Source organism: Sminthopsis crassicaudata, chromosome 6 (assembly GCF_048593235.1).
Source record: "Sminthopsis crassicaudata isolate SCR6 chromosome 6, ASM4859323v1, whole genome shotgun sequence".
Classification (NCBI taxonomy): Eukaryota; Metazoa; Chordata; class Mammalia; order Dasyuromorphia; family Dasyuridae; genus Sminthopsis; species Sminthopsis crassicaudata.
The window spans coordinates 234,377,293-234,449,381 of record NC_133622.1 but is presented as its reverse complement, the minus strand read 5'-3'; the positions used below and the strand labels follow the sequence as shown (position 1 = coordinate 234,449,381).

The following is a 72,089-nucleotide window of genomic DNA, read 5'->3' as shown; positions in this document are numbered from 1 at the left end:
GTTTAGGAATAATAGAAGCTGCTCTCTTCATCTTGTATTTAAATAATTGAGCCTTCCTCCTCAGACAGAGACATGTTCCATTTAGAAGCAAGACTATCAGGCTGTGGAAGAAGCTGGAATATTAAGAAAAACTGACAAGATGAACAAAAGTGCTTGAAACCAAGCTCCAGCATGGTGCAGGAGGAAGAGTGCTGGATTAGGAGGGTAATGGTTTGGATTCGAATTCCACCTCAGTGATTTTCTACCTTTGTGATTATGGATAAACTGGACCAATAGAATGTAAGCTTCTTGAAAGCAGCAACTTTACTTGATTTTGTGTGTGTGTGTGTGTGTGTGTGTGTGTGTATCCAGCACCAGTGCCTTGAATGTAATTGCTTAGCAAATATTGAATTTTAAAATTTAGGACCCTTTTCCTGCAATCTTACATATTTTTAAAAAATGTATCCCCTAAATATGCAAAAAGGGAGCTTACTCTGTTTTTTTTCATGATCTAAAAAACCCAAGCAACCATATCATAAAACCCTAATAGATTTTTATGTGTTCTGGACTCCAGACATTATCTATTTGCCAAGAATGGAAGGACAGGCCCAGACTGAAAAGTATTCTGGAAAGTGGGTGGAGATATGATCTGGGATGGATGCTTTAGAGAAAAAAAAAGAGTTATAAAAATCTGGTTATTGCTAGTGTGCAAAAAATGAATGTATGGGAAATTTTCACAGGAGCAGAACTAATAACAAAAACTATAAAGAAGCAGATTCAGGCCGGATGTGTGGAAAAACTTTATAACAATTAATTATAAGTTATCCAAAGGTAAAATGGTCTGCTTTGGAAGGTAGTGGCTTCCACCTTGATTAGAAGTTGTCAAAGCAAGATTGGATGACCATTTAAAAGAGATATTGGAGTAAGGAGCTTTGTTTATGTATGGTCTGGACTAGATACCTCAGAGATCTCTTATGATGGTGGGATTATCTGTTTCTACTGAGGCTTCCTTGCACCCACATGAAGACCTGTAGAATCAACCTGAATCCTTGCCTCTTCCCTAACTCCTATATTCAACCAGTTTCTAAATCTTCTCAACTCTGCTGGCACATCTCCAGCAACTTTCTCTTTCTCTCTAGAGACACTCTAGGAACCACCTCCTTCTCTCCTCATCAGCTCCTACCTGTCCTATTGCACTAGATCATCCAACCAGGTTTTCCTGCTCCCAAGCTCTCTCCTTCCTAATCCATCTAATAGTTTCCTCAAGAAACAAGTCTTCTGACCAAAAGCCTTTAGTAGCTCCCTACTGCCTCTAGGATGGGATACAAATTCCTCAGCCCCCTATAAATTGGTTCCTAGTTACATTTCCAAACTTATTTCCTAATTGCTTTATGAATCATGTTGGGAGAGAAAAATCAGAGCAAAAGGGAAAAACCTTGGAAGAGAAAAAGAAACAGAAAAAAGAAGTGAACAGAGCATGTGCTGATTCATATCCAGTCTCCTCAGTTCTTTGTCTGGATGCAGATGATGTTTTATGTCCAAAATCCCAACTGGGATTGCCTTGGATCACTGAACCACTGAGAAGAACCAAGTCTTTCATAGTTGATCATTGTACACTCTTATTGTTATTGTGTACGATGTATTCCCGGTGCTGCTTGTTTTGCTCAGAATCAGTTCAGGTAAATCTTTCCAGGCCTTTCTAAAATCAGTCCAAATTTATTTCCTAATATTCCCCATTAAGGACTCAGGGACCCAGACTAACCGACCTACTAATTCTTCTCTGAAGTTGGAACATCAACCTATCTCTGGTCCTTAAGATGTTTGCTGCCTGCATACTTCCCTTCTTCACTTCTGCTTTAGAATCCTTTTGTTCCTTCCAGGCTCATTTCAGGCATTAAGCCTGTAGGAGCCACTTTTTCTCCAGCGGTTCATGTTTATACCTTCACATGCACCATCTCTAATACCCTAAAGGAATATGGCTCCTTGCTACATAGGTAAGCCATTGCTTAGTGTCTGACTTCAGGTACCCAGAGTTGAGCACAGAGAATGGCACATTTTAGGAGGAAGTTGTGGATCCTGGACCACTCCTGGGGAGGAAGTCCCATCTGCCAATTAGCTCTGTGTCAAACTCAAGACTCTGCCTCTAAGACCATTCCCCCTTTCTCAAGCTCTTATTGATGAGGGATTGCCAAATTAAAGTGGATTATAAGAAAGATAACTCTGCTCTCAGAGACAAAGCACCAAATTAGGTGCTGGAAGCCTCTCTTCTCAGCTTTGCCATTAATCTGTCATGGTACATTTGGCTAAACATTGCCTCAGTTTCCTCTTCTGTAAAATGGGCTGCTCTAGTTTCCCGGCCAAGAAACCTCCAAATGGGATCACAAAGAGTCAGATAAAACCGAACAATAATAACCAAGTTTCCTTGTAGCTCTGATGTTCTCAGGTTGGTCCTCTCTGTTTTATGTTCTAGGTGTCCTAGCTCTGACCTCTACATTTTCTTTTTAAGATCCCTTCTCACCGTGCCATCCTGAACTTCTATGCATTTGTGGAAAAGTCCAGAGTTACTAGCATAGCTACTAAGGCAGGATTTAAGACCCAGGATGGAAATAGAATATGGAAGGGGAAAGATGAGGGTGATTGGTGGCAAATAATTCCCTTTTGCCAATTGCAATAAAAACAACATTTGCTAGAGAGGAGGCACTTATTCCTCTCCATCCTCGTGGCGTGATTTTGAAATATCTCCAGAGCAGGAGAGATGACTGAGAAAATACAAATCTATTAAACACAGGGCCAAAGAAAAAGTGGCTTCAATAAAAGAATGTCTAGCCTATATCAAAGGATTCGGAGGTCAGAGATGGATGTCGGGACTCTGCCAATTAGACCTAAATGGGCAAGAGCCTTAAATCTCAAAATTAAAGATGAGGGCTGGCAATTAACCTGTCATCTAACTAAAAACAGGACCATTAACGCTCGGTATAATTTAATATTTAAAAATGATTGCAGCTACTATCTCTGAGTCCTGTTAGACAACATACAACAAAGGCTCAAATCAGGTCCTAGACGTGGCTAAAGAGATTCCACAGCCATCCATCTGTTTGGGGGATCTCACTCATTACAAAACATCAGGACAGTGCGCAGAGGACTAGAAATCACCCAAGGAGCTGCAGGCCGAACCCTGGCTCTCCTAGATCTGAGCCATTTCCAGGCTGTGGGGTGGGCAGTTATGGGCTTGCTTTGGTTTTAAGGACTTCTATTAAGATCTGTTAGGATGGATGGTCCTAGAGCAAGGGAGAATGCCAGAAAAGACCACCCACAGCCTGTGCCCATGGAGGGCACCACACATGCTGAGGATGAACATAAGGAGAATACAAAAACACACAAGGCAGTGCTCTTAAGGGCACAGGTCCCATGCCCTCAGCCCAGCCAGGTGAGGGAAGTGGCGTAGAGCTGGGATGAGGGAGCAGCTTTCTCACTACTGCTACAGGCCAGACTTCTTGGGCCCTGTTTGCCTGAAGGGCTCTTCACCATACACCCAGGGCCGTCCCCCCAGATCTGATTAGCTCCTACAGCACTTTGCCTCCCAGGTGGTTCTGAAGATGCTCCAGACAATGGGACTTTGCTGGCATCTCTTGATGCTCTTCCCGTTCTGAAGCTGAGCCTGTAATTATCATTCCCTGCTTGGCCCCCCAGCACCTGGTGTGCAGAAAGGGAACATCTGCACTGAGTTTGCCTGGAATAATGTCACAGGGAAGGAGGTTTGAAGGCAAAATCGTAATAAATCACAATTAGACAGATAGCTAGATTTAGATACAGATATATAATTTTATGGTTACAAAGCACTTTCATCTACATTAAAGAATACTGACAATCTGGCCTCCCAGAGGAGTGGACCCAGAGTCCATTAAGAAAATGGACAGAAGGACTGAGAAAATGTCACAAGGATCACCTGATCTTGGGTGGATTCTGGGGATATTTTATGTGGAGAAGGAAAACCTTTGGGGAGAGGGGGGGATATTAAATGTTAATGTAATATTAAATATTAACTAAAGCATCTGAAGAACTTGGATATAAAATATCACAGTTTCGTTGCCAGGAAGATCAGAGTTCAAATCTCTTTTCAGACATACATGGACACATTATTTCTGAATCTCACTTTCCTCATCCATCATATCATGGGGATGATAACATACCTCAGAGGTTGTTGAGAAGTATAAATGAATGCAAACTTTAGAAAGTAATATTTAAATGAGATGAATCACCGCCATCACTATTATTATTTTTATTGCTGTTGTTGCTGTTGCTAAATAAGGAGATTGGAGCAAAAGATCCTGGTCCTGCTGTTTGCTACCTGAGTGATCTTATGCAAATCCCTGCATCCCTCTGGGTCCTCATCTGCACAACCAAGATGGATGATGCCTTCAAATTGGATGATTCTAAGCAATGGCAAGGCAGACTTGACCTTGGTTTAAGCTAAGGAAACTGTAACCATTAGAACCATTCAGAAAGTAGGATGGCCTCTCAGGTCATCTCAGGATATGTGGTCCTAGAGATAATTAAGTGGGGTTAGATGATTATTTGTCAGTATTGTGTTGGGGATTCCTGTCCAGGCAGGTTCTTAGCTTTTTACAGGATTTCTGAGTTCCTTTCTACCCCCAAGATTCTACAATTTCTTGTTTTTCCTACTAGTCTGGAAAGGCCATAAGAGAAAGGGCGATGGCTATCGGTGCCTGAAACATTCATGGGGCTATAAATGCTGAAGGGTTCTGGGGGAAGCAAGTTCAGATCAAAACTCTAATGGCTCAAACCCTGATGGCTGGAATGGCTGCCCCAGCACTTATAGTCTCAGCACATCTCACCGAATGGGGTGAGGGGAAACAAAAGGGGATGGTTTGGTAGCACGGCAATGCTTTTCTCTTGTGAAGAAAGAAAAGCCTTTTTGTTCAGAAGTTACCTTAAGCCATACAATCCTTCCTTATTAATACAAAGGGATTATCCATAGAAAAAGACCAATGTAGATCCAAGACAATTCCGAAGGACTCATAATGGAAAATGATGGAGTTTGGATGCAGATAGAAGCTACTATTTTCACTTTCTTTTTTCCTGTGTTTTTTTTCCTTTGGGTCTGTCTTCTTTCACAAAATGATTAATGTGCTAACATATTTTGCATGATTGAACATGTATAACCTTTATCAAATTGCTTACTGTTTCAGGGAGGAGAGAAGTGAGAGAGAGAAAATTTGGAACACAATTTTTTTTTTCAAAATGCTCAAAATTGTAACTGGGAAAAATAAAATATTATTGAAATAAATAAATGAAATAGATAAAACAAGCTACAAAATAAATAAATTAATGAATGAATAAAATAATTAAAAATAAACTAGAAATTCCCTGAAATCAGGGACTTGGCAATCTAGCGCATGTGAAATGCCTTTCACAGGATCAACGTGAGAGGAGGCAAGAATTATATAAGAGTGAAAAACTCTGTTGTATTGTCAGGCCACATAAAAACCACATATCTTATCCGTCCCATGAGTGCACATAGGTCTTTGGTCATAAAAAAGATGAAGTGGAAGCATTTGGAAAGTTCTACAGAATTCATCATTATCTTGGAAAACAACTAAATTACTTCTATTCAAAAGTGTTCGGCATAAGTGTCTTTTTTTAAAAAGCATGTTATTGTGAAAAGCTCTAATAAGCTGAACATTGTTTTTCAAAACTCACATAGCATCTTATATCACGTATTTAAAAGCTGTTATTGTATGAAGTCTGTAACACTTTTGTTCTTTTCATGTTAAATAGCAAATAGAAATGTCAATCATTTTGCCAAGACAGATATCAGGGGAAATTTTCAGGAAGAGTCACAAGATACTGGAGTTCTACTTGCTCTCTAAAAAGTCTGAAAAACAAAGGACTGTTCTAAATGATTTCAGGGTTTTTTCTTTTATGTTTTTTTCCTTCCAGAGGCAATTTACAGGATAAAAGGAATAAAGGAAAGGCCAGACAGTTTTAAAAATTAAAAAAGAACATCATTGTAATCCTTAACAAATAGATTTTGAATGAATAAATCCCCTAAGGTAGGCAGGATAAGTATTATTTTCCCCATTTTACAGAGGAGTAAGTTGAACATTAGCAAGGTGAGTACCATATTGTTAATAGTTTTATTGTTCAATCATTTTTCACTTTGTGTTGGACTCTTCATGACCCATTTGAGATTTTCTTGGTAAAGATACTGGAGTGATTTGCCATTTCCTTCTCCTTCCCATTTTACAGATGAGGAAACTGAGGCAAACAGGGTGATCTGACTTGTCCAGAGTCACAGTTAGTATCTGAAGTCAGACTTGAACTCATGAAAATGAGTCTTCTGGACCTGAGTGCCACGCTCTTTGCACTATGGCACCACCTACCGGCCCAATGCTGGTAATAATAGCCAGCTCTTGTATAGTACCTCAAGTCTCCAAGATCCCTTTCAAATACTCTCCTATTTGGTTCTCAAAACAATCCTGGGAGGAAGTGCCATTATAATTCGCATTTTACGGGTGAAAAAACAGATCGCACAGCTAGTGAGCATTTGAGGTGGGACTGGTCTAGCCCCTTAACCACTGGGCCCCCTACAGAGTGCTTTGCCCTGGACACAGGTAAGTGACAGATTTAAGGTTTCTACCACATATAGGAAGGAAAGAAGGAAGAGAGGGAGGAAGGAAGGAAGGAAGGAAGGAAGGAAGGAAGGAAGGAAGGAAGGAAGGAAGGAAGGAAGGAAGGAAGGAAGGAAGGAAGGAAGGAAGGAAGGAAGGAAGGAAGGAAGGAAGGAAGGAAGGAAGGAACGGAGGGAGGGAGGGAGGGAGAAAGAAGGAAGGAAGGGAGGAGGGAAGGTAGAGAGGGAGGGAGGGAGGGAGGAGGAAGGCCACAGGGTGAAGATAAATTCCAAACAAACAGGTACTGGTCCTAAGCTCGGGGCCATTTCCAAAAAGGCAGACTTGAATAAGGAGCATCCCTGAGACAGGAGAGGTCAGCCTGCCTTTATGAGCATCCTGGCTTGTAGAAGTGGGGAGCTCCCTTCCTCTCAGAGCCCGCAGCCCTTCTTGCTTAGGTTGTTGTGATGGTTAGCAAGAGTTTCCTCATATTGAGCCAAACCCTGACTCTCTGCCCCTGCTGCCCATTGATCCGACTTCTGTTTTCCCCGGGCTGAGAGGAGCAGTCTAATCTCCCCTTTGCAGGCTAGGTCTTCAAATGCCGAAAGACAGCTACGGGGCGTCCCCCAAGTCTTTTCTGCTCCATGCTACACACCACTAGCTTCTTCAATTGACACTCGCGTGCTGTGATCTCTGGACCCTTCTCTCTCCTGGCTGCTCCTTCTAGAAACTCTCTAGCCGATTTCGTCTTGTTTTGTTTTTGAATTTTTGCCAGACCAGATTTCACTGGTATAGCAAACTACATTCTGCTTCTACTAGTGCTTTATAGTACCAAGATTAGCCTGGAGGACATAGCAGTTAAGTTACCTAAATATAACACCCAGAATTAAATGCAAAACTGTAATGACTGACATTTCTGATGCAGCGATCTGTCCTGGGACTCTCAACCCATCTTAGGGACATGACTGAAAGTCCCAAATGTAACACAGAGAATGTTGGGAGTTACAAGGGACCTCGGAGGCATTCCATTCTGACCTCCCTTTTTTAAAGGAGAAGAACACCAATGAAAATTTATTAAGTGCCTACTATGTGACAAAGAAAGTGTCGGAAGTACAAAAAGAGGCAAAACACAGTCCCTGCCCTCACGGAACTTACACTCTACGGGATCATGAAGCCCAAGGTGACAAGTCCACGCTTCATCCCAAAGCCGGGCCTAGGTCCCAACTGGTGCTCTTTCCTGTACACCAGGTTGCCTCTGGCTTGCCATGTGTTTTCTTTTAACCATCTGTCTTGGGGAGTGAAAGGAAATTATTCTTTCAGTCTTTGCAGATGTTGGACCGGCTTCAGAGAATGTCTCCTTCCTGGTGTCCCCCCCCCCCAGCCTTCTCCAGTTGCTTCCCTGCTCTGTTTTCCCAAGGGGGCTGGCCTCTTGGACCCTGTGGTTTTGTTCTCACCGGGACATCCAGGGGATCTCTCCCCAAAGGGTGATGGATCGCAGGCTTGGTGACTGGTCTGTGAGATTCTTTTTTGAGTAGATAGTGAGACTTGTGTCTAACTGAAGGCTCACTGCCCAAACTTAGCAATCTTGAGTTTTATTGAGACCAAGGAGTCCTCTCCCCTAAGTACCTGAGAAGAGGGAGGCAGCTGTTCCCAGTGTATTACACCTGGGGCAGGCCTCTAGTTATTCTCTGAATCCCCCCAGTTCTAACACTCTAGTTTTACATTCACTACATGGTCAAAGTGAATCATCTGGGCAATATGGCAGCCATAAAGCTACTGTGATCTTGGGCTGTGGAATAACAAGGCATGGATGCCCAGGAACAGGGAGCTGAGATTCCCCCTAAGTTCAGCCCATCACTGGGCCTATTATATCAATAATTAGCACATTTAAGCAGGAAACTGAGTAGCTGGATAGAATAGAGAGAAGAACAGAGTTCAAGTCCAACCTCAGATGGGAAATCCTGGCAAGTCATTTAACTCCTATTTGCCTCAGTTTCTGTAGAATGGGGACACACTAGAGAAGGAAATGGCAAACCATTACAGTATCTTTGCCAAGAAAAAATCAGACACCACGGAGCAACCACTACAAGGAGAACACACCGGCATGGCCATCATGGGGAAGCCAGGTAAGACTAAAGTAGGATTCCTTCTGATATAAGGGGTTCACTGGACGGTCTCAGGGATTCTAGATGCATCAGCCCATATTTATCCCACTTTTGTCTGTGAGGAAAGAAGCCTAAACTAGACAGATGCATCCCCTCCAGCTCTGGGATGACAGGATTCCAAAGTCTCCTTCCAGCTCTCAGCCTTCTCTGCTCCGGGTTCTAAGTGCCCTCACCCTGGTGGCCTGTGATTCAGGTGGCCATTGTCTCTCTGAGGATCTGCCAGAGCTCTCCCTGAGGCAGACACGGACTCCCCCTGGCGACAATTTCCCTTCCTGTTTGAGAATAAAAACTGGACCCTCTAATGGGTTTGTTAGGGCTTAAACAGGTGTAGTGATACCTCAGTTAAAATTAAACTTTAACACCTCAGGTCGGTCATGTCAATTTTTTCAACATAGTGAAAAAGGTAATTGTCAATTAATGAGCCCATCAACTGAGGAGGGGAAAAAAATCAATAACACGGAATAATATAGAGCTATATAATCCCAATCAGGCTTCTATAATGGAAAAGCTTTCACCCAGGTACACAGAATAATTGGTTTCTCCCCTGTGACCCGTCCTGTCGACTATACGGTCCTTCAATTAAAATGTAACGCTGACAGCCCGATGGTGATTTGGGTTTTATACATACCCGTCAATGGGCAATCAAAACTTGCAAACATGAGAGAAGCAGACATGGAATTGCTAAGGCTAGATTGGTGTCCAGGGAAACGAGCTAGTGGGACCGGCCAAATCGCAACTGCATTTTAACGGAAGTTGCTTGAGGGATTTCCCTGAAATCAGGGCAGCGCAGATGGAGGCTGAGCTTCCTTCCCACCTGAGCAGCCCTATGCGGGCCTTGGACCCTGGACAGTTGGTTCCGGAGGCAAGAAATGAAACATTCTAAGAGAGAGACGTTTCCCTTCTCTGATAAATGGTTGTCCAAAAACTAGGGGAAAACAGGGAAGGGATGACGGTGGCTTTGTGTGGCTAACTTCATCGGATTTTCTCTCACTGTCCTCTGTGCTCCATCCTTGCCTACAACCACACTTGGTGATTAATTTCCCCCTTTTACTCCCCTGCTAATTCCCACCCATGAATTTCCCCCCTTTATTCCCCTGCCAATTCCCAATCAGGCCTGGAGTGCTCTCACTCCTCATGTCCCCATCTTGTAATTCTTGGCGGCTTTCAAGGCTCAGCCCACGGGCCATTTACTACATGAGGTCAGATCACAGTTACCAACCCAGGCTCCTCAGCCCTTCCTCACTGAACTTTGTATGCACTGGCTATGTACCTGCTGATCCTCCCAGAGAAAGGTCAGCTCCCTGAGATCAGGGGCATGTAAAAATGCTTGTATTCAGAGTTCCTAGCTGAGTGCCTGGCACATAACAAGTGTTCAACATAACTGAATTGGATTGGATGAAATTGAATATATACACAAAAAGAAGAAAGAATAATCCACCATGTATTAGCCATGTAACAGATGTAAGCAAGTAACTTCATCTGCCTTTACCCCCATTTCCCTCTCATCTGAGTCAAAGTATATAGAATATATATGTATATAGAGAGAATATAGAATATATATAATATTTATATATATAGAATATATATGTATATAGAGAGAATATAGAATATATATAGAATATTTATATATATAGAATATATATGTATATATAGAGAATATAGAATATATATAGAATATTTATATATATATATATAGAATATATATGTATATATAGAGAATATAGAATATATATATATAGAATATTTATATATATAGAATATATATGTATATAGAGAGAATATAGAATATATATAATATTTATATATATAGAATATATATGTATATAGAGAGAATATAGAATATATATAGAATATTTATATATATATATAGAATATATATGTATATAGAGAGAATATAGAATATATATATAATATTTATATATATAGAATATATATGTATATAGAGAGAATATAGAATATATATAGAATATTTATATATATATATAGAATATATATGTATATAGAGAGAATATAGAATATATATATAATATTTATATATATAGAATATATATGTATCTAGAGAGAATATAGAATATATATATAATATTTATATATATATATATAGAATTATATGTATATATAGAGAATATAGAATATATATAGAATATTTATATATATAGAATATATATGTATACAGAGAGAATATAGAATATATATATAGAATATTAATATATATATAGAATATAGACCCAGATAAGAGAGTCTTAACTTGGGATCCATAGACCTGTTAGGGCCAATAAAAAGATTTAAGTTGATCTGTAAACATGGATAGAAAAATTTCATATACATATTAAAATATCTGAATATATGTTTATGTATACATATATGTACATATACAAAGAAAACTATAGGTTAGTAAAAATAAGGATATGCACACAGAGATAGGTGAAAATATAAAATAGTGTGAGTACACATATTGTATAACAGCTATGTAGTATATATTATAGATATATATATGATATATAACCTAGCTTATATAAATGTGTCTTATATATTTCTCCTTATTTTCACTAATCTGTATACTTTAATCCCATATATTTTAGACATTTTCAAACAGGATTCAGGACATGAGCCCACCGGGTTCTCCTGACCACTCCCGCCTGAGGGGCCTAGGACCCACACAAGGTAGAGAAGGTGCAGTAATGTCATAGGTGCTCATCTACATGATTATATATGTATGCGTACATATGGAACCCAAAACTGATGAGAGGATGGTATATTTTGAGCCAGGAGAACAAATCAGCTCTGGAAGGAAATCCAGGGACTGGTTAATCCTCTCTCCGCCATTTTACAGATGGAGAAGCAAATGCTCAGGAAAGAAAATGAACTCATCTAAAATCACACAATTTCTCAGTGATAGAACCCAGATTTGAATGGAAACCTCCTGGTTCCTCTTACTCCCATTTTTAAGATGAAGAAAATGAAATCCAAAGAGATGTTTATTGAATAGGGACTTGCCCAAAATTATACAACTAGAAAATGGAACAACCAGTTTTCAAACTCAAGAGGTCCTTCAATCAATAAGTATTTATCGATATGAATTTATTAAGTGCTGACTACTTGTCAAATTCTGAACAAAGGCACTGTGAAACAAAGACAAAAGAGGGAAATAATCAGGGAGCTTGTTTCATCAGGGGAGGCAGCAGGTACTTATTTGAGCACATACAGAATAAATAATATGTAGTAATTACAAAATAAACACAAAAATGTTCGATAGCTGTGGAAGAAGGGCATCAGCAGTTGGGGGAGCAGGAAAGGCTTTGTACAGAACATAATGTTTGACCTGCATTTTGAAGGAAATTGGGGATATTATGAGGTGAAAATTAGGATGGAATATATTCTCAGCAAGGAGGGGGGGAGGGAAATAATGGGAGGGAGGGAATTGAAGGGAAAAGAGCAAACAGTTATTAAGCAATTATTCTGGGCCAAGCCCTGTGCTGATCACATTATAAGTACTATCACAAATATCCTTACATCAACCCGGGGGGAAGTAGGTGCTTATATTATCTCCGTTTTACAGTTGGAGAAATGAGTCAGAAATGAAGTGACTTGCCCATGGCATACACTTCTCCAGAGTGTCTGAGGCTGGATAAATTGAAGTCCAGTGCAATATCCATCCATAGCATTACCTAGCTGCTTCAATGAGTGATGGAGAATCATATGGGAAAAACAGAGAGAAGGTCATTTTACCAGAACTTTAGAATATGGGAAGAGTAATGTCCAATGAGTCTGCAAAGATAGGGTGGTACCAGTATATGAACAGCTCAAAAAAATCAAGCCAAGGAGTTGATCCATGACCCTAAAGGCAATCAGAGCTACTGATTTATTCAATTCATTGAAAAATTCAATTTATTTAATTCAATTTCTTTATAAGCAATTGACATAGATATGCACTTAGGGAAACCAATATGGCAAGCTCTGTGGAGAATAGGTTGGAGTGGGGAGAAATGTGATCCAGGGAGACCAGTTGGAAAGCCGGTGCAATAATTCAGGTGAAAAGTGGGGAGGGTTCGGATTTAAGAGATGGAAGACCACCAGAGTTGGCAGCTGCCTGGATGAACTGGATGAAGAGTGAGGATTCATGGGTAACACAGGTTAGAAATCTGAGAGACTAAGAATATGAGCTCCCTTGGCAGGAATAGGAAAGTCTGGAAGAGGGGATGGTGTGTGTGTGTGTGTGTGTGTGTGTCTGTCTGTCTGTGTGAAGATGAGTCCAGTTGTGGCCATATTGATTCTGAGGATTCAGGGGCAGCTGGTGTTGTGGAAATCAAGCTCCCAGGAGAGGAAGAATAAATATGGAGAGTTTGTATTACTCTGGGTTGATTTGCCCTGGGAAGCTACCTCACTTTGTCAAGGAAAAGGCATGTGGGATAATTGATTTGAAAAAGGCTTTCCCAACAATGACACTGTATGAGGATGTATTCTGATGGACGTGGATATCTTCAACATAGAGAAGAGCTAACCCAATTCCAATTGATCAATGATGGACAGAATCAGCTACACCCAGAGAAGGAACACTGGGAAATGAGTGTAAACTGTGAGCATTTTTTGTTTTTCTCCCCAGATTATTTTTACCTTCTGAATCCAATTCTTCCTTTGCAACAACAACAACAACAAAATTCGGTTCTGCACACATATATTGTATCTAGGATATACTATAAGATATTTAATATGTGTGGGAATGCCTGCCATCTAGGGGAGAGGATGGAGGGAAGGAGGGGAAAAATTCGGAACAGAAGGGAGTACAAGGGATAATGTTGTAAAAAAAATTGCCTATGCATATGTACTGTCAAAAAAATGTTATAATTATAAAATTAATTTTAAAAAGACTACAGTTAGGTTTTGAAGCTATGGAGAGATATTTTCATATAATAGGTATGATTTATTGATATAATTAATCTAAACTTTTCTCTTAAGTGATATTAGTTATCTATGTTATGCTATATCATTTTATGTTATGTTATGTTGTATAAATAAAACAATAAACATAAAAAAGAAAGGAAAAAAAAAGAAAAAGGCTTTCCCAATTCAATTCAATTCAACAAGCCTTTGTTAAGTGTGTACCCAGTCCAATGAACGTTTGCTGGTTTGCATCTGATGTTTTGGGGGAAGAACAGCCAGTCTGGCAGTCTAGAATCCTCATGGACAAATCCTGATCCTAGAATCTCTATTTGCTGTCTACCAGCAGCTTTGAAAACAGCTCTTGTATTTGGCTTTGGGGGGGGTTGTAGGTGGGGGATCTCTGCACATATGCACATCAATGGAACTGAGATGAGACCTTCCTCTCACTGAGAGCAGGAGGTGGAAGTGGGGAAGAATATCTTTTTCTACTCATCATCCTTCCCTTCCCTCCCGACTCCCACCCCCCTCATCCTGCATGTGTTCATCAGATTCATTTTCAGAAAACACTATTTTCATTTGGCCTGGACGTTGCTGTTGTTCAGTGGCTCCCTCTGCCCTCAGGGTAAAGTCCCACTCCTCAGCTTGGCCTTGGAAGCTCTCTCCCATTTTCAGCTCTTTTCTCCTTGTCCTTTTGGTTTTCCCAGGGAGGGATGCAGTTTCTCAAAGTCCCAGGCTCTAGAGAGGGGGGTTTTCTACACAAAGCAGGTGTCCTACTTTCATTTCCTCATGAAGGGAGAAAGAAGCAGATCAGAGGCAATGAGGGGAGGGAGGAAAATAACGTTGCCGCTGGTTAGCATGAGCAAGCAAGCACTGAGCCCAAGGAAAAACAGAGAAAATCAAGTGCAGAGTAGAGATGGAAGTGACCTTGGAACACAGACTCTCGAACAGAAAAAGTCTTTAACAAGAGCTGATATTTACAGTGATTTAAGATCTGCAAAATGCTTGCCACAATTTCATTTGATTTGGATAACATCCCTGAAAGAGGAACATGATAGCTGTCATTATACTCATTTTGTAACTAGGGAAACTGAGGCTCCATAAGGTTATATGGTTTGCCCACAGTCTCAGGCAGATTGTGTCAAAGGCAAGGTTTCATGTTAGATCTCTCCTGCCTCCAAGTACAATTTCTTCCCAGCATGCCAAGAACCCTGAATATTGGACCTGGGAGGAGCTTAAGTACCAGAGATGTCAGGGCTTTAAATGACTTTAAAAAATAGAACGACAGAAGGGACCACAGAACACTGAATGTCGGAGCAGCCAGGGACCCAGAAACGGACAATGTGAGAGCTGGGAAGTCCCTTAAAAAACACATTAGCAAACAGGGAAAGGAACCTTAGAATATGGAACAAAAAATCAGAGCCCAGTGCGTCCTGAGAAGCCAGCCAGGGGGGCTGTACTATTTCACAAAAGTTGGGGAGGGATTGCAAGCAGAGGTTAGCCAGGAAATGGAATTTTTTAGGACAGAATAAAGTCATTCTGAAGACAAAAAAAAATTCTGGTGAAGAAAAACCATTGCAGACTTCACACAACCCCAGAAAGCATCATTCCGAGTGTCTCCATTAAGCATCGTTCGCCCGCTCTGTTTGCTTATCCTGGGGCTCCAGGCAGGTAATTTATCTGAGCAGAAATCTCTTTTCAGATGGGTCAAATAACCTGCTAAGGCAAGGGACAGAGGGGAAGAAGAAAGAAGAGGGAGAAGAGACAGAGAAATAAAGAGAACATCGAGAAATAGAGACAGACACACAGAGAGACAAAGAGAAGGAGGAGGAAGGAAGGAGGAGAGAGAAAGAGAAAGGGAGGAGAAAAGGAGGAAAGGAAGGGAGAGATGGACAGAGAGAGAGAAAGAGAGAGAGAGAAATAGAGAAGGAAGGAAGGAAGGAAGGAAGGAAGGAAGGAAGGAAGGAAGGAAGGAAGGAAGGAAGGAAGGAAGGAAGGAAGGAAGGAAGGAAGGAAGGAAGAAGGAGGAAGGAAGGAAGGAAGGAAGGAAGGAAGGAAGGAAGGAAGGAAGGAAGGAAGGAAGGAAGGAAGGAAGGAAGGAAGGAAGGAAGGAAGGAAGGAAAGAAAGGGAGCAGAGCAATGGTGGTATTCAAGGCAGGGGGACATCCAATGGCTAGTCTGACCAGTTCCAAGGATGTGTTCTTGTTATACCCATTTTTAATAGCCTGGTATTGAACAAGCCAAGCCGGCCTGCCCTTTTCAAGGATAGAGACAAAACACTACCAAAGAGCCTCAGAGGAATCGGTACCTTGAACAGTGGAGAATTTTGAGTCCAAAAGCAAATCTATCTTACTCAGATGGGAAACAAGAAAGAGAGTGTGACTCTTGCTGATCACACCCAGCTTAACTACCTGGAAACACTTCCTGGCCCTGGTCCCCGAGGCTCTGTGACAAGGAGATTCATCTTGAAGTCCCTTCTAACTTTAATTTAGAAATGAGGCCAGAGAGAACTCTCCCTCTGCCAGGCCTACCTTCCTGGCTGCAAGGCTTACTGCAGGCAGCCCACTGGAGTAATCTGGGCTTCCAGCAAGAGCCTAGACAGGCTGGGTTTTTTTATTTATTATTAAGAAGCTGTGTTCTTTCCAGAGACCTGGAGTTTGCTCCTCAGACTCCACACTTCTATCCCTTGGACTTCATGAGCTCTCAGGCCTCCCTCCGCTGGGGCAGGTTTCGGCACCTCCATGCCTCAGTAGAGAATTTCCATGTGCAGCTGCAGTCTAAGTCCCTTCCTGGCCTTTTAGCCCCCTGAAGTTAGCAGGGCTCTCCTTAGAGAGCAGAGCCACTGTCAAACACTAGGTCCGACGGGCTTGTTAGCGCCTGCACCAGCTTGGGCTCGACTTAGCTTTTGAGAACCAGGGTCAACCCCAAAGGTCCTGAAGTACCAGAGGGTATGGTTAGAAGCAGCCATCAACAAGGGAGCAGAGAAAACCAGCAAGGGATCCCTAGAGCTGGCCAGTAAGGGCAGAACAGGGCACGTGAAGGGCAGGGCCTGCTGGTATGCTTTGTCCACATCTTCCCGTGTCCTATGGTAGGAGGAACATGGTCCTGGGTTGGTTCCAGGGCCCTCCTCTGAGGAAGGCGATGATCGCCGGGGATTTGGCCAGAGGAGCCCCCAAGGACAATGCAGGACTCAGCTTGAACCTCCCTGTAGTGTCCTCCAGACTTTGCTTGAAGATCTGCTGAGAAGGAACCCACTTTGGGCAAATTCTCACAGTGCAGGAAGTTACCCTTGGGGCATTCTCCAGATCATCAGCATCTTTCCTTGGGTGGGTATATGTTATATATATTGAACATTTACTCATAGGTCAGTGCGTTGTCCACCTCTAAGTTCCTCAGAGGTAGGGGTTGCCTCATTTATAAGAGTACATACCCATAGCAGTGCTTAATGAATGAACACTTATTGACTGACTGATATCCTAAAATGTAGGTACCTAGAACTTGTAAGGGTTCTCAGGGCCAAGGGTCATCAGGGTATCACCTCCTTTGCCTTTGACATTCTGCCCTTCTTAATGTACCCTAAAATCAAATTCATTTTTCTGTATCAGAGCATCCTGCTAATTTATATTCAATAGCTGGCAGTTAACTAGGATCCTCAGCTCTTTTTCCGATGAACTGTGATATCACTGCTAAGTCCTATCCTATGAACCTATAATTACGTAAGGCTTCAGATGTTCCACTGGGATGAATCTGTCTAAAAGTGGATTCTGGCACTATTGCAGGTGTGGGGAGATAAATAATTTTGGGTCCAGAGGGAGCTGCTCCTGACCTCTCAAAAATACTCCCATTCTCATGACATCTAATAAGTGCTTATTGAACGAATGAATGATTGATGGATGGAAGGAGCTAATTAGATTTCCTGAAGTTTCTCCCCTTTGACATTAATAATGGAGAACTCTAAGACGATGGTATAAGGTCCATCCAGAAGCTATGCATTTTCTATGCTGTCTGCAAGTCTCATAATACTAAAGCTGGGTAATGAGCTCGGGGTATTTTTCCCTTCAGCTTGGGGTTGTGAAAAATGATCCTTTCTTCTAGGACGGCCTCAGCTTGCCACAGGGCCTTCCTTGGGGGTCTCTTGCAGTACCAAGGTTCCACGCTCCTCATGCTAAGTGGAAGAAGTGGGGGAGGGAGTTTTTTAGCACCGATATGTGAGTTCATTAGTGCAGGGACTCCTGGCAAACACGCTCTCTCCACAGACACTGACTGAGGCAGATCTCAACCTGAGAGGCTTAGAGACTTGTGGCCTCGAGATCTAAAACCTTACCCAAGGTCACACAGCCAGGCTTCAGAGGCAGGACCTGAATCAAATAATCACTGAATTGACCAATATTGATTGGGTGTTCGCCATGTGCTAAGAACAGTGCACGGATGGCAGGATTCCAGCCTCGAGCGGAGCTCTGAGAGATGGAGAGAGTTTGATGGAAAGAAGGAAGGGCATTTCAGGCAGCGGCGATGACTCCTTCGCAGGGGAGCACGAGTGCCCACTGTTTGATTGATTGGAGAAGAGACACAGGTGAGCTGCGTGCACACAGGTGCGAACGGGAGTACACCCTCCTTCGGAGCGGGCTCCAACAGTTTGCCTGAGCAGTTTATTTGCAAGACGATTTCCAGGGAGATTTAAAAACAGATGGAGAGTCGATGAGATGAAGAGAGAAGGGAAGACAGTTACAGATGCAAGGGAACTGGAGGGCCTTGGCCCTCATGCTGAAAGTCAGAGAATCAAAGAACATCAGAGCTGGAAGGGCCTTTGAACACAATGTCAAGAACTGGGGGAAGGCAAGAGGGGGCACTGGGAACACAGAACGTCAGAAGGGGACGGGACTTCAGAGATCATCTCCAGCCATCTCCCTCTTTTGTACCAAGCCTGATACAAGAGGCCCAGGGCAAGAGAAATTACTTGTCCAAGATCACAGGGCAAATTAGGGCCAACTTTCCCCACAGACGGCTCGGCTCCCCAGCCTGGGAGTCCAGACCCACTCCTCTTCAACACTTAGGTCCTGCATCTACTCATGAGGATCCAGTCTCTCCACTAGAATGCATGCTCCTTGAGGGCAGGGGTCTTGCTTTTCACTTTGTTTTCCTTTTCAAGTTTCTAGAAGAGGGGCTCCTTACACACAAAGGATGCAGAGTCAGCCTTTATGTGTTCCTTTTAGTCTAAGCATCATAACCTACATTTATTTTAAGCCCGGTCTCTCCCTGATTCCACATACATACTATGTCCCACCTGAGAAAACATTTGGCTGGAGTTCTTTAGAAACCACAGAAGGCTCTCTCCACTTCTTCCTCTATTCTTCATTTCCCTTAGCGATCTCATCGATTAAATCCCATATATTTAATTACCATCCCACACTGAACCTTTAGGACCTCTCCTGCCCCAGACCTCCAGTCTCACGGCTCCAACTGCCTTTCAGACTGGCTGTCCAGGAGACATCTGGAACCTCTAAACCTGCTCTTTCCCCATTCCTTCTTCCCCTATCATGAGAGGCCATCCTCTCAGCCTCCCAGGCTCACAAGTCATCCTGGCCTCCTCTCTCTCACCACCTCCCTCCCCCAGCCTGGGGACTCACCTTTGAGACTCTCTCAAATGCACCCCTTTTCTCCTCTGAAACTTCCCCAACTCTGGTGCGAGCCCTCACCCCTTCACAACTGAACTATGGCAATGACCTCCTGAGGAGGGAGTCTCCTTGACACAAATCACTCCCCTATCCAGCCATCGTCCATTCAAGCACTAATATTATTGTACAACAACAACTGTAATAACTAACATTTATTTAGCAGCTAAAACCCCGTCTTGTGCAGGAAGCCCTAATCCCTGTATTGCCTGCCCTTGCTCAGTTATTCCCGTTTGTCCTGTGTAAAGCTTTGTATAGATCATTTGTTGTCTCTCTCATTAGACTGTAAGCTCCTTGAGGGCTGGGATTGCCCTTTTCCCTTTTGCACCCCAATTCTTAGCACAGCACCTGGCACACAGTAGGTGTGCCAGAGCCATGAAAAAGCCAGACATGTTTATGGAGAATGATCATGAAACCTCTTTATTCTCTCTATTCTCTGTGCTCATCGCTGCTTCCCTGGTATAGACCTTTGTTTTTTATGCCTTTGTATTTCCTCACTGCCTTCTCACCCTAGCTCTCACCTCAGCCCAGCTCCTACGACGCCCTAAACCAATGTTCATCATTACTCCTCTGCTTAAGAGCCTTCTATGGCTCCCTATTGCCTTCAACATAGAGTACAAAGTCTTGGGTTTGACTTTGTGTATGATCTCACTACACTCTCATTGGATTGGTAAAAGGTACTACCTTAGCCCCAGACTTTAATAAGATTCTAAAGACCTGAAAGTTGGGAGGAGCTTAGATGATAGGATATAGTCTGGGAAGGACTTGGCAGATGGAGTTAAAATTTGCCAGGAGGAAATGGAAGTTCAGAGAAGGGAAGAGCCTGGTTTTGTTGGTGACTGAATCTGGAGGATTAGAACCCAGATCTCCTGCCTCCTATCCTACAGGAACTAAATTTCTGGAGACAAATTAGAGCCCCCCAGTGTGTACAGAAAGAAGTGTCAGAGAGCTCCAAGTAGTAAAATCCCCATAACAGGTAAGTGGGAAGGCCCTGCTGGGTAACTGGATCTCTAAATTGCTGCATCTCATTCAACTGAGGCCTTTATCAGAAGATCCAAATGCCTTCAAAAAGGAGGAGCTCCTCTCTCCTCAGGTGAGAGAAAAAAAAGCCGGAGCTTTCTGGGAGAACCCAGCTTAGAACCCAGCGGAAGGGGAACGGGCCGACTACTAAGACTGCAGATGAGCATCCTTGCCAGAGACAGCTGCCCAGGTCGGGAGGGAGGCCTTCCTAATTCCCTGCACTGCAAGGGTTAAGGAGGGGACTAGAGTTGGGAGCCAAAGAGGGGCTCCAGGAGCAGGACGCATGCAGCTCCCCGCCTTGGTGGCAATCTGGTTGACTGGGGGAGCAGCGAAGGAAGCTGTGCTCCAGTGCTTTTCCCTGTCACTTTCCAATGATCCTCTTAATGACAGAGGCAGGGGAACTGGGACGGGAGTCCCCTGATGCTTCTCCACAGCCACTCTACTCCCGTGCTCTGACCCGATGCTCCCAACATGACCTAGAAACATTCAGCCTCTAAAACTGCAGGTTTCCCAAATAAGTTGGTGGTGGTCTGAGGGGGGTGGGGGACGACTGAGGGGATCCTGTGAGTGTGACTGGCTGTTTCTTTTTTTAATTATCCTTGGGAGTTGAATTTCCCATTGAACACTTGGGTTCTACGGCCATGCTTTAGTTTTTTGAAAATCAAATAGATTTTTCTCTTCCCTTTAATGAAAAACTGAACTGGGTTATTACTTGCAGGCTTGAAAGGGTGAGTCAAGTTAAAGATGTCCTGATCCCTGAGGCAGCTCACTCTATGGAAAGGCTCTTAAAAATAAAATAGAAATTGGGGAGGCAAGAGGGAGGGAGAGAAGGGGAGGAGGGGAGAAGGAGAGAGGGCAAACAACTTGAAAAATAAATGTGGTGTTAAGTGAGGGCTTAAAAATTCCCCAGGTGATTCTGAAGGCCTGAGCAGGGCCAGGAAAAGCAGAGCCAGGAAAGGGAGGAGGGGTGGGCAGAGCAGTTTCTGTAACAGCCCATTTGTTTGCGGTGTCAGTTGGGAGACCCAAGACCTATGGGCAGCTCATTAAGACCCCGGTCACCAGTTTGTTTACAAAGCAAACTTCACCTTCAAGAGCCCCCTGAATTCTAAGGCCCTAGAGCCAGTGAGCAGCTGCTCCATCTCCTACAGGGGCTTTTAATGGTCCAGATCCAGCTGAAGGGAGCACAGGTCAGTCACAGGCTAGGAAGGCCACGCCAGACCTGGGCTCGGATGGACGGAAACCATGGTTGTCATGGAGAGACCGTTTTAGGAAGAGCCTGGATTCAGAGATATTTGTTTGAAAGAACTACTGAACCTGTTAAATTTGATGTCAAGCCTGAAATCAAATACAGCAATGGATTCAACATGTTAAAGGGGGAACATTGCCTTAAGTATCTGCATTACATTTCTCTGTTAGGCAGCACATTCCCTATGGAGGGCAGAGGCAGGGAAGGAGGGGATGGGGAGGAGGAAGGAAATCAATGCAAACTGAGGCATTTATTTAGTCTGGAAACAGGGGCCTGGGTTAGTCAGAGCAAACAGGGTGTGCCAAGAAAGGGCCAGGCTCGGAAGGGCGTGCTGGGCATCCCTTGAGACCTACAAAGGAGGAACCCTCCCTCCAGTGGGAGGGAAAGATGGCAGCACCATCAATGCTGGGTGCTGTCAAGGTTGCTCACAGTCATCCTCCCCAGCCCCGGAAACCAAGATGTCCCCAGGCTTCCCTAGGTGAAATCCTCCCCTTAACTCCATAGCCACTTCACTCCACAAAGCTGTGGTCTATCACATGGCCCTCCCGTTGGATTTGGGAATCTTCTGCTCTATCTGTGTGACCTGGGGGCAGGTCTCAGTTTCCTAATCTGTCTACAAGGGTAGACTCGAAATTTACTCAAAATATCTTATGAGTCCTGTCTTGGGATGATATCATATCTGCCCTTATTTCCCTTCTAGACAATCTTCCCCCATCCCACCCCCAACTCTATTCTAGGTTCTTTATTTTTTACTTTATTACTTTACCTGGGCATTTTCTCTCGGCTTCCCATCTTCATGAGCAACGCTAATTCTTAAGGTTCTAGCTCAGAATGTTGGCTTCTTAAAACCACATGTTAAAGGCATTTTTCTATTGCTAAATCTTAATGACAGAATTTGAGAAGAGCATTCTTTAGGATGGATGGCTGGGGCAGGGGTGGAGTGAGGGTGGATGGGGTACCAACAAGAACCGAGAAAGGGGGTTGGTTGTGAGCGGAGTTTGCTCAGTCATGGACCAGGATACGGGGATCATTTCTGTTCTGCCCATCAGTGGAGGGCAAGAGGAAGGCTTCTTGAACATCATAATTGAGCTTTGACCCTGGAAGTCAGAACTAGGCCAAAGAGGGAAGATCCAAGAGAGGCAGATTTTACTTCAATATACAGAAAACCTTCCAAACTGAGCAGGAGGAATGAACCATCTTGGGCCAGGGGGGTTCCTGTTGCTGAAAGTCCCTGAGCAGATATGGGGGGCGCATGGCTCGGATACACTAGGAGAGTAATTTCTTAGGACCTTTCTATTGGGCAGTTCTGGGATTCTGTGATTCCAGTGGTTTTCCAAGTGGGAAATGTGGCTTGGGATCACCATGGCTGATGGTGATTACCTACAAGATTAGCAATTGCCTTAAGACTTCATTTCACAATAGGGAGCCATGTTTCTGGAGAAGGCCAGATTTAATGTTCTGGGGTTTACAGATTGATGAGATAGGATCTTCTTTTAAACATCCAGATGGTAAAGCCAGTGAAACTTCCCGGAGACAGCACTGCCCCAGCCTCCTTTCTCCTACCATCTGCAATATTATGAAATGCAGTTTATAAGAGCAACAGGCCATTGCCTGGCCGGCACCCCTGCCTGGCAGCTGCCCCCGACAACACCATAAGTCTTCACTTCGGGACTCATAATTCACACTGCGATCAATGACTGGTGCGAGGCTAGAATAAGTCGGAGATTTGGCAGAGCCCAGGAAGAGAGGGAGAAGAATGGATCAGGCTTCCGAATTAGAGTCTGACTTACAAGCTCAAGGTGCAAACAATTCCTTTCCTTTTCCTGGGCTTCTGTGAGAAATAACCGTCCTCCCTAATGGCAAATGAGTCTTGAGTAGTCCTGCTTTACTGCAGACAGAGAGATGCCTTATATGTGTCATGATGTAAAGGAAGGGTTTTTTTGGTAAAGACTCTCTTACCCAAGCTGGAAGTGCAGGGGTGACCCACTAGTCTGGTGCCTCTCTGACCATCCTGAAAACTGGGGCCTGCCCTGGTAGCCCCCCTCTGCCCATCCCCAGCCCAGGGCTCACTATATCTATGCAGGGTCTGACTCTGTAAATCAGAGCTCTGGGGATTAAGAGGTCTGCTTCCTGGCAGCCACCCCCATGGGAAGGAGCCAATGAAGGGCACTGAGAGCCCATCATGGTGGGAGAAGGGTCCTTGGGCCCTCCCTTCAGGAGCGGCAGGAAAGCCCATTTTGTGTGAGACTCCATCCAGCCTGTCTACTCCAGGGAGACAGGTTAATCCATCAGGTAGGCAGCTGGAGTGCTCAGCTTTTTATTCAACATTCATTCCTGTATCCATTCAACAAGTATTTATGAAGCTGCTGTTGTGGGTGGAGCTGCGCCCTGAGCACAGCAGCAGAACCAGCAAGGCAATGAGCCTGCGAGCATTCTGAGCCCTGTGACCTTCAGGAAGGGCCTTCCCCTCTTGGGGTTGGGGGACTGCCCTCTGCAACGCTGCTGGGACTTGCTGCTGAAGCCAGGACTGAGTGTAGCCCACATCCCGGGAGCCCTCTCCTTCTGCCACTGAAGTTCTCTCTCCCATTTCCTCTCTGCAGTTTTCCACTCACTTACACGGATCCCATTTTAATTGCCATTTTACTGGTGTGTGTACATGGCTGCTGTCCTGCCAGACTGCACTCTACTCCAGGAAGGAGCTCCGTCTCTTTTGTCCTTGCCCGCCCAAAAAGACAAGTGTCTTTTATTTCCCAGATTACCGTGATTGCCGCCCAGTTGGCTTCCCTCTCTAACATGATATTTTTTATTAAAGCGTTTTATTTTTCAAAACATATGTGTGGATAATTCTTAAACATTAGCCCTTGTAAAACCTTGTGTTCCAATTTTCCCTCCCCTCCCCAACCCCCTCCCCTAGATGGCAAGTAGTCCAATACATATTAAACATGGTAGAAATATATCTAACATGATATTTCTAAAGCACAATTCTGAGCATGTCACTCACCTACTCAAGGAGGTTCAGTTGCTCCCTATTATCTCTAGGTTAAAGTACAAATTCTTGTGTCTTAAATTTAAATCCCTTACCAAACTGGCTGTAAGCTACCCCTCTAGACTGCTTTCACTCTCCTGTTCTTGCCCTTTGCAGTGGAACCAAACTGGGCTACCCGCTATCACTCTGCCTACCATCATCTGCCTCCTGGAATCCACACCTTCCTCATCTTTGACCCCTAAAAGTCCTGCTCCCTTCCAGATTCAATTCAGGTGTTGTCTCCTCTAAGAAGTCTTTCCGGACTCCCCCCCCCCCAGACTTACAATGCTCTGATTTCTTGCCACTTCTTGGAGAAATTATTTGGTACTTCTGAGGTCCTTTGGTGACAGGTGCAGTGAATAGGACAATGTATCTGGATCAGGAAGGCCTGCTGTCTGTCTGCTGTCACTGCTCAGGCCATCAGCTCTTGCCTGGATTGATGCAATAGCCTCCTCAGTGGCCTTCCTGCCTCAAGTCTCTCTTGTGGCTGTTGTTACTCATCTGTTTCAGATATGTCCAATTTTCCATTTCCCCATCCGTGTTTTTCTTAGCAGAGATACTGGAATGCTTTGCCACTTCCTTTTCCAGCTCATTTTACAGATGAGAAAACTGAGGTCAATAAATATCTGTGGCTTGCCTCCATAGTCACACAGCTAATAAGTGTCTGAAGTCAGATTTGAACTCAAGAAGATGAGTCTTCCTGATTCTAGGCCTAGTACTCTACCCACCACACCGTGTAGCTGCCCCAATATTTATTTTGTATTTGCTGATGTGGAGGGAGAATGTAAGCTCCCAGGGTATTATGGTTCATTTATTATATTTGTATGGAATGCCTGGAATGTATACTGGAAAGCTGGGCCCTCCAGCCAAGATTCTGCAAGATGGAGATCCCGATGGGTTCTGGAACCAAGCCTCAGTGCTCTGGAAATTGATGTTCTGTACACCATGAATGCTCTCTCTCCTAGGGGACAGTTCCTAGCTTCAGGAAGATGTCACTCCCACCTGTAGTATTGTATATTGTAGGTGTATAATAAATGCTTGTTGATTAATTGAGTGACTGTCATCAGGTGGAGATGGGTGGACAGAACAAGTGTGATGGAGTGTGGGATGTGTGAAGGGGGCGATATGGAACACAGTCTATGCAGAAAAGGGCCAATATCAAAGCGTTAACCCACAACCCAGAAACCCCTGAGCAAAGAGATTCAAACTATCAGAGTCTGAGAGCATGCGACGTGGGGAAAGATGCTTTGGGCTCGACTCCAAGCTCTGCCACCTGCTAAGAGTGTGACTTCGGAAGGGCCATCATCAGCCCCAGACCCTCTGTTATGATGAAAACATCTAAGTGTGGAGGTAATGGGAACTGGCAAACTAAGAATGGGCCACACTGGATAGTTAGGGCTTAAGGAGACTTGAGAGGCCTGGAGTCCATCCCTCTCATTCCACAGAGAAAGCCCCTGTGGAGTGATCTGCCCAAGGTCACACAGGAAGCTTTAGTCCTTGCCCTCCAGGGGCCTGGGCAGAGTATAACTTATCCCAGATCAGACATCATTATAATAAAACTCATTAGAGAGTTCAAATAACTGTCACTCAAATAGGGTTAGTTTGTGTTCTGAAAGGTAGCAGTAATTGATATCCTATTCCTTTCTCAATGGATGGAGGAGGGGAGAATTCAAAGTGTAAAATAAAGGGATAAGGGCAGCTAGGTGGCTCAGTGGATAGAGCACCAGCCCTGACCTCAGACACTTAACACTTCCTGTGTGACCCTGGGCAAGTCACTTAACCCCAATTGCCTCAGAAAAAATAAAATTAAAAAACAAGATAAGATATAAATGAATGAATGAATAGATAGATAGATAGATAGATAGATAGATAGATAGATAATGGTGGATCAGAAAAGCAGCAGCTATCCACAGCCAAAGCCAGATATAACATTTAACTAACAAGAGGCACCAACTTGGGAGTGGGGAGGTGTGCATCTTGTCCTAGGTCTTGCAATTTATCCCTCAGGGATGATGGACAGCGCTTTCCTCTCTGAAGTTGTTTCTTCATCTGTAGAATGGGGATGATGGACTGGGTGGTCTCAAAAGGCCCTTCCATTGCTAATGTTTTCAGTTCAACAAATCTTCACAAAGTACCTTTTTTGTGGGAGGGTATTGTGTTGGAAGTTTACAATCTAGTGGGAGATACTTTGTGTACACAGATAAAAGACTAGAAAGAGGTGGGGATTCTTAAGAACTGAGAGAGATCCCAGAAGGCTTCCCAGAAAAGGAAGCAAATAAAGCTGGGCCCTCCAGCCAAGATTCTGCAAGATGGAGATCCCGATGGGTTCTGGAACCAAGCCTCACTGCTCTGGAAATTGATGTCCTGTACGCCACGGATGCGCTATCTCCTAGCGGACAGTTGCTAGCTTCAGGAAGATGTCACTTCCACCTGTAGTGTCCTATATTTCTTTGTTCCAAGATCCCTCCCATTTCTGACATTGAGGTCTAAGATTTTAAGTTATTTCCAAGGGTTTTCTTTTGGGGGGGGAGAGAAACATCACCCTGGGAGAAGAGCTGGACAAACAAAAAACCAAGAAGGAAAATCCATGGTGTGTCTTTTACCTCTGACCAACAAAAGACCAGAGTGACTAAGGAATCAGCCAGTCCTGTTGTTGTTCTCAAAAGGTACCATGGAGCCTATTTTGCTAGTCCTACCTGCGGTCCTAGATTTCAACACAGTCTTGGCGCAGAGGAAGCTCGCTGCTATCTGCTCCAAGCCTTTGAGGCCCTCTCCTGGACCATCTGCTCTTGGAGTGGACGGTACACAAGCTTGTTAGAGCAAGAATAATGGAAGATCCCCATTAAGTCCTGCTTCCCATCATCCAGAAAGAGGCTTTTAGGGAAGGAGATGCAGTGAGAGCAGGGTCTGGTCTCATGTTAACCTGCTCAGTGCAAAGAGAATGGAAAGAACGACTCTTCAAGGGCATCAGTTGGAGTTGGCTTAAGCATCCAGCGAGATTTCAGAGCATCATCAACCACAGGCTAAAACACCAAAGTCAGTGCTTTCATTGAGAGTGAAATCAACTGTGGACAGAAAGTGCCCCTCCATCCCACAGGGAGGCCTGCTAGTCTTTAACTGCTCAGTCAAGCCAGCCAAAGGCTTGACCTTTCACAGCAAATCCCAGGCTGGGGGAGCCTGATGAGGAGCCTTATTAGCACCCCCCCCAATTGCCATGAGAGGAAGATAATGGATTTCTAAGACGTTGTTGATAGTACTAAGACACTAAGGATCTGTTTCATTGCCCTTCTACCCTGACTGGGTAGAGAGAAAAGGAAAAGTGGGGAGATAAAAACATAACCTGTCATTGGAGGGACCTCACTGTCTCTCAAGCTGTCAGCCTGGGGGGTGGAGGTGGCTTCTGAACCTGGCAATGGGGAGGAAGGCAGCACCCCCAGGAGGGCCTGCAGGGATCTCCAGGCCTCACAACCTTGGCCCTGAGCTCTGCTTAGCTTGCTTAGCTGCTTCCCTTTTACATCAGACTTTCAACTAGTTCTGGAAAATATCATGGATTTCTGAATTTTGAATTATGGATCAGAGGTTCTGGTTCATAACCTGGGTTCAAACCCCACCTCACCTGGTATGACTCGGGAGGATCAGTTTACCTGATAACAATCTCTGGCATTTATACAGCACTTGCAGGTTTGCAAAGCACTTTATAAGTATTATTTTCACAACAACCCTGCAAGGAAAGTTATCTTATAATCTCCTTTTTACAGTGAGGAAACTAAGGTAGAGTTAAGTGACTTGAACAGGATCACACAACTAACATGTGTCAGACTGTTTTTGAACTTGGATCTTCCTAATTGCAGGTCAAGCACTCGACCTATAGCAATGCCCAGATGCTTCTAGTGAATGGAACAGGGAAGATACAAGTTTATGTCCTGCCTCTGACAGATACGACTGGGGTCATGGGTTTGCCCTAGAAACTTAATAATCAATCAATCAAGTATTTATCGAGTGCTACTTGTCTAGGAGGTATTGTGCCAGCTGCTAGAACAACAAAGACAGAAGAGATTCTCTTCTTGCCTTCAAGAAGCTTCCTTTCCACTGGGGAAGGAACATTTATGGATGGGCACATATGTCTATAAAACAGAGAAGAGGTGATTGGGGTGGGGGGGCATCGGGGAAGGCTTAATATAGAAGGTGGCTGAGCTGAGACTTGAAAGAAATGGAGGATTCTAGGAGGTGGGGGTAAGTAAGAACGAAGATGGCCAGTTATGAGAATAGATGTGTCTGAGGAACCATAAGGAAGTCGACTGATACGACCACAGACGAGGAGAAGAAGAGCGAAGTGATAAAGGCGGAAAGGCAAGTTGGGGCCAGATTGTGGAGGGATTTTCTTTTGTATAAAAGAGGAATTGGTATTTGTTAGTAGAGGGAGCGGGAAGTCTCCGGAATTTCCTGAGTGGGAAAAAGGTATAAATGGATGAGGATTTTGGCATAGAGGATGGAGTGCATCAGGGAAGAGAAACTAAGCAGGAGGCCATTGCCACAGTCCAGATAAGCAGTAACAATGGCCTGAGCCTTAGGGTGGCAGCTGTGTTGGATGGTGAGCAGGAAACTGTGTGCATTATGGAGGTAAAAACGACAAGATTAGATGTGAAGGATGAGAGAGAGTTAGGAGTCAAGGACGGCACCAAATTTGTGAGAAGTTTGGAGGAAAAATGGGTCTGGGAAGAAAAACAGCAAGTTCTGTTCTGGACACACTGAGTTGGAATTGTCCATGGGCCATGCACTTTGAAATGTTGCATGGGCTTTTGGTTGATGAGAGACTAAAGCCCAGAACAGAGGCTAGGACAGAGGGAATCAGCAACAGAGAGGTGACAACAAAGTCCTGGAGCTGCCGAGGTCCCTGAGTGTACAGAATGATGAGAAAGGGGCCCTGGATCTTTGGGGGGCAGGGCTGTGGTAGCATGAGGCAGCTGATCTCCATTTTACTTATAAGAACATAGTCAGGGCAGTAAATAATTTGCTCAAGGTCGCACAGGTAGAGACTAGAACTTAGATCTCCTGAGTCCCAAACCCGCAAATTTCCACACCACCAAGGACATTTTTTACGCTTTCTATTGCTCACCTGCAGGATACATCTGAACATTATTGGGTCTTTGCTTTTATATCACAAAAACCCAGACAGGAAGCTAAGACTCAAAATCCCAGCTCTGCTTGCAGGTTTTTAAAAAGATTTGACTGTTGCTGGTGAAATTGGGGGGTGGGGGAGAATCAAAAGCAGTTGAACACAAACTGGGAAATAAATGTATGATCAGCTCCGCTGCAGCCAACAGCCTCCACAAACGGGATCAGTGGCCTGGAATCCCAACCCAGAGAAGTCTCTATGGAAAACAGAGCCAGGCTTACCCATGAAGCGTGCCTTTGCCAAGCAGTGCTGTTTCATTATTCAAGTGCTATTCAGCCCCTGCTGGGGATGGGGAGGGGGAGAGGGTACAGAGATTGGTGCAGTGGGGAGAAAGGCCCAGGGCTGGAAGCAGAGGACCTAGATTCAAAACCCACCCCACTCTCTGTGGCCTCCTGGGTGATCCCTTAACCCCTCTAGGTGTCAGTTCCCTTATTTGTAAAATAATAGGGTTATGAATGAATTAACTAAATCTATGATCATCATCCCTCCGTTATATAAAACTGTCCCTGAAAGGGACAGTTCCCTCCAAACTCCCCCCTCCTCTTCTTCTGGGCTTTTGTCCATATTGTCACATACCCACTCCCCCGGGGACTTCAGAAACCATGTAGTCCAACCTTTTATATTTTCTAGATGAGGGGTCTCTTCCCCCACTTCTATTGGCTTTAAATCCCCAACCTATCCTGTCAAGCTCATCTCAAAGCCCCCATCCTCCTGATCGGTAAAGACCTTTGACCTCCAGCCTCCTTGGTTTTGTTTCTCTCTTATGCACTTGTCACCTTTTATTATATCCCAGAGTCCTTTCTGTATGTGCCCTTCCCCCTCATCTCTTTTCTCTGAAAGGTCTCTCTCCCCTAGTCCCATCCCAGGGCTTTGTGCCTGGCAAGGGCTGAATAAATGCTTTCTGCATTGAATTGAGTTGACTTTTTCTAGGGGCAGATAAAGCCAGACAGAAAGGTTGGGGGAGCTTATTGTAAAGGACATTCTGAATCAGTCGGTCCAGCCATATGAGTTACTAACAATTTAACGATTTTCCTGTTTCAATGAGGCCGTTTTCATGGCTCAAATGACACTGTGGTAATGCAGGCTGATGGAACCTGGGTTTGTGTGTTTTTTTTTAAACTAATCCTCTGATTTCCTCCCATTGTTCAGGTCTTACTCATTCTGTGCTGTTTATTAGAAAATTAGTATCCCCCTCTTTAATAGGCCCCTTATCGACCTGCCTTTTGTATGGGAAGGAGAAGAAGGAGAGAACGTGAGAGGCTAGATCTAAGCCCTGAATAATTTCCAGCTCAACTTGGGTTTGATCCCAAAGGAAAAAAGGCAAGAGGGGAGGAGATGGAGAAAGAAGAGGGGCTGGTCTGATGAACCCAAAGGAAAACCTCGGTGGAGAGGAGCCTCGCCCAGGATGCCCTGGGAACCATTCTAAAGAACAGCCCCAAACTCCCTAGGCCCCAGAAAGAGGGCCTGTTCCAGTTTTATTGTGCCTGGGGTAAAGACCTAAGTCCTCCGGATCTCTGAGGTCCTGAACCCTCTAGGCCCCCCTTCCCTTCCCATATTTCCAGCCTTCCCTCCCAGTCCATCCTTAGGAGACCCTCAGCTTCCAGCAGCTTGGTACCCAGGAACCCCACATATTCCCAAGGTCTAGGTTTGCCATTTGTCGATCGAAGAGGTCTACAGAGTATTTTATCTCAGATGCACAGCATTGGGACCTTTGGGAGCCAGCATACAAATGTATGCAACTGAAATGCAAATTGGACAAACCCTCCATAAACTCATCTAGGGAAAGCGAGAGAGCTAGGACCGCACATTTTCAGGTTCTTTGCCTCATGTGGTACACTTAAAAGAAAGTTGGATCTGGAGACAAAGGACCTGGGTTTGAATCATCCCACTTCTGCTCAGAACCTGTGACTAAAATGCTTTCATTAAAGTGACGGGGTAGTTCCTTGAGATTCCCTTCCCCAGCTAGTCAATCTATAGTCTCCAGTAACCCAAATTCTCCACCTGTCCCTTCTAGCCCTTTTTGTACTGGGCCCCTTGAAGGACTGACTCAATAAGCATTTACTAAGCACTTGCTGTGTAGCGGGGTCCCCAGCAGAAGCTTGAGATACAAAGAAGCAGCAAAAACAGGCCTGACTTCAAGGAGATTATGGTGAGAGAGGGACAATGTGTACTTAAATAGGGATCTACAAGATACATAGACTAGAAACCTGAGAGAGGAAGGCAGTCCCTGCTGGAGTGCCTAGGAAGGGCCTCCTACAGAAGGTGTCTGGAAGGATGATAAGATTTAAAAGGTGAAAATAAATAGAGAAGGCATCCCAGATGTCAGGAACAGCCAGGGCAAAGGCATGGAGAGTAGACATTAAGAACTGTGTGTTAGGAAGGACACATAAGCCAGCCGGGAAGCATCTTGGATTGCATGGAGGGAAGTAATGGGTAAGACGGTAAAGAAAGAAAAGGCTTAAGCTGTAAAAGTCTTTAATTGATGAATAAGAGAGTTTATGTTTGAACCCAAAGGCAATAAGGGCCACTGGGAATTTTATAGAGCATTGATGTCAATGACAAGATCAGATCTTCACTTTAGAAAAGTCACTTTGAAACTCTACGAATAATAGGATGGAGAGCTACTTGGCCCAGAGACAACAATTAAGGTTGGAATAATTCGAATGAGAAGGGATAAAGGTTCGGGCCTTTTCGGGCCTAATTCGGGTTAGGATGTTGGCTGGGAGAGTGGAAAGGGATGTATGTAAGGCATGATGTAGAACAATGTTGTCAAAATCCAAGGGAAATAGAGGTCATTAATCCTAATGTAAGGATGCCGATAGGTTAGGCTATAGGCCAGGCTACATACCCGATTTAGATTTAAAATGTAGTGTTATGATTTATTGAATTTTTATTTATTTTGCTAAATATCTACTACTTAAAAAGTTTGATCTGAGTAAGGGGCAATGAAACGTACAGCCTGTGTTTGAAACCTCCACTGTGGTCATAGAAATGATAATATTTCACACATGAAGAAGCAGAAGATCCAGAGGTAGGTCTTTTAAACACCAGGTCAGCAGCAGAAAAGGACCCGATTCCTTTTTGGAGGGAATACTAATACATGACGAGAAGACCCTGTGGAGTTTAAGACACATCGCTCAACACATACTTTCATTTAACCTATTGGAACAAAAATGTAGAAAGCCCCGAGTTGTATTCTTTGGTTGGGGTGACCTCGGAGCATAAAACAACCTCCGAATGAAATAACCTACGAAGTTCAGTACAGCAGGGTGATGGGAGGAGTATGAATGAAAGGATTATCAAAATAAAGTAAGGTATACCTATCTTCAGAATCCCTAAATCCTGGCTAAGTAGCATCTCATTCTAAAGAGCCTACATCAATATTGACTAATACATTTAATATTCAAAGGGAGATATAATTGCAATCAGGCTCACACAGAGATTTAGAGCTAAAATGAAGCTCTGAGGTCATCTACTAGAGCCAAGGCCTCTCCATCCCTTATTGTACAGGTGAACTCCGCAGAGATGAGAAGACTTGCCCAAAGCTTCTCAAAAACTAAACTGCTGATCTAGGACTCCGATCTAGATCCTCTCAATCCCAAACCAAGGGTTCTTTTCTCTGCAACACACTTCCTGGGATTTTAAATCCAAGATTACTATTTCTAAGGCAAATAATTAGCTACCCTATCGTTTTTCCCCTTTAGCTACTCTGTACTTCCCCAGATGATTTGGATTTCTGCATTTTCAAGAGCAGAATATCCAGGGCTTAGGGTGCTACCACCAAGAGTCCTTCACTCTGGGGCTCCAAAAATAATTTTTAAATTATTTAGTATTTCATTTTCCTCCAGGTATCAGTAGAAACAAATTTTAATATTCGTTTTTAAAACTGTGAGTTCCCAATTCTTTTTCTTCCTCCTTTCTCACCCCCTCAGTGAAAAAGCAAGTGATTTTATATAGGCTATATATGTGTAAAACATATTTCCGTATTTGTCATGTTGTTAAAGAAAACTTAGACCAAAAATAGAAAAAAGCAAATCTCAAGAAAATAAAGTAAAACAAAATGCTTCGATCTGTATTCAGATACCACCCATTCCTTGTCTAGGGATAGATGGCATTTTTCATCCTAAGTCCTTCAATTACCTTGGCTTATTGTATTGCTGAAAGTAAACAAGTTAGGTAATTCTCAGATGAATTTTTTTTTTTTTGAGGCTGGGGTTAAGTAACTTGTCCAGGGTCACACAGCTAAGAAGTGTTAAGTGTCTGAGACCAGATTTGAACTCAGGTCCTCCTGAATTCAGGGCTGGTGCTCTGTCCACTGCGCCCCCTAGCTGCCCCTTCAGATGATTCTTTTACAATATTGCTGCTACTTTGTACACAGTTCATTTCACTTTGCATCAGCTCATGGAAGTCTTCCCAGGTTTTTCTGAGAGCATCCTGCTCATCATTTCTTATGGCACAACAGTGTTCTATCACAATCATATACCACAATTTGTCCGGTCGTTCTGGTGGGCATGCTTTAAACCCAATCACCACTGCTCTTCTGCCTCTTGCACACATTAGTCTGTCTTTCTTTTCCTCCTCAGGCCCCATTTACCAGGTAGGGAAGAATTCCGAGGAACCAGGAAAGGACGAAGGCCGCTGAACCCGAGAGAGGTGGCCCATGTTGCCGAGCACGAGCAGAAAGAAGTCTGGCCCAGACACTCCTGATGTTCCAATAAAGCCCTGCGTGCCCCATCCTAGAAATCCCTCTGGACTCTGAGACAAGTACTGACTGCTCCCTCCGCCCAAGTGAAGGGCTGCTGGTAATGTCCTAGTCCCTAGATATGCTGCTCTTGGAAACACAGAAATCCGACTCATCTGGTAGAGTGCCGGATAGCTGGAGTGAGCAGGAAAAACAATAGGGTGGCTAATTATTTGCCTTAGAAATAGTAATCTTGGTTTTAAAATCTAAGTAGGATAATGGTGTGTTTTTCTTGTATTAAATGTTTAATTGTTTGTTAGCAAAGGAAAGCCTAAAACTAAGATGAGCTGGCTGGATGACGGGCAGCAGTGAGCCTGGGACTCCTCAGCTGTAGCTTCCTCACCGTGTGTCCATTTCTTTCTCTGTAAAATGAGGGGCTGAACAAGATGATCCCTGACCTCCTTTTAATGACCTCTACCACTGCCCATCTGACCCATGTGCCTGAGCCCCTCCAGCAGGTTAGATTCAGGAGCCTGCACTTGTGTGAGCCAGGCTCGGGGGAAGGGGGGACAGCCAGCCCCCCTGCAGCTCCTTCTCCTGATTCTGGCCACCTCACCAAACCAGCAGCGGCCCAGCAAAGCCCGGAGCCGGTAAATCCAAGAAGGTGACCAGGAAAGGGGGGAGGCAAACTGCCAGCCAGCCTCTCGCAGCTCGGGCTCAGAGAAGAACCCAGAGAGCGGCTCTCTGAGCACTGGGGAGAGAGGAACCTTTTTCCTCTGTGGAAAGGCTGCAGCAGCTGGTTCTCCGTTAGGTGACCAGCACCCAGCTGAGGTCGGCACGTGCTAAGTGGGTCTTGTCCTTCTCCAGGGATTAGTTTCCCAAAATGCAAAAGCAGAAAACAGAACTTTTCATTGGGAAAGCTGCTCTTTTCCATGTCAATATCATCATTGTCAACATCTCTGAATGGTTCTGGTTCAAGAGTAGGTGTGGTGCACACATGTATAACAAGGCAGAAATGAGAGAGAGAGAGAGAGACAGAGAGCGACAGAGAGAGAGAGAGAGAGAGAGAAGCAGACACAGAAACAGACAGAGACAGAGAGAGACAGAGGCAGAGAGAGAAAGAGAGAGACAGAGAGAGAGAGAGAGAAAGAGAGAGAGAGACAGAGAGAGAGAGAGAAGCAGACACAGAAACAGACAGAGACAGAGAGAGACAGAGACAGAGAGAGAAAGAGAGAGAGACAGAGAGAGAGAGAGAGAGAAAGAGAGAGAGAGAGAGAGAGAGAGAGAGAGAGACAGAGACAGAGACAGAGACAGAGAGAGAGACAGAGAGACAGAGAGAGAGAGACAGAGAGAGAAAGAGAGAGAGAGACAGAGAGAGAGAAGCAGACACAGAAACAGAGACAGAGAGAGACAGAGACAGAGAGAGAAAGAGAGAGAGAGACAGAGAGAGAGAGAAAGAGAGAGAGAGAGAGACAGAGAGAGACAGAGACAGAGAGAGAGAGAAAGAGAGAGAGAGAGAGAGAGAGAGAGAGAGAGAGACAGAGAGAGACAGAGACAGAGAGAGAGAGAAAGAGAGAGAGAGAGAGAGAGAGAGAGAGAGAGAGAGAGAGAGAGAGAGAGAGAGAGAGAGAGAAGGGGGGAGAGAAGAGAAATAGACACAAAGAGGAATCCTTGAATAGACCAGATCTGAGAGACAGGAGGCGGGGGCTTTTATGTAGAGAAAGACCCAACCAATCCACAAGCACTGGAGTGCCTGCTATGTGCTAGTCCTAAAGACACAGAACAAAAACAGCCTCATCCTCAAAAAAGAAAAAAAAAAAAAGGAATGGAGGAAAAGAGGAAGGAAAGAAGGAAGGAAGGAAGGAAGGAAGGAAGGAAGGAAGGAAGGAAGGAAGGAAGGAAGGAAGGAAGGAAGGAAGGAAGGAAGGAAGGAAGGAAGGGAGGGAGGGAGGGAGGGAGGGAGGAAGGAAAGAAGGAAGGAAGGAAGGAAGGGAGGGAGGGAGGGAGGGAGGAAAGAGAAGGAAGGAAGGAAGGAAGGAAGGAAGGAAGGAAGGAAGAAGGAAGGAAGGAAGGAAGGAAGGAAGGAAGGAAGGAAGGAAGGAAGGAAGGAAGGAAGGAAGGAAGGGAGGGAGGAAAGTAAGGAGGAAGGGAGGAAGAGAGGGAGGGGAGGAGGGAGGAGGAAGGGAGGGAGGAAGGGAGGGAGAGAAGTGAGGAAGAGAGGGAGGAGGAAGGGAGGGAGGAAGGGAGGGAGGAAGGGAAGGAAGAAGGGAGGAAGAGAGGGAGGGAGGGAAGGAGGAGGGAGGAGGAAGGGAGGGAGGAAGGGAGGGAGAGAAGTGAGGAAGAGAGGGAGGGAGGGAGGGAGGGAACGAGGGAGGCAAACAAGCGTGGCCGGGACCTCTGGCCGGACTTGGGCCTGACAAGGGCCCAGAAGGTCCCTGCTCGCCCTGTTGCAAAGGCGAGGGACCGCCCGCTGGGGCAAACGAGAGCCCGAGGACCCCGCCGCCCCCGCCCCGCAGACCGCGGCCTCGAACCTGGGCTCCCCGGGGGCGCGGCCCCAGCAGCGGTTTGCGAGAGTGCGGCGCCCTCCTGTGGCTGCGGGAGGAACTGCGGGCAGGTGGGAGCCCCGCGCGGGCCGGGGGGAGGGGCCTGGCCGCCGAGCTCTCCCCTCCCCATCGCCCTCCGTCCCGCGGGCCGGGGCTTGCCCTCTGCCCTTGCCCGGGTCCCCAGCCGCAGGGAGCGCGCGGCCGCCGCCAGGCTTCCCGGGGGCCTCCTAGCTAGTCAGTCATGGCTCGGAAGCCTCCACGCTGCGTGGAAGCGCAGTGCGCCGCGGGCGGAGTGAGGGGTGCGCCGGCCCGGGCCGCCGCTTCGGGCGGGGTCAGCCCCTGTCGGGCCGCGGCTGCGCAGGGAGGTGCGCGGATGCCCCTGAGGCCTGCTCTCCTCGGCCTTCGGAGCCGGACATCCAGGCCCCGAGGAGTCTCCGCGGTAAACCAGGCCCAGGCCCAGGCCCAGGCCCAGGCCCAGCTCGGAAGTTTCAAACACGTCTAAGGCCGGCCTAGAACCCCACGGAGGAATCGCGCCGAGTTAACCCGTCCTCCCTCTCCTTTCCAGCCCCTAGTCCAAGGGGAAATAGGGAAAACCCACTGGGACCAAAATCTCCCCGCTCCTACTCCGCCAGATCTAACACCCGGAAGCCGATGATTTTCTGTTTCCCAGCCCTCCTAGTGGCGCGCGCACAAGGAGCACTGAGCGCGCTTGAGGCCGGTGACTGGTACAGAGTAATCTTCTCCCGCGCTTCCCAGAGCGCCTGAACTCCGCCGGATCGGAGCCGGCGTCTGTCCGGGAAGTGAACGAGAGAACGATGCTTCTCCTCTCGGAGAGATGTCAGGCAGCCCTGTTTGTGGCCATACTAAAAAGTTAAGATTCCGGGACTAGCACGTGAACAGCGGCTTAATAAGTGTTGACCGGAGGATTAACCTGGATCTGCCTTTGATGCTGTGGGAGCCAGGAAAAGGGATTTTCAGGAAGGGAGGGAGGGAGGGAGGGAGGAAAGAGGAAGGAAGGGAAGAAGGAAGGAAGGAAGGAAGGAAGGAAGGAAGGAAGGAAGGAAGGAAGGAAGGAAGGAAGGAAGGAAGGAAGGAAGGAAGGAAGGAAGGGAGGGAGGAAAGTAAGGGAGGAAGGGAGGAAGAGAGGGAGGGAGGAGAGAGGAGGGGAGGAGGAGGGAGGAGGGAGGGGAGAGAAGTGAGGAGAGAGGGAGGGAGGAGAGGAGGAGGTGGAAGGGAGAAGGAGGGAGGAAGAGAGGGAGGGAGGGAAGGAGGAGGGAGGAGGAAGGGAGGGAGGAAGGGAGGGAGGAGAAGTGAGGAAGAGAGGGAGGGAGGAGGGAGGGAGGGGAACGAGGGAGGCAAACAAGCGTGGCCGGGACCTCTGGCCGGACTTGGGCCTGACAAGGGCCCAGAAGGTCCCTGCTCGCCCTGTTGCAAAGGCGAGGGACCGCCCGCTGGGGCAAACGAGAGCCCGAGGACCCCGCCGCCCCCGCCCCCGCAGACCGCGGCCTCGAACCTGGGCTCCCCGGGGGCGCGGCCCCAGCAGCGGTTTGCGAGAGTGCGGCGCCCTCCTGTGGCTGCGGGAGGAACTGCGGGCAGGTGGGGAGCCCCCAGCGCGGGCCGGGGGGAGGGGCCTGGCCGCCGAGCTCTCCCCTCCCCATCGCCCTCCGTCCCGCGGGCCGGGGCTTGCCCTCTGCCCTTGCCCGGGTCCCCAGCCGCAGGGAAGCGCGCGGCCGCCGCCAGGCTTCCCGGGGGGCCTCCTAGCTAGTCAGTCATGGCTCGGAAGCCTCCACGCTGCGTGGAAGCGCAGTGCGCCGCGGGCGGAGTGAGGGGTGCGCCGGCCGGGCCGCCGCTTCGGGCGGGGTCAGCCCCTGTCGGGCCGCGGCTGCGCAGGGAGGTGCGCGGATGCCCCTGAGGCCTGCTCTCCTCGGCCTTCGGAGCCGGACATCCAGGCCCCGAGGAGTCTCCCGCGGTAAACCAGGCCCAGGCCCAGGCCCAGGCCCAGGCCCAGCTCGGAAGTTTCAAACACGTCTAAGGCCGGCCTAGAACCCCCACGGAGGAATCGCGCCGAGTTAACCCCGTCCTCCCTCTCCTTTCCAGCCCCTAGTCCAAGGGGAAATAGGGAAAACCCACTGGGGACCAAAATCTCCCCGCTCCTACTCCGCCAGATCTAACACCCGGAAGCCGATGATTTTCTGTTTCCCAGCCCTCCTAGTGGCGCGCGCACAAGGAGCACTGAGCGCGCTTGAGGCCGGTGACTGGTACAGAGTAATCTTCTCCCGCGCTTCCAGAGCGCCTGAACTCCGCCGGATCGGAGCCGGCGTCTGTCCGGGAAGTGAACGAGAGAACGATGCTTCTCCTCTCGGAGAGATGTCAGGCAGCCCTGTTTGTGGCCATACTAAAAAGTTAAGAATTCCGGGACTAGCACGTGAACAGCGGCTTAATAAGTGTTGACCGGAGGATTAACCTGGATCTGCCTTTGATGCTGTGGGAGCCAGGAAAAGGGATTTTCACTTCTCTGTACCTCCGGTTCCCCATTTGGGGGGACGGCCAAGATTGTTCTGGCAAGGGCAAGGACAGAGTGGGCTAATAAGGATGATAAACGAAGCCCAACGCCCCTCCCCCTCCCGCTCCCGCTCCCCTTTGTCCAGAGAGAAAGGCCTTCTGGAGGAAGCCTCTGCGAGGCCGCAGACATCCTGTTCCTGTCTGGATGTCCCGCACTCATTTCTTAGTACCTGGGTTATTTCCACAGAGGCCCACGGTTAGACTCATGAAATGTGCTCTTGAGAGCAGACGTTAAGATTCTACCAAAGGCTCCTTGGCCGTCGGAGTAAAAGGCATACAGATGGCCTGGGCCTCTGCCTCCATTTTGGAGTAAGCTCCGTCCCTATCCCAGTCCCTCCTCTTAAGAACAGGCGATAGATAGCCTCTTTTAATGATTTGTTATTCTGCAGAAACACTGGGGGCCGCCCAGGAATTTGAGCCTGGCATCCGTGGAGGCAAAAATGGCAGTATTTTTGGTAATAAATGCAATTCTCCGAGGACAGGTCTTTTATTTCAAGAGTATTTATACCCTCCCATTTCTTCCCAGCCCTCCTCCCCCACCTCCTCCAAGCTGGGAGTGAATTTACCTCGTCGTCCTGAGACTAGAATCACAGTGATAGAAGCGTGAAATATTGGGCCAAGGCTGAGGATGGAAGGCATGGAATATTATCTGGGCTCCCCTGGGCTCTCATTACATTAAGGCTTAGCAGACAGTGCCTTCAATTCATAGATCCCAGAAAACAAGAAAACGATTCCGTTACACTAACGTGATTTATTATGTTTTTTGCTAAACATCTGATTTAATGGGGGGGGGGGGTGCTACCAGGAGGTGGAGAATGAGATAAAAAAAGAAATAGAAAAAAATCCAGCTGTTAATGACACCTTCTATTAAAAGAGCCTTAGAGATCCCTCGCTTACAGCAGGGCGTTTTGTTTAATGGCTATTGAGAACTTCTCTCAGAACCCCAACATAGCTGGGGTGCGGTCAGACAGGCTCAGAATTTGGAGGCAGGGGCCTTGGCTTGGAGGTCTGGCTCTGCCTCCTGCTCACTCCCAGGATGCCCCGGGGCACACGCCACCTGTCCGGGCTCCGGTCCCAGTCAGACTGCAGGCCCGGATCTCTGGGGAGGACGGCTCCCCAGCCCTGCTCCTTCTACCTGTGAGACAGAGGGACTGGCTTCCCATCTCTGGCCCCCATCCCCTTCTTGCTAAACTAAAAGGGGGAGGAAATCACGGTCCTTTCTGGATGGACCTGCTGCCTTGCCTCTTCCTCCCTGGATTGGCCAGGGAAGTCCATCCTCGAGAATGCTGGGGTCAAAGGTTACTTTTAGCCTTTCCTGGAGCCCCCCAAGATGGCCTGGATCCCTCTGTTACTGCTGGCAGGGGCTTCTAGAAGCAGGGCCAGCCACAGGCGTGCCTCCAAGCTCTGCAAGCTTGCTCCCTCCCTCCCCCCCCCAAACCCAAAGCAGATGGGCATGGGGCATGGTGCCCAAAAATTTGGTGGGTTTGAAGGCAGAGGCAGAGGAAGGGCGGGAGGTGAGGACGAGGAGGGGCTTCCAGGGAGCACCTGGGGCCGAGGTGGGGAGTGAGGCTCCCGCGGTGCAAGGGCGCCCAGACCCCTCCAGCAGAACCGAATCTTTCTGTCATCAGAGACTGCTTTGGCGGGAACCTATGGACGCCCCAGAATGTTTGAAATTATAAAATGAAATCCATCAGATTATAAAGGAACTGACTTATTATTCTGAAAAACCAGTTCATGGCCCTCAGGTTCAGAGTCTGTCTAGCTGTGCACACTCACTCACGGACCAGGAAGCTGAGGTGAAGGCGTGCTCCCCATCCCTGCAGCCAGTGTGAGAGCCGGGCTGGAGAGGGCCAGGCCTCCCTCAGCCGAGTTCCAGGCTCTTCACTCAGCACTGGGCAGCAGCCTCAGCCCCATTAAGGATCCCAGAGGCTCGAGCAGCACTTAACTGGGTCCTTAGCATCCTGAGATCAAAGGCCGCCATTAACCCATCAGTAATGCCCCAGGGAGGAAATTTACAAATGGAAATTCAATGGGGAGTGGGGGGGAGGGAACTGAGGCAGATAACCCTGGGAGCTGTCACTGAATCCGCCTGTGGATCTGCCCCAGCCTACCCGGGATGGCTACTGATGGAGAAACCGAGGCTTCTGGGAAGGGAAGGGACGTGGGAGGCCAGCCAGCTATTGTCTCAGGCTCCCTCAGCCTGGCCCTGGGAAAAGCTCGAATTTAAAAACAAAACTCCAAGAAACAAACCCCATCCCTGGGGACTGCAAAAACAGCTCCTGCGCAACCCAGGGAGAGGTTCAGATGGCATTGACCAGGTCAGCCCCCTGTGATGGGGGAGCCCCAGTTCTCTTCTGGGAATTGGGGGGCTGGCTGAGGTCATTCAGGCTCAGTGAAAAACTCCATTTCAGAATGTTTTCCCAATTTGAGAAGCGGAGAGAGTTGGAGGGGGCTAGTTGCAGGTCCCAGGCCTGACTCTTGTTACTCACTCACTATGTGACCTCCCCCTTCTGCAAAAGGAGGGGTTTTCATTGGACGCTGAGGCCCTGCCCAGAGCTGACCTACATCCTGTGTTCCTTTACATCCTCAGGTAACTTTCAGCTCTGACGTTCTAGGTTCTAAGTTCCCTTCTACCTCACGTTCTAGGTTCTAAGTTCCCTTCTACCTCACATTCTAGGTTTTAAGTTCCCTTCCATCTTGGACATTCCATATTTCTGACATTCTGGGAATAACAGAGTGGGTAATGAGGCCCCCACTGCTGCCACCTTACCTGCGACTCCCCACCTTCTATTTCTGCACCTGAACCTCGAGCCCCAGGCCCAAGAAACAATTTCACCCTTAACATCGATTTTTCTCTCCTTTAAGATTTACAAAGTACTTTACACACAACAGTTCAGGAAAGAAGGCAGGGAAAACAGTTTTATGCCCCATATCCAAATTAGGAAAATGGGATTCAGAGAAGCAAGATGATTTGCCCAAAAATCCAGACTTCGATCTTGGAATCCAAGGCTAGGGATCTTCCCAACCCTAGGGGAAGGCTTAGTTAGAAGTGTGAGACCTTGGATATACTGACCATTTATATTACATATATATATATATATATATATATATATATATATATATATATATATATATATATATATATATATATATATATATATATAATATATATTGTAAAGTGAGGGAGTCTCCATAAGGGCTTAGTAATTAACTGCTAATTGATGTAGAAATCTCAGCTCTTATTGGTGGGAAGCTGCACAGAAGAAAGAGACTTCCGGCTTGCAAGCTGAAGAGCTGACTTCCAGTCCTGACAGGCCTCTCTCTCCCCTTCCCCCCCACCCCTGCCCCATGACCTTGGCAGAGGGTTGGGAGGCAGACCACCGGACAGCCTGTATTAGAAAGAGGACCCCAGCTACAATTTACCAGAGGAGCAACCATCTGGCCATGGCTTAAAGACCACAAGTTAGAGGGAAGTCACTAAGTGCCAGTTTCCACATCCTTTACAAATCAAACAAGAAACATCCCCCCTTCTCTTGAGCTACTCCTCCCTCTCTCTCCTCTGGGTCACAGACCTAAGATGGGTCATTTATTGCCCTCACTACCATTTCCTCACCTCTCACAATCTGGTTTCTAATTCAACCATCAATAAGATTGCTCCCTAGGGTGACCAAGGATGTCTCCACAGCCGGATCCATCGGCTTTTATCAGCCCTCATCCTTCCTGACCTCTCTGCCCACTTCAGTATGGTTGCACAGAAGCCACAGGCACCATGAGAGAGATGGAGGCAAAATGCTTTGCCCAAGAACTCAGAGCCCGATCTTGGAATCCCAGGCTAGGGCTCTTGCCAACCTAAGGGAAGACATCGTTGCTGCGAGATCTTGAAATTCCAAATATATTATCACCGATCTAAAGCCAGACAGAGCCAAGCCCATGGCTAGTGGGAGGGGGAAGGATAGGAAAGATGCAGCAAAGGAGCCGGAGAAGGGCACGGCTGGCAGGTTGGGAGAACCTGGGTAATATGTTCAGAATTTCAAAGGGAAGGAGAACGGCATTTCAGTCCCAAAGTGAGGCTTTCCCTCGGCCCCTCAAACCATCTACATCAAGAAGTGCCTCATATCTGGTCATTTCTCTTGTTTCAATGCACATGGACGGGCCCTAAAAGTTCTGCCTTCAGATAGTCCAGACTCATCCCTTCAGTCCGGAAGGAGACTTGTCCAAGATCATTCTGTTCTGACATAGCAGGGCTGGGGAGCCCTTTCCCCTCTGCCAGGAGTCTTCTGACCTTCCTTCTAAAGGAGACTAACCTGCTTTCTTGTTTACATGATTGATTTGCTCTGCAAAACTTTTTTTTCATAGATAAGCAGGCAAAAAAGTGCCCAGATTATCTAAAAATTCCACATTTCCTGGAGTCTGAATTAATGAGGTTTTACTGTATCCTTACAGATTTATTTTATTCTTCCTCCCACTGCTCATTAAAGCCTGGGAAGAGGCAGAAGCAGATTTAAAAGGTGACCCAAAACACAAGTCCAAACAGTTTGTGTTCATCTGGAAAAGAGCAAGGGGGGGGGATAAAAGTTGGTTGGCTTACTAGGGGGCAGGGAAGAACTCCCCATCCAAAGAAACAAAAACTCCTTTCCCCCAGAATGGGAGACTTTGTTCTCTGTGAGAGATCTGACTTGTAATTCATATTTCCTTTGGGAGGAGAAAAAGGTGGCTTAAACTCTCACTAAGGGGCACATGGCTGAGAGAAGAGCTCTTCCTGAAGGCAAGTATTGATGAAGGTATCTAAAGTGAATGAGGCGGAAGAGACTTGAGGAAGTCAGTGAAGCCAGTCCCATGTTTACAGCGTTATTGCACACAAATAGGATCACAGATTTGGAGGCCACAGAGGCTAGTCTCCTTCTTGAGCAGATGTGGAAATGGAGGCCTAGGAAGCGGACATGACCTGGCCCGCTGTGTCCCAGGAGGGCCCCAACCCTGACTGTCCCAATGCCAAAGGAGGCTGCTCTCTCCCTCCCCCGTTCCCTGGATCTAACCTCTGCTGGCCTTATCACGCTGGGACATTTTCTGCCCTCCAGGGACACTGCCTCTCTTCTCCTGACCATCCTTCCTGGCTGGTCACTAGGCTGGAAGACTCTCGGGCTTCCCCTTTGTCTTTTCAATGTCCTGGCTTCCTTCAAGCCCCAGCTAAAATCCTGTCATCAGGAAGAAGCCTTTCCGACCCCCCTTAGTCCCAGGGCCTTTTTTCTATGCATTATTTCAAACGGATCTTGCCGATAGCCTATTTGTACCCAGTCATTAGCATGTTGTCTCTCCCTTTAGACTCTGCAAGAACAGAGACCTCCTTTTATCTTTCTCTGTGTCCATGCCTCGCACAGTGCTTATAGCAGGCACTAAATCAATATCAACCAACTAACTAAGTTAATTATTGCTGGCCTCCTGACTGGGCTCCCTGCCTCTAGTCTCTCTCCACAACAGTCCACCTCATTTGCTGACGCACAAAGAATTTTCTTTAGGCACGGAATGAAGTCACCCCTTAGGTTGCCTGCAGGGGCTTCTTGTCACCTCTAAAATAAAAGTGAGACTCCTCTATCTGGGTCTTGAAGCCCCACAAACCAGCCTTCTCTGCGACCCTCAGACACCCCCCCCCATAACTCAACTCCATGACTGCACAGGCCTGGCACGAGCTCCCTCCAAACCTTGAGTTCCTCTCTTCAGGGAAGGTGCAGCCATGGCTTGAAAGAAGCCTTTCCTGACCTCCTTGTAAGTAAAGTCCCTTGCATTTTACGCCCGTGTGTGCGCACTTATATTATACATACATGTACATATATACAATAAGCCCATATACACACGTGTGAGTGCCAGCTGTCTCCCTCATAAGAATGCAAATTCCTCATGATGAGAGATTATTCTATTCTTGTGCTTACGCTCCAGAGCCTAGCATGGTGCTGGTATACAACATGTGCTTAATAAATGCTTATTAACTGATTTTTCTTGAAGTTGCTCCTCCAGTAAAGCCAGCACACCAACTCCTTGGTTTCTGAGAACTCACAGTCTATAGGGAAGGAGACACCAAAGAAAAGATGGCTTTGCACCCTGATCAGTCGTCTGATAGCTGGCCGGCTTCACTGGGTCCAGCGTGTCCTTCCCTTGGGGGGTCAAGGGGACAGCCACTGCCTCATGTGGCAATCGGGGCTCCTTAGCCCAGAGGTGCAGAAAGGATTCCTGAGACACCGGCGCTTGTCATCTTTCCTCTCAACTATGAGCAACTTTCAGAACCAAAATAAAGGAAAAGGGCCAGGTGGGGAGGGGGCAGCAAGCAGCAGGCCGGCCAGGCCCCAAGGAACATGCTCCTTGGCAATGGCCCAGCAGACATGACTTGCCTGATCTGAAAAGCCAGAAGGGAAAGGGGGGGGGGTATTGAATGGGCCAGAAGCCGGACCCAGAAGAGGAGACTGCACGGGGCGGAATTCTGGCATGGCGGGAAGAACTGCTCTCCTCACCCTCTCCCAACAGCTCCGACTCTGTCTGACTGTCAAGGACGACAAGCCGCGTGACAGGAGGCTCAGACATAATTGCTTTTAATTAAAACCCCTGATTTTCCCCAATACAGACTCCCTTCCCAACATGACAAGGTGCCACGTGCACCCATCCCAGGCCGCTGGCAGCTGCCACTTTCCTTAAACTCAAGTGACACCTGGGAGCTGACGAATGCATGCTGTCACTATGTCGCTGTGGGGGGCCTGCCGGGCCCTCGCCCTCCCACCCACATTGAGAAGAGGAACGTCGGCAGATGCAGAGAGGGGAGGGAGAGCCCTAAGAGAGGCCCAGGCACAGTACCTTCCGGGGGGCTCTCCTGCAGGGGTGGCGGCAGCTCTTCCATGGGGGTCTCCATATCCTCTTCTACCATCTCTTCATCCAGGCTCTGCTCCTACGGAAAGAACACAGGTGAGGGCAGGGAGGGCATCCGGGCAGGCCTGAGGCAGCATCTGCCAACTTTCCTGCTCTTTGCCAACCTCAGCTTGTCTCAGGAACTGGCCTCATGGCACAGCCAGTATTGGAGTGAACTACAGAGGGGCCTCCAGGTGCTCTGGGAAGGCAGGCGCACCCCCGCTCCAGAGCGGTCCATAAAGGGGGGATCCAATTAGATAACCACAAAGGGACTCTCCCACACGGGATTCTGGGGTCCTGAAACAGCAACACCATCTTGGTGGCAGCTGACACAAGAGTGATGATGACGACTGTGTGCTGAGCACTTTACAAATAGCATCTCGTTTGATCCTTGCAACAAACTACAAAGTAGGTGCCATTTTACAAAGGAAGAAACCAAGGCAAACAGAAGTGATGTGTCCAAGGTCACATTCTTATAAGTATCTGAATTTGGATTTGAATTCAGGTCTTCCTGACTCCAAATTACTGCTCCACCTAACTGCCTCCTGCGAAACCAAAATACAAAACTCTCCTATGGTCCAAGAAACAGTAAAAACCCAGGATCTAGGACTTGGCCTATTACTCATCCACTAATGCCCAAGGTAATAAACCATGAGGCTGGATGGAGGGGCCACAGAATCCTAAGATAGAAATCTGAATGAGGCTCTAGAGCAGGAGCTCTTAACCTGAGATCTGTGAATTTATTTTTAAAAAAGTTCAGTAATTGTATTTAAATATAACTGGGTTTCTTTGTAATCCCACATGTTTTATGCTATGCATTTAAAAACACTGTCCTGAGCAGGGGTCCCTATACTTTCCCAGCTGCTTTCAATGTTCTCTGGTAAAATCAGCCATTTTACAGGTAATAAAAACTGAGGCCTAGGGAGAGGAAGTGATTACTGAGACCCCAAGGAATAGGGTCGGGATCTGAGTGCAGGGCTTTGGCATCCAAATCTAGGGCTCCTTCCTTTTATGTCCCATTCTCTGACACCTTAGTATTTAAGGTCTCTTCCCTACAGCTAGAAGAGACCTTGAGGGTTCTTGTTTAAAACCCACTTTAAAGGGGAAACTGAGGTTCAGAGAAGTCTAGCACCCTAAAAGCTTAGATACAATTGGCTATGAGGAAAGCGTCTTGAAAATACTACAGTGTTTCCAAAGAGTGAGGATTTGGAGGGGGGTTCCCTCCACTCCTCTAGATAACCCCCCATTCCTCAGCAGCCAATCAGCAGACATACTAAGTGCCCATCAATCCATCCCAGGAAGCTTTGGCACTTGCAGCTGCCTAAGACACGCCAGAGCATAGCCTCTGAGACTGTGAAGTTCTTCTCCACCCAACTAGGAGGCAGCATCAGGTGTGCAGTGCAGGAAATGGGAGCTCTTGTAAGTAGGCCTAGAAGCCAGGCCTCCGCCTCCTACCCTTGTCCCTTTCCTCCAGACCACACTGATCTGGGTCAGTACTGCAATCCCGGTGGTGCTGTTTCACAGCCTGGCCCAGAGAATTGAGAAGAATGGCTCTAAACTTTGAATAGTTCAATTAGACAGATTTTTAATAAAGGTTTTCAATGAAATGATACCTAGCCTTGCCATGCTGCCCTCAGTGCCCGTCCAGGCTCAATGCCTGATGTGTAACTGGTACAGATGCCTGATGTGTAACTGGTACAGTCCATCGCTAATGACTAACACTCTTGATTAGCTTCTTTTCTGCTCGTTAGATACCCTGAATCCCCAGAAGTATGTCAGCTGAAGGGGTTAACTTCCCAAGTCTCTTATAAATATTTCATGAAAAGATCTTCTGAGATAACCTTAGACTGTTGATGTTGAAATTATCGCACCTGCAAATTTAATTGGTCCGAGAGAGAGAGCACATATTGGTGCCTGCAAATCTTGGAACCTGACTTGGTTGTAAAATTGGAGAATTTTGTTATCTGGAGAACTTGATAACTACTTCAATCTAAATGAGAGCAAATGGGAAAGAGGTGGGCAGGTCAGGGCTGAGAGGGGAAAGCGTGTCAGAGACGACCTCCCCACCAGATTTGTCTGTCCCTGGGAAGATGCAGCCTTCCCCCATTGTTCCCTTTGCTTTAGTCTAAATTACAAATAATGGTCTTCTTTTCAGCAGAATTTTAGTGTTTGCAAAGGCAAACTCTGTGTGTGTGTGTGTGTGTGTGTGGTGTGTGTGTGTTGTGTGGGTGTGTGGAGAGAGAGAGAGAGATGAGAGAGAGAGAGAGAGAGAGAGAGAGAGGAGAGAGAGAGAGAGAGAGGAGAAGAGATACAGAGAGAGAGAGATACAGAGAGAGAGAGAGAGATACAGAGAGAGAGAGAGAGGAGAGAGAGGAGAGAGAGAGAGAGAGAGAGAGAGAGAGAGAGAGAGAGAGAGAGAGAGAGGAGAGAGAAAGAGAGAGAGGATAGAGATACAGAGAGAGAGAGATAAGAGAGAGAGAGAGAGATACAGAGATACAGAGAGAGAGAGAGAGGAGAGAGAGAGAGAGAGAGGAGAGAGAGAGAGAGAGAGAGAGAGAGAGAGAGAGAGAGAGAGAGAGAGAGATACAGAGAGATACAGAGAGAGAGACAAAGAGAGAAACACAGAGACAGAGACAGACAGAGAGACCCAGAGAGACAGCTGTGTCAAGTGGCAGAGCGATAAGTGAGATGCTGAATTCAGGCTATGGCAAGTAGCCCAGATTGGCAGGAATGTAGAGCATGAGCAGGGATGTTTAACGAACCTGGGAATACTGGGAGAAGCAAGGTGGCAAGGACTTTGGGACTCTCAATGCCAACCTTAAGAGTTTACATTTCAACAGAGGCAATAATTAGAGAGCCAGAAAACGTTCTTGGACAGGGAAATAACATGACCAAGACTTAGGTTTCAAAAAAGTCATTTGGCAGCTGTGAAGCCTGGCTTGGAGGAGGAGAGATTAGAGGCCAGAGGGTAAGTGAGGAGGTTGTTTCTGTAGCCTAAGGGGACAAGCAAGGATGCTGAGACTGAGTTCAGAGAGACTGTGAAGCCAGAGTTATTTCCTTACCTTCCACTATTCTCTTGTCCACTAACCGACAATTTCAACTCAGCCACTAGTTAATGGAGTTAGCCAAAACCAGGGTTTTCTGTCCAGTTCTGCCAGCCCGTGTTAGGCTGCCATGAAGATCTTGGATACACTCTAGACACTGGATTCAGAGCTAGTGACTCCTGATGTCAGTGACCTGAGTTATAAACCTGGCACCCTACAGCCAAATTGTGAGGAGATAGGTTGTTTCCAATTGCTCTTCCATCTCTCTTTTCTAGAGGTCTTCAATTTAGGATCTGAAAAGGGACCTTAGAACATAGAATGTCAGAGCCAGAAGAGAGATGATAGATCAGATGTCAGATCTGGGAGGGCCTTTAGAACATGGAATCCCAGAATTGGGAAGAACCTTAGAATTTAGGAATGGATCTCAGAATGTCAGAACAGAGAGGAAACTTGGAACAGAGCAGGGAGGGACCTTAGAATAGAGTAGGTCAGGGATGGGAGGGAGAGCAAAGAGGGTCAGAGGCATAAACGTGAGATCTCAGAAAAGGGCAGGACCCTAGAACACAATATTGAGAATGCAGATTATTGAAGCCAGAAGGGATCTAAGATGTAGAATTTTAGATCCGTAAGGGGCTTTGGAGACTGTCTAGTCTATCCTATTGTCCATTTTACAGATGAGGAAGTTGAGACACAGAGAGATGAAGTGCCTTGTCCTCCATTAGTGAAGAGCAAAGCTAGAATTCCAGTGTCTTGATTCTAATAGACAATGTTTATTACCCAGTCTAAAAATGTATATTTTGATGCCCAAATAACTTAGTCTCCATCTTTCCTCATGACCAAGCTTCTTAAACTACTATTAAAGCATGAGAACAGCTTCAGGCTCCTTGGCCAAAGTGGCTCAAGGTTATCTGAGATACCCTAAACTAATCTATTTATTTAGTGCTATACCAAACCAAATCAAACACTGACCTAGAAAAAAAATAACAACAAAATTCATCTGGAAGAACAAAAGGTCAGAAATTTCAAAGGAATTAATGAAGAGAAAAGCAAATGAAGGTGGCTGAGCTGCACCAGATCTAAAACTATATTATAAAGTAGTGGTCATAAAAACCATTTGGTACTAAGAAATAGAGAAGTTGATCAGTGGAATAGGTTAGGTTCACAGGAAGACAGTGATTATAGCAGTCTATTGTTTGACTATCTAAAGGTCTCAGCTTTTAGGGTAAGAATTCACTATTTGACAAAAACTGCTGGGAAAACTGAATATTAGTATGGCAGAAAGTAGGCATAGTCCCACACCTATGGTGGTATACCAAGATCAGGTCGAAATGGATTCATGATTTATACATAAAGAATGATATTATAAACAAATTAAAAGGACATAGCATAGTTTCCCTCTCAGACCTGTAGAAGAGGAAGGAATTTGTGACCAAAGAAGAAAGATCATTATTGATCACAAAATAGAAAATTTGAATTGTATCAAATTAAAAAGGTTTTGTACAAACAAAACTAATGCAGACAAAAGTAGAAGGAAAGCAATAAACTGGGAAAACATTTTTACACCCAAAGGTTCTGATAAAGGCCTCATTTCTAAAATGTATAGAGAATTGACTCAAATTTATAATAGTTCAAACCATTCTCCAATTGACAAATGGTCGGTCAGAGAATATGAACAGACAATTTTCAGATGAAGAAATTGAAACTATTTGCAGTCACATGAAAAGGTGCTCCAAATCACTACTGATCAGAAAATGCAAATTAAGATAACTCTGAAATACCACTACACACCTTTCATATTGGCTAAGATGACGGGAAAAAGATAATGAGAAATGTTGGAGGGGATGTAGGAAGAGTGGGACATTGTTGGTGGAACTGGGAATGGATCCAACCATTCTGGAGAGCAGTTTGGAACGACACTCAAAAAGTTATCAAGCTGTGCATTCCCTTTGATCCAGAAGTGTTTCTACTGGGATTATATCCTAAAGAGATCTTAAAGGAGGGAAAGGGACCCACATGTGTAAAAACGTTTTTGTAGTGGCAAGAAACTGGAAACTGAGTGGATGTCCATCAATTGGAGAATGGTTGGGTAAATTGTGGTATATGAATGCTATGGTATATTATTGTTCTGTAAGAAATGACCAGCAGGATGATTTCAGAAAGGTCTAGAGAGACCTACATGACCTGAGTGAAATGAGCAGGACCAGGAGCTCACTGTACACAGAAACAAGAAGACTGTAAGATGATCAATTTTGACGGACATGGCTCTCTTCAACATTGATAAGATTCAAACCAGTTCCACTTGTTCAGTAATGAAGAGAGCCATCCACACGCAGAGTGGGAATTGAGCGTGGGCCACAACATAGCATTTTCACTCTCTCTGTTACTTTCTTGCATTGTGTTTTCTTTCTCAGTTTTTCTTTTTCTTCCTTCTTGATCTGATTTTTCTTGTGCAGCAATGTAACTGTATAAATATGTACACATATATTGGATTTAACATGTATTTCAACATATTTAACATGTATTGGACTACCTGCCAGCTAGGGGAGGGGGTAAGGGGAAGGAGGGGAAAATTTAGATCACAAGGCTATGCAAGGGTCAATGTTGGGAAAATTACCCATGCCTATGTTTTATAAATTAAAAACTTTAATAAAAAAGATTATCTGAGATACCCTACTATTTGCCAGTTATATGGCTTTGGACAATTCTCTAGGTTGAAACTTCCCCAACCATAAATAAAGAGGACTAGACTAGATTAGGTCCCTCTGATCCTGCTTCCTTAGGTTCTAAGCTCCTCTCTAGTTCTGTATCCTCTGTTCTGAGGTCATCCTTAGCCCTAAGACTCTCTTATAAGATGTGTTCTAGTTTTTACATTCTGTGATCTGACAATCCTGCATCTCTTGGGGAACAGGAAGAAAAGTTCAAGTAGCATCGCCCCAGCTGTCTCAGCTTCCAGCTAGGAGAGCGCCCCCCCCCCCCCCAGAGCATCATCAACCACCGGAGCTTGTCTGGTCCTTGAACCTCAATTGCCTCTAGATTTAGGAAGCCAAGTGGCCTTTTAGACTCAGCTTCCACTGAGCAACTGCAGATAGAAACAAGTCTGGCATATGTGGTGACTGGCATGTTTCACGTCTGAATTAAAGTGCCACCTTTAGGATTATAAATAAGTGTACGGATCTCGCATCGTGTGAGAAGCAGCACCTCACTCACAGTACACAGAGATGTGTTAGCCAGGAATCCAGTGTAAGGGCCCTTTAAATGGGCGGACACAGTGCATCGGGATTGAGGCCCAGAAATAATTTCTGTGGATATTAGGACTGCCCTTGGGCGGGATCCTGGCCATATTGAGATAGCTTCGTAATGGGTGACTCTCTCGCTGATTGGCTGTGTGTGTGACCTCACAGGCCCTATATAAGCCCACTGCAGGCAGCAACCGCCCTCTTTAACCTCCTGCTGTTCACCCTGGCTCCTAGCCTGGGTGGCCAAGCCAAGATGGGTAGCCGAAAGAGGTAAGGATTTTGGTAGTGAACACATGGGTCTTCTGACCAGGTGTTCACTCGGGAACCAACAAGTCAGGGCATCAGTTAGGGCATTATGTGAGTAGGTATAATAAAGGCTTTTAAGATTACATGTGGTTGTTCTTGAGTGCGCTACCGGTTACTAAGCTATAGATTCAAGAGATTGTGGCCAGAGACCTTAGAAGGCCTCAGAGGAGGCGAGCCGGGTAGAGCTCACACTGCAAAGGACAGTGGTCAAAGGTACTCTGGTGGGTCTAGGACAGACTAGTAATTGTAACTGCCGGGAGAGCACGTTACAAATGGCGCCCAACGTGGTGGACGCATCAGGAATTATCAGGTTTTGAAAATATTTAATATTCAGAATTAAGATTCTGAAAGATCCGGTAGAAACGCCACTTAAGAGGGAAGACAGAGAAGCAATATGGACCCAGGTAAATCTGGGATCAGGCTCAAGGACACAGCTGAACATAATGCTTATTATATAAAGAGGTTAAAGAGCCAGATGGAAGATCTTTTAACAAAGATCACCACTGAAGAACAGCAGGAAGCTTGTAATCAAGCTCCACAAAGGCTATCCCCACACCTATTAGATATAGCTCGGAGAGGGAGCAACCTAGAGCTAGTGCGTATGTATGACAGTATAGAGTACGAAATGCCACAGCAAGAGTTGCTGGAATTGCAGGTTAAACTACAGATTGAGCTAGAGAAAGAAGAAAAAGCTAGGTTAATACAGATAGAACAGGAAGAGTTCAAACCAGTGGCTGAAACTAAGGAAGGAAATAAACAAACCACATGGACTAAAGTTGTAGAAATTCTTCTTAGCATTTTGTTGGTTTACCTCCTGCATTGTTGTTTTAAGGAATTTATTGATTACTCTTTCATTGAGAAGAAGTTTAGTTCTTTTTATGTACAAAGCTCAGGTTTGATTTTAAATCAGCCTTTGGGGAATTTTCCAATTCTTCTTCCCTCTGCCTCACCTTCTTGGGCCAAGGGAGAAGGGGGAGGAGGAAAAGGAAGGGCGATAATATCATCAGCACTGCCCATTAATCCATTCAAAACTCCTGTGTCTTCATTTCAAAGGACAGGAGTAGGCTTTATGCCCCAAGGCAAAAAGGAATTGTGGGGTATTGAGTATAATCAGAAAAGTTTTAAAAATACAGTTCAGTTAATTTCTAAGAAACCTTACAGGGACAAGACCTTGCAGTTAGAGAGAGTGGAGTTTTATACTTGTAAAACTGCTAGGATCGTCTTTGGAGAGTTGGAACTCCTCTTTTCTTACCTCGTGGATTTTCCACTTCCACAGGTGAGCTTGATTTCCCAACCCCCTACGGGTACTTATAAAACAGTGTTTATGTCTAGAATGGGTTGGAAAATTGCTGTTTTAATCACTAGAATAAATAGACAGTGTGTGATCTTTGACCCAGGAGGAAAATATCAGATTTATTGATTCACACTCCTGGAGTACAATTCGGTATCAGAAACTCAAACTTTGAATTTTAGGCAAAAGAATTCAGGGATATAGCCGAGTGTTCTTTTTTCATAAAGTCATTACTGCACAGACTATCCCCAAGATCTTCTCTTCTAAACAAGAGAAGGGAATTTTGGGATATGTGATTGCTTACAATTTTTAAATTTTGATTTTACATTTTTAAACATTTTTGATTTTACATTTTAAAGTTATTTTGGTTTTACATTTTTAATCTATTTCGGTTTTACACTTTTAAATTATTTTGGTTTTACATTTTTAAATTCTTTGCCTTTTACCTTAGCAATGCACTTTGGGCATACACAGAAAGTGCAGCTAAGTGACAGACTGACTTTTGTTAATCTTTTTGACAACAACTTTGTTTCCACTGTGATGTGGAAAGGCCCAAGTTGGGCCCCAAGTACATTCCTTCCTAGGTGCAGATCCAGCAGTAGAGTTCATCCCCACAAGAGACATTTGTAACCTGGGGATCCAAGAGAAGGACCAGACAACAGTCCAGAGAGACCAGCCAGATGTCCGCAGCCCTTCAGACGCTGATGGCAGCGATGCCCCTCCTGACCGTGACCAGAAACACCAGACACAGTTCCAGTGTTGCAGCTGAAATGGACTATTTCGGGTGATACGCAATATAAAGACTGTAAATGGACAATGGGCCTGCTTGCTCCTCCCGTGGCTACTTGCCATATGGTGGCCTGGGAAGAGGCTTTGCCCTATGCTTTCTATTGAAGGACTATGCTTTTAAATTAGTGGGTGAAAAACCAACACACCCACCTGCCATTGTTATTGAGACAATGTTACTGGACATGACTTTGCTTATGTGCACCTGTGAAACTAGAATTGTTCTAGAATTGTGAAAAGTGCAATAGTGAATTGTGATAAACTAGAATTGTTCTAGGATTGTGAAAAGTGCAATAGAGAATTGTGATAAACTAGAATTGTTCTAGGATTGTGAAAAGTGCAATAGAGAATTGTGATAAGCTAGAATTGTTCTAGAATTGTGAAAAGTGCAATTGAGAATTGTGATAAGCTAGAATTGTTCTAGGAGTGTGACAAGTGCAATTGAGAATTGTGATAAGCTAGAATTGTTCTAGGAGTGTGAAAAGTGCAACAGAAAATTGTAAGAAACTAGAATTGGTCTAGAACTGTGATAAATGTAACTAGAATTGTGACAACCTACCTCACTGATATTTGTTAACTAGAATTGTGATGTTTTACCTTGTTGACTTCCCACCTCAGTGTTGACATCCTACCTCATTGGCATCCAACCTCTTTGGCCTATTATCTCGAGTATGACTTTGATGAATGGGTTGAACATTTGGGCCACTGTTGAGCCTGATTCTCATTGTCATACTTCTGTTTACTGATTTGCTGCTTTGTACCTCCTTGGGCATAACACTGTCATCTCATGGATCAAGCTATAGCTGGTGCTAAAAGTTTAGCTTGATGAGATGTGCGGTTCCCGCAAAACAAGAGAAAGGGAATTGTAAGGGCCCTTTAAATGGGCAGACACAGTGCATCGGGATTGAGGCCCAGAAATAATTTCTGTGGATATTAGGACTGCCCTTGGGCGGGATCCTGGCCATATTGAGATAGCTTCGTAATGGGTGACTCTCTCGCTGATTGGCTGTGTGTGTGACCTCACAGGCCCTATATAAGCCCACTGCAGGCAGCAACCGCCCTCTTTAACCTCCTGCTGTTCACCCTGGCTCCTAGCCTGGGTGGCCAAGCCAAGATGGGTAGCCGAAAGAGGTAAGGATTTTGGTAGTGAACACATGGGTCTTCTGACCAGGTGTTCACTCGGGAACCAACAAGTCAGGGCATCAGTTAGGGCATTATGTGAGTAGGTATAATAAAGGCTTTTAAGATTACATGTGGTTGTTCTTGAGTGCGCTACCGGTTACTAAGCTATAGATTCAAGAGATTGTGGCCAGAGACCTTAGAAGGCCTCAGAGGAGGCGAGCCGGGTAGAGCTCACACTGCAAAGGACAGTGGTCAAAGGTACTCTGGTGGGTCTAGGATAGACTAGTAATTGTAACTGCCAGGAGAGCACGTTACAATCCAGGGCAGGTGGTGAGCTCCTGGGTCCTGGCCAAGTTGTCAAGAACCCAAGAGCAGGAGGATAAAGCAGACTCTTGGCCCCACCCCCTGACTAAAATGGGGGCTCTTGAGGGAATATTCAAGATGGAACAGATGGTCACTCAGCAGTGAAGGTCCCTGTGGGGGACAATCACTGAAGGAAGCTTTTGCCTCTGCTTCCCCAGGGCCAAAACATTTTTTGGCTTTGTGGCAAGCTTCCCTGGTCCTCAGTTTCCTTACTAATAAAAACAGGGAGCTGTACTAAATGGTGATAGAAAGCCTCATCTGTAGGGATTTGTAGGTGACAAAGCAGCTATCATTACAAATCTCATTTTACAGATGAAGAAATAAAGGCTCCAAGGGAAAAACAGGACTTACTCAAGATTGTATTGGTTTGTATTGAGCTTTCCACTAAACTACCTGGCTTTTGAGGGGGGAGGTTAGGGGACACAGTGAGAAGGGTACCAGTGATGGCTCCAGTGCTCAAGAATCAGAGGATCTGGGTTCAAATCCTGGCTTTGGCACTCTAGTTGTGTGTCCAGGAGCCACTCATTGACTCTAGGTGGAGTTCTTTATCTAGAACTTGAGACCTCTGAGGTCAATGATCCTAGAACAAGGAGTCAGGAGCCAGGAGGTACAGTGCCAGGTTGGCTGCTCATGGGTTTGCTGGATCTATCCACAGACAGTAACTCTCCATCTCTGGGTCTGTGTCTCTGAAGCTCTACAAAACAAGAGTGCATTAGAGACACTCCTGGCTAGGGGGCCTGGCTGCGCCTCTAAGCCATATGGTCTCCCAAAAGCCACCCACTTAAGAATATTTTCTGTGAGCCTTCCTGGTGTAAAAATTATCTCTGGGGAGTCTCGTTAGAGACCACTGCATGGAGACAATTGGCTGCAGAGAAGCAAGAAATTCCCCAAAGAGACTAAAGCTCCCCATGATGGGGAGGAACATCCCTTTCCAGAGGGACTTTAAAAAGTCCAAACTTCATGGTGGGACGGGGGTGGGGTCACCTGGTGGGAAGGACAGTATGATATAATAAAAAAAAAAGAAGAAGAAGAAGAGTTCAGCCTCAAAGAAGCTGAGATTTACCCTGCTGTTACTTAGAAGTTGTATGATCTTAGCAAATCCTTTTGTTTTTCTGGACCTCGGTCTTCTTATCTATAAAATGATGTGGTACAACCAGATGGCTTTTGAAAGGACCCTTCCAGTCCTGTGACTTCTTTTAACAGAGGCTTAGGGTTCTATGGGTTCTTAGGGTTCAGAGACCTGAAGAAGATAAGACTTAGCAGGACTTGACAGCTGTCCTCACTATTGAAGAGTGGCCACGGAGATCAGATATTAATTCTTCTCCTTGACCCCACAAAGTCAGAAATGGGAGCAGGAGGTGGAATTATTAAAATGGCCAGCTGAAGTCTGATTAATGAAATGGGTCAGAGTTAGAGATGTAGTTTGGGGTCCACATTAAGAAAAACCCTTACAAGTGACAAGAAGTGGAGTTTGCAGGCTCTGCCTTGTGAAAGAGTAAGTTCCCCATCAGTGGAGGTGTTCAAAGGGAGGTTGAATGCCAGACCATTTATCTGAGAAGTATTCAAGAGATGCCCAACAGGCACAAGCTGGCAGAAGGGTCCAATTAGGTGCCATACAGATATACTGTCAATCAGATCAATAAGCACTTAGCAAGTGCTTATTATGTGTCAGACACTGTGGGAAGGGGTGAGAGCACAAAGAAAAAGCCAACATAGTCTACCCTCAATAAGCTTATTTTACATCTAATAACTCCATAACCTCCAGGCTTTCTTCTCCCTCTATGTTCTGTTTGAAGGTTCTTTTTCCCCTCTAACATTTTATATTCTAAGCTCAGCTCCAAAGGAGACTTATGAGAGGATACTTCCTCCTCACTCCTTGGCAGAGATGGGTGTGGGACCTTGCATATATTGTCAGATTTTTACTGATATATTGATTGGTTTTACTGATTTTTTTTTCTCTTTTGCACAAAATCTTTGCAATGGCTCTCTAGGGAGGATGCAGGGAGAAATTTAGGCAATGTAAAAACAAAAGATATCAATGAAAATTTATTTTAAAAAACATTCTATGTTATAAGATACACGTTATATAACATATAATATAATATAATATATATGTTATATAACTACAATTATAAGACTCTGTTCTGCCTTCTTGGGTTTTTACAAGCCCTGGCATTCTGCATTGTAAAGACATTTCAAGCTGTAACATCTTGCATTCTAAGCTCTGTTTTAATGATCTACAATTACAGATTTGATGATGAGATGTCTAGATGGACACCAGTACAGCTTGAAGGAAACCATCAGGAAAAGATTCTTAAACCTTAAACCTTGGGTACTTAATTTTTTTTTCTGAATTGGGGAGTGGGGAGTGGGGTGGAGCTCGATCATACAATTTTCTATAAAGCTGCCTTGTCCAACAATTTTGCTGGGGTCTAGTTTTTGGTTGAGAGAGAGTCAAGGAAGTTGCTTAAATGCATCACTAGTGTCAAAAAATGCCATTGGCAACAGCTTAAAGAAAACACAGCTCACCCCAAATCCCTATCAACCCTTGCACATGGAGCCTTTCAGCAAAAATGGACTCTGTCATCCCTTGCTGTGCAGTATTAGCTCTTCAATCCTCCCGAAGAGATTGAATTTCTGAAGTTGCTGCCCAATTGGATCCTTTTGGTTGGAGAGTTATCAACAAAGACTGGGGCCTGATGGGAAAATCCTGACAGAGCTGTAAAAGTAAGCTGCATCTTCCTATAATTAGGCACATGTTTATTTAAAAGGGGTATAATTTAACCCCAGTTTCCTGCTAGATAAATACAGAGCTGAAATGTTTTTTAAAATTTGCAGCCCTGGAAAAACAAATTCAGGTTTTGACATAAATAGGGTCCCACATGCTTATTCTGCATGACATCTCCTGAATAGGCCACAACCAAGGCTGGTTAAACAAGTCATGTGGCAATGGGAAGCAGATCCACTCCCCTTTCTGAGACTCAGTTTCCTGGAAGTCTTCCTAAGTACCCATACTGTGGATAGTTACACATAAGAGGGGCTTTATGAGGACACTATGAAAGGGAACAAAAGTACTTTCGGGAATGATGTTGAGAAACACTCTTTTGTAACACATTCTCTCCTCATAATGCTTTACTGTCTAATGTAAAACTTAAAATCCCTACCCACACACTTTATGTATTTGTAAAAGTGCACATTTTGGTGGGGGATGTTTTATATCAACTGTTCTTATTACATTTTTAATTAAATACTTTTTCTAAAAGGTAATGGAGCCTACTGGATTTCTGTTGAAGGGGAACAATCTGGTGGGGGCTCAAGAACTTCCTCTTAGAAGTATATTCCTCAAGACTATGCATATTACCCTGCTAAGGAAAATAGTCATATTTCTGAGTCCCTACTCTGTGAGGGAGAATTCAAGTTGAGGCAGCTAAATAGCACACAAGATAGAACATTGCATCTGGAATCAAGAAGACCTGAATTCAGTCAAGAAGACTGACATTTACTAGTTGTGTGACTCTTGGTAAGTCACTTAACTCATCTGCCTGTTTCCTCAGCTGTATAATAGGGATATAAATGAAGAATTTATTAAGTACTTACTATGTGCTAAGCCCTGAGATTATAAATAGAATAGTAAATGGTCCCTGTCCTTAAGGAGTTCACATAGTTAGTGTCTGGGGCTAGATTTGAACTCAGAAAGATGAGTCTTCCTAACTTCAGGCCCAGAACTCCATCCAGTGTGTCCCCTAGCTGCCCATATTCTATTGGGGGAGATAAGTGCATACACATGTATACATACAAACTAAAAACAAAGACAATAAAAACAAAATCACCTCTCCTTCCTTGAGGAAATTAGGGCTGCCTGGAGAAGGTGGTCTTGAAGAAAAAAAGGCTTCTATGAGGCTGAGATCTGGGGGACAGGCAGTCAGATAGAAAAGACCATGGTCCTTAAGGTGCAGCAACAAAACACATATTAATGCCACTTCTTAAATGATATTAAGGTCTAGCTACCAGGGTTCTTGGGGTTTGGGGAGCGGGTGGTAGTTTGAGCTGCCTAGTCTAGGCTGCCTCCTGCTTCTCCTTCTGGGGCCAGCTCCATCTGCCAGGCTGGCTTGTTTGCCTTGGGAGAGGTCTGCCAGCCTCTCCTCTACAGAGGTCATTTCCCCAAATGACAACTGTGAGGGCTGGGCTGGGAGCAGAAATGGTAGTTGGGGTGATGGGGTACTGCCACTCCCAAGGTCCCTGGGGCTGTCTGCCTGTGAGTGACAGATGAGCATTGATGGCTGTTGGCAGTGATGGGGAGTGGGGCCCTCCCAGTGATTTCTCCTCCACTAAGGGCAGTGGGGATTGGGGAGAAAGTGCATCTGGTGCATTGGAGGGCACTGTCATTCCCAGGGCAAAATTCCCTCTAAAATAGCATTTTCCTTCCAGGACTCTTCTGAGGATAAAAATGAGATAATCTTTTTGAAATGTTTTGCAAATTTTAAAGAATTATCTAAATGCTAGCTACTAATTGCAGGCAGCTAGATGGTATAGTGCACAGAGAGCTAGATCAAGCAGCAAAAAGACCTGAGTTCAAATCTAGCCTCATGACTGTATGACTCTAAGCCAAACATTACCTTTCTCTGCTTCAGTTTATTATTGTTCAGCTGGGTCGGATTCTTTGTGACTGCACTTGGGGTTTTCTTGGCAGAGACACTGGGGGGGGGAGATTTGCCATTTCCTTCCCCAGCTTTAGTTAATTCATCTCTAAAAGGGGCTAACCACAGAACCTACTTCCTAGGGCTGTTGTAAAGATAAAATGAGATAATATTGTAAAATATTTTGCAACCCTTAAAGTGCTAAATAAATACCAGCAATTATTATTGTCCCAGAGAGGGTATAATACCTACTGCAGTAAAAGCAAAAGTTCAGTCCTGTGCCTATCCTGAAAGTTCTTTCTAACTGGAAAGTCCTTATGAGGATAAGCAAGGGGAAATATGACATAGAATCAGTGAGGGAGAAGGGAAGTGTTAATCTCATGATCGTTAATCTGACTGTGTCCTCCCCTGTTCAACACACTTCTGGGATCCCCTGTTACCTCTAGTCAAATATCAACTTACCTCCTTGGCTTTCTAAATCATTCCCCATCTCGCTGCCCTTTCCTGGACTCTACAGTTTGCACAAGCTGATCTTTGCTCTCTTCTTTACCCATCACCCTCCATCTGCTATGACTGGACTGTAACCCTGGATAGGTTGCCCCCAGATTTCAGCCTCATAGAAGCCTTTTTTTCTTCAAGGCCACCTTCTCCAGGAAGCCCTAATTTCCTCAAGGAAAGAGGGCTGATTTTGTTTTTATTGTCTTTGTATTTAGTTTTTATGTATACATATGTATGTACTTATCTCCCCCAATAGAATATGGGCAGCTAGGGGACACACTGGATGGAGATCTGGGCCTGAAGTTAGGAAGACTCATCTTTCTGAGTTCAAATCTAGCCCCAGACACTAGCTGTGTGACCCAAGGCAAGTCACTTTACCCTGTTTGCCTCAGTTTCCTCCTCTGTAAAATGAGCCAGAGGAAAAAATGCAAACTACTCCAGTATCTTTGCCAAGAAAAACCCAAATGGGGTTTACAGTCAAACATGATGTTAAAGAATAACAAGAATATAAGTTTCCTGGGAGTAGGGATTGTTAATTTTTTTGTCTTTGTATCTGGCATGTAGTAGGTGCTAAATAAATATTTACTTTGAGATGACTTAGGCATGAACAAAAATCCCCTCTGCAACATCCCTGATGAGCTTTCATGCCTTCGAGGAAGGACTCCAGCTCCTGAGACAGCTTGTGCCACTCCTGGTCATTAGGGACAGGCATGTCAAACTGAACCAACCCTTTGTTAGTCCTCGATTGGCCCTAGTTTTGGCCTATGGGTCCAAACAATAGGGGTGGACAGAGTTGTAAAGTGAGAGGATCTCGGTCCAAGACACTGCTAGTTGTGTGACCATTATTAGCAAGTCTATCAGTCTCCAGAGCTGTAAAAAGACAAGGCCAGACTCATCTGGGCTATAATCCTATGAGAATCTGCTTCTTCTTCCACATTATGGGTCCTTTAAATACCCGAAGGCAGCTATCATTCCTCTAAATCTATTCTTTTCTAGACTAATCCTCTCCAGTTCTCTTCAAATGATCCTCACATGGCCTGTTCTTCAGACCCTTTATTATCTTTCTGGTTGTTCTCCTCAGAATGTTCAAGATTACTGATCTCCTTAAAGTGCGGTACTCTGAAATGAACACAGGCGAATGCAGAGGGATTGCTGCCTCTCTATCCCTAGATACAAGTTCTCTGGGAAAGCAGCTTAAGGACTGACTACCTTTCCTGGCTGGCACATCTCACTTTAGACGCTTACTAAATTTACAATTCACTCAAACCTCTAGATTTGGTTTGACATAAACTGCTTATTGAGCCCGATTTCCCCATCTTGTGCTTTTTCAACTCCAATATAGAATTTTATCTTATGCTAAAACTGTTGATTATAAGAAATAAGAAAGAATATAAGAAATAAGAAAGAAGGGGGCAGATGCAGATCGAGGAGAAGAATTTACACAATCAAAACAATACTGCAAAGACAAACTGCTTGGAAAGACTTGGGAATTCTGATCAACACAATGATTAACTGGAATTCCACAGGGCTCATGATGAAACATATTGCTCATCTTCTGACGGATGATGGACTCAAGAGTGTATATATTAAGATACACACACACAATTCTGACAGGGCCACTGTGGGAGGTTTGTTTTGTTTAATTGTATGTATTTAATTGGATTTTGTTTTCTTTCTTTCTCATGAGGGTTAGTAAGGAAGGAGAGGAGATCTCATTGGGAGGGAAAGATGATGGATCTTCATTTGAAATTAAATACAACTTAACTTTTTGAAAAGCATGTTTTCAAATCAAAGGCAAAACTCACTGACAAAGCTGTAAAGTCCATTCTCTGCCTTTCTGCTTTTTGGAAAATTAACCCTTCACTAGCAATGCAGCACCTCTCCCATTCTCCGACCTTTTAAAAATCACAATGGTTCGGCATTTCAGGACATAGTTAATCTAAGACTAAATGGCTTGAATCTATAAAGAACAGTGAGGTACTCTCTTTTCTCCTTACTTATATTGACTATTGACTGACCTTTAGTCATATTGTTCTGTCTTTTTCAGTTTAAGAATCTTTCTCCTTGTCCAATAAAACAGAAGCAGAGCAAGAGCTTCAGCTTTCTCTGTCACTGTCAATAATGTTGTTATTGACTTATCCATATTGAGAAGCACACCAACCTCATCTTCGATTCTCCTTGTTTGCCCAGTCTCTCTCCTACAGAGTTTTTTTTTAAATTTATTTTATTTTATTTTTTTCTGAGGCTGGGGTTAAGTGACTTGCCCAGGGTCACATAGCTAGGAAGTGTTAAGTGTTTTATCCACTGCGCCACCTAGCTGCCCCCAGTCCACACAGTTTTTTTAATCTTGGCTTTTTTGGAAATGTTCAGTTCATTCTAATCTTCTGACCCTATTTCTAGCATCATCTTCTATTATCTGTTCAGAAAATTTTTTAAATTTAAATTGGTTGATAAGTACCCTGTGTATCCCATTTTTCTTCTCTGTAGAGTATAATCGCTGGGAACATTCCACCTCTTTCGAGTGAGTTTTAATATGGAATCCCACTTATCCTTTCTCAGAGCACTTTTGCAATCTGCTTTCCTACAACACAGAGGTCATGGAGGTCCAGGCTTTTCCTTCTTTTTCCATCATAAACTCCAGGAAAGAGTGATCACTTCCCTCCAAGATTCTCATCACTTTCACTTAATAACAACTGGTTTCTCTTATTAAGGAGAAACAATCTAAAAGAGAATTTTCTCTTGTTGATTTAAGTCTAGTCAAGGGCAGCTAGGTGGCGCCAAGCCTGGAGTCAGGAAAATTTCTCTTAGCAGCTGTGGGACTCTGGGCAAGTCATTTAACCCTGCCTGCCTCAGTTTCTTCATTTGTAAAATGAACTGAAGGGAAAAAAAAACAGCAAACCACTCCAGTATCTTTGCCAAAGAAGCCCCAATTGGGGTCACAAAGGGTCAGATGCTATTGAAATGACTATAACCAGTCAAGAAATAATGGACTTCTGCTTTTGGCAGAAAGAAAATTATGTCTGGATAAATGAAGTTCTCTTGCACTACTACACCAAGTTTTGTGACTGGATTGTCATCTGTTTTCTGAACTTGTCTACTTCCTCTGTTTGAATGTGGGAAGGTAGGAATGAATGTAGAAGAGAAAAAAAGAGAGAAAGTGAGAAGGCACCTATCAGATAGTGGTGACCAGAAGCAGATATTTTGGCTCAGAAAGTTACAGGATGGGGAATAGAGCTCTGTCACAGTGGACTTACCGCCTTTAAAGCAGAATGACAGCATGCATTTGATTGTGATTCTACCACTGGGAAGCAGTGATGAGAGAGAGGCTACAGAGTACTAGCATGGCAGCAGGATAGAGTCTGCCTGGGTAAAGTGGGCCCTTTGAGGCCTCCCCGATCAGGATAGCAGGGTCTAAGAGTAGGAGTTTGGGGGCTTGAAGGGTTAGATTTTTCAGCACATTGGCAAGGCGGCTCATTGGGGATGGTCAGGGCAGGCGTCAGCTTCATCAAGGAACTTCTGTTTTACTGAGTTTTACCACAATGTCCTCCCATTATGCTTCTCTCTGTTTTGTATATTTCTCCACATGGACATAGCTCTTTTAAAGAATTTTAACATCAATTTTATTGATAATTTTTGTTTTTACATAACCTTCTTTTCTCAATATATCTCTTCCCCTTCCCCCACTTAAGAGTTATCCCTTAACAAAAAGTAAAAAAAAAAAAAAAAAAAGGAAAAGCAGTTCATCAAAACTAATCAACACATCAGGCAAATTGGATAGGAAATGCAGTGTTCTATATCCACAAAGTTCCCTCCCCACTAACCCACCTACATGTTGCAAGCTGTTTTCCATAAAATATCTACACCTTTTGTGCTATAACAGACTAAGAGCTGGATTCAGAGTCAGAGAGACCTGGGTTCAAGTCCTATCATTGCTACAAACTGACTGTGAGACCCTGGATAAGTCATTTGTCACCTCAGGGTATATTAGGAGCAATAAAGATTCTAAGTTTCCAAATTGTTGCTGATAGAAAGAGCTTCCTCAAAAGGAGTCCCCTATACCAGTAACAATCTCTCCTACACCCCCAAGAGCTCTGTCTTTGAATTTCATTTTAAATATGCCTCCTTGAGCTGGGCTAGTTGATCTGGTGCATTATCCATGTTTTGTGCATTTGTGTACAGGCCAGGGGTTTGATTGGTGTGCCGTCTTTTTTTTTTTTTTTTTTCCTTTTGCACCTCTGAACCCTCCTAAGAATTTTGGTTAGATTTCTTTCTTAAGAACTAAGCTTTAAACCAAAACCAATCTGATTCTCAGTGACTACCAATAGGTCCTAGGAAAAGCTCTAATTGGTCATTATTTGGGTCCTTATTGACTCAGATTGATTATAAATAGCAGTTATTTCTGTTTTGGCCAGAAATTCTAAGGGTCTTCCCCTCCCAGATTCATTTATTTGGACTTTTTTTGGACAAGATGAAAGAGGAGATCCTTTGCCTCCATTTCTAGCTAGCCTCAATCACTGAAGGGTGCAGCCTCAGTCAAACAGACTTGTTGAAGACTTAACTTACAAAGGCCAGGGTCTCATATCCAGGACCACCTCCAGGAGTCCTATCTGTATCTGGCCACTGGACCCAGATGGCTCCAGAAGGGACAGTGAGGCTGGTGGCCTTGCCCATACCTCCCTCACTCAAATCCAATTCTCTTGCAAGTCATGGCATCCCCTCCCCAATGTCATGGTCCTCTTTGAGAACGAAGGACAAAAACAACATCCTTGGGGTGTCTGTATTTCTTCCTACACTGCAGTAGTTAGTTTCTGTGGTGTGGAGGTTGCTGGATATCTGTGGGCAGTTTCTCCCTTGCTCACCCTCTTCAGTTTGGAGAGCTTCAGAGAAGACTGGCAATGCTCTAAACAAATGAATTCTTACCAGCCTTTGTTGGGGGTGCTTCATCTCTGGCTAGGAGGCTGTCATTTCCATATTCTAATCTGTGAAAATGCCAACCACATTCCAGATCAGACATCATCTTCTGACTCCGCGGTGTGCTCTTGTTCTGAAGCCCTTGAATTCAGCTGCCAGTGATCATGAGGACGTCACTGATGTTTCTCTTGCCCGAGACTTGGAAATTGTTGGCTGGGCTTTCTAGATTTCTGATGGAAGTGTTGTTTTTGTCCTTGTGAATTAGCAGATAGTGGCTATTTTTATAAGTTGTGCTCCAGACACACCAGTCAACAAGGCAACCAACCAAGTTTTCTGTTATGATCAGTCATCAAAGAGCTGCCCCAGAAGCTCTACTTTGGACCCTCCCTGAAAAGCTCTCCTCTGGCCACCTCTCTTGCTTGATCTACTGGATCTCGAGGAGCCAGAAAACTGTTCTTTTATGTTAGATTCAGTCTCTTGTTGGAAGAGTCTCCTATCTGCTGAATAGCTCCAAGTATTCATCAATCCGTTCTTTTATTTGTCTACTCTCCCACCTCTAGGCACATGCTGGGACTGCTCTTTGCTTGTTTACCATCTTTTTCTTGTTTTTGTTCTTGTTTTTCATATAAAGCCTTTCTTTAAAGGAACATTTCACCAATTCTGATAATGTGGAGAATAGAGAGGTTTCTTTCGGCCCCTTCTCTTCTCTTCTGGGAGGGAGACCGGCCTGCACTTTGTGCCCAAATCACCATCATTGGTCCTTCTAGTCCAAACCTCCACCTGAACAGGACTTTCCCCTACGACATGCACGTGAACAAGCATTTATTAGACACTGGCTATATGGCAGGCATTGTGCTAAACACAAGGGAGACAAAGAAAGGCAAAAGCTGTTGCTCTCAAGGAGTGCACAGTCTAGAGAGAGAGACAACACGTAAACAATCTGTATAGATACTCTTTACACATTGAAGCTAATTCATAAGGGAAGGCACTAGCCCTGAGGAGGGCTGGGAAAGGCTTCTGCAGAAGGCGGGACTGTGGCTGAGCCTGAAGGGGAGGCCAGAGAAGCCAGGAGGAGGAGAAAAGAAAGGAGAAAGTTCCAGTCAGGGAACACAGTGAGTTGTGTGTGCGGAGCAACAATGGGACCATTGATTCCAGAATGTGTTTGGAGGTGAGGTCGGAAGTTTAAGACATAAGAAAACTAGAAAGATTGGGGGCAAGATATAAAGGGATCTGAATGCCAGAAAGTTTTATTTTAAAGCCTGAAGGCGAAAAAGAGCCACTAGAATCAACTGAATAGGGGGTGACGGCCAAACTTGTACTTTAAAACAATCAATTTGACAGCTGAGTGGTGATAGACTGGAAGAGAGAGAAACAGGAGCCAGAGACCAAGCAGAGGCTATTGTAATAGTCAGTAATCAGGTGGTGCAGGCTGCACAGGGAGTTGGAAGTCTTAGAGCAGAGATTTATAAAGATAGCATTTGGAAACTGATGGAATATGGGAAGGGAGAGAAAGTGAGGAGTCGAGGATGACAGCTAAGCTGTGAGCCCATGTGTCTTACAGTGGCAATAGGGAAGTGAGGAAGAAGGTGGGTTCAAGGTGAGGGAAGAGATCATTAGCTCAGTTTGGGACATGTTGAGTTCAAAATGTCCAATAGGAAGTTGGAAACCCAAGGCTGAAGTCATCAGAGAGCTAAGCAGATTTGAGAAGCATCAGTCAAAATTACTGATGCTTCCTGAGTCCATGGGTGCTGATGAGATCACCAAGTGAAACAGGATAGAGAGAGAAAAGAAGAGGGGACACAACCTTGGGGACACTCACAGTTAGCAAGCAGGACTGGGATGAAGATGCAGCAAAAGAGAAGGAGTAATTTAAGGTAGGAGGAGAACTGGAGGAAGAAGAGAGATTCTGAGAGGAAGGGTCGTGGAACTCCCCAACAAGGAGGGAATTTGGATTCTGCTTCATGACCAGACTACAATCCTCCAGACAGCCATATCGACAGAGGAGAAAAATGAGGGGCCTGTGAATGGCCATGGAGAGAAAGATGGCAGTAAAACTTCACCCCAAAACCCACTTGGGTTAAAATCTGATGGTATAGTTGCTAGAGCGTGGGGCCTGGAGTCGGAAAGCTCTGAAAGCCAAAGCTGCCTTCATCTGGGATGGGGAGATAAAGGCCAGTGCCTCCCTCAGAGGGCTTTCATGAGAGTCAAATAAGCTAACATGAAAACACCAACCATTCTGCACATTTTCATGTTATTTTACTTTTAATAATACAATACTATTATCATTATCACATGGTAAAAATATGACCACTAGGGGACCGCCAGTGTGCATATGGGATCTATCTAAGGAGTCACTTCACTATGTCTCAGTTTCCTCATTTGTTAAATAGGGATGATAATACTTGTCTTTTCAATCTCAATGTTATTTTGATGAAAGTAGTTTGTTAACCTTATCTGGATTGTTGCTAATCAAATAAGGCACATATTTCTCTTTTATTTTTTGGCTCCAATATGGCCAGCTCTACTCCTCACATCCCCCAGTATTATGAAGGTTATTTATGTTGAGAATTGATAGGATATCACAAGAGAAAGTAACAGAGTTCCCGCTCCTGATAGAATCACCTGGAGAAAGAGGACTGCTTTCTAGCACAGAAGATCTAGATTTAAAAAAAAAAAAAGATAAACCTTGGAGTCAGAAACATTGAATTTGAATTATGACTTCAGTCCAGATTGTTGGAATGATCCCTGATGTCCCTTATCCTGAGATTCTGTCACTCTGGGATACTTACCAGGTCTGGGACTTGGAGCAAGTTACTCCCTCATTCATGCTGGAGCTGAAGAGACTTTTGAAAAATAGAATGAAGAATGGCAGAGCTAGAAGGGACCCTAGAACTCCCATGAAATCATCATTTTTTCTTTTACCAGCAGGGCCACTGCTGAGCAAATGCTGGGCTAAGTATTGGTAGGCGCCCAGTCTCGCTGGTTGATTCTATGCCCTCATCTACATTAAAATGTGAATACTAGGGGCAGTTAGGTGGCACAGTGGGTAGAGCACCAGCCCTGAATTCAGGAGGACTCGAGTTCAAATCTGGTCTCAGACACTTAACACTTCCTAGCTGTGTGACCCTGGGCAAGTCACTTAACCCCAGCCTCAGGGGGAAAAAAATTGTGAATACTAATCTTTCTGTAGTTCTCAGAGTGCTGACTACTGCTGTCCCATTAGCTTCACTCCTTGGTGGGTGACAAGATTCAGGGTGTTTGTGTATATGTGTGTTGTGTGTTTCTGTGTGAGTCTGTGTTTGTGTCAGTGTATGGAAGTGTCTGTGTGTCTGTACACTGGGAAAATGCTAACTTATTCTGGTACTTCCTAGTTATCAATGGGGTTCAATCACATACAAGTTCAGTTTTAAGCATGGCCGTGCTGTATGCATAACTTTAGAAAGAAAAGGAAATTTTTCTTTATATTAAAACAAACATCACTCTCACTGATCACCATGGTACCCTCTGGAAGCACACCCTTCCAACCAGGCTGGGTACAAGATTCTGAAGGCTCAGAATCTTCAGGCACTGGGAGAGGAAGCAGTCCAGAATTCCATGGTTAGTAGTCCATGTGTCAGTGCCTTTGGATGGATCCCACCCTGGGATAAACATCATTGCTCTTCCAGTATACTAAAGCAGGGAGTTAGATGGACTTTAGATAAGATATAGTCTAGGCTTTTGCCCCATGAAGAAATTCCTTCCTTATTTCCAAAAATAAATGCTCCATCCTCCACTCTTCAAGTTGATGTAGGTTCATGGAGCCTTCAACCTCTTCATATTGATGTTTCCAATTCAGCTTTCTAGCCTTATGTGACTCCCCTTCATGTATTCTACAGTCTAAACAAACTTATTTTGTTGTTTCTTATCCATGATTTTCTTTTTTTTCCACTTAAGAGTATTTTATTTTCCCAATGACATATAGTTTTCAACATTCATTTTGATAAGATTTTTCTTCCTTCTTCCTCTCCCCAGGGAAGAGATTTTCTGAAATCCACCTACTCATTATTTCTTATAGTAAAATAGTGTTCCAAAACATTCCTCTATACAACCTGTTGAGCCATTCTCCAGTTAATAGGTACCACCTCAATTTCCAGTTCTTTGCCACAACAAAAAAAGCTGCAATAATTATTTTTGTACATGTGAGTTCTTTCCCCTTCTTTATGATCTCATTGGGATTCAGATCTAGGTATCCCTAGTCATGGTTTTCAGCAGCTTGGCTGAAGTTCCACTCTCTACATTAGGCCTTTCTAGATCCCAGCTTCCCGGCCGCCAATGATTCTTTACAAAAAATTATCTTGTACTTTGTACCTATTTTTCATAAATATATATTAATATGAATAATATAGATTATATATATATGTATTGCCCCCCATGAAATGTAAGTTCCTTGAAGGCAGTAACTATTTCAAATTTGTATTTGTATCACCAGCACCTAATATACATTTACATATATTATTATTGTGGTTCAATTATTTCAGTTGTGTCTGACTCTCTGTGACCTCATTTGGAGTTTTCCTGGCAAAGATACTGGGAGTGACTCGCCATTTTTTTCTCTAGCTCAATTTACAGATGAGGAAACTGAAACAAACAGGATAAAGTGACTTGTCCAGGATCAAACAGCTAGGAAGTATCTGAGGCCAGTTTTGAATCTTCCTGACTTCAGGCCAGGTACTCTATCTACTTCATCACCTAGCTTTCCCATGGCACACAGCAGACTCTTTATAAATGCTTATTGACTGACTGATTGATGTAAAAGTCTTCAGAATCATCCTTGGAGAGAAAATTGCTCAGGAGTCTAGACGTATCCTCCTTTGGTCTGTATCTCTGGCCTTGGTAAAGCCCCAGTGCTAGCATTTGTGCATTCTGTAGCATATTTGCCAACAATGAAGAGAGAGACTAAGGAAATCAATAGCAGATTTATACAAAACCAAGTTCTCAAAACATCAGGAATTTACTGTGCAGAAAAGCCTAGAAGAAGCCCAAATTCGGTGCACTTGACCTGTTTTCTATCCATTCAAAGGATGTTTCAGGAATGCAGAGGGCTGGCAGAAAAGCAGAACTTAAGATTCAGCTGTGTACACAAAATTCTTCAAGACATGTTTGGGGAATCAGAACAAAATCAACCCAGAAACAAAATCATCTGAGAAGTCAGCAATAAGCTGTTTGATTGCGAGGTCTTGCCTTGAGTGCTCTGGACACACATAGCAAATGAATGGAAACAGGCCTGCTGAAAGTAAACACAGAGAGAGACCTCTAGAGGATAACTCCAAAACATGGAGCAGCCACAGAGGGGGAAAACAGAGCTTCTCCAGACCTCCCACGCCAAGCTGCTGGTACCTCTCCAGAGGCGTATCATGTAATATTATATATTGGTTAGAGGTGATTTTAT

The 72,089-nt window shown here is 45.1% G+C and overlaps 1 long non-coding RNA gene across 1 annotated transcript; it reads left to right on the top strand.

Moving 5' to 3' along the window:
• Positions 1 to 37,188: 37,188 nt before the first annotated feature.
• Positions 37,189 to 40,052, top strand: LOC141545672 (uncharacterized). Its single transcript, XR_012483107.1, has 2 exons — positions 37,189 to 37,692; positions 39,227 to 40,052. It is a non-coding gene; the product is annotated as an uncharacterized LOC141545672 (long non-coding RNA).
• The last annotated feature ends 32,037 nt before the right edge of the window (positions 40,053 to 72,089 follow it).